The sequence below is a fragment of the Mobula birostris genome, chromosome 3 (genome assembly GCF_030028105.1).
Source record: "Mobula birostris isolate sMobBir1 chromosome 3, sMobBir1.hap1, whole genome shotgun sequence".
Classification (NCBI taxonomy): domain Eukaryota; kingdom Metazoa; phylum Chordata; class Chondrichthyes; order Myliobatiformes; family Myliobatidae; genus Mobula; species Mobula birostris.
The window spans coordinates 126122381-126194469 of NC_092372.1; the positions used below are offsets into that span (position 1 = coordinate 126122381).

At 43.9% G+C, this 72089-nt stretch overlaps 1 protein-coding gene across 3 annotated transcripts; it reads right to left on the bottom strand.

The window, feature by feature from the left end:
* Positions 1-38574: 38574 nt before the first annotated feature.
* On the bottom strand, positions 38575-55108 carry dclre1b (DNA cross-link repair 1B). 3 transcript variants are annotated; one of them, XM_072253341.1, is made up of 5 exons: positions 55053-55108; positions 52766-53001; positions 47016-47181; positions 42805-42984; positions 38575-39680 (listed from the first exon to the last, which is right to left on the bottom strand). In XM_072253341.1, exons 2-5 carry the CDS (start codon positions 52952-52954, stop codon positions 38986-38988), a joined length of 1230 nt encoding a protein of 409 aa, XP_072109442.1. In that variant the 5' UTR covers positions 52955-53001; positions 55053-55108; the 3' UTR covers positions 38575-38985. The 3 variants fall into 3 exon arrangements, with proteins under 3 accessions (XP_072109442.1, XP_072109439.1, XP_072109441.1); XM_072253338.1 differs by having other exon boundaries at positions 42805-42987; XM_072253340.1 differs by having other exon boundaries at positions 42805-42987; positions 55039-55103.
* Between the last annotated feature and the right edge of the window lie 16981 nt (positions 55109-72089).

Consider the following 72089-nt stretch of genomic DNA (forward strand, 5'->3'; position numbering starts at 1 on the left):
AGGCATTTTATGAACAGAGAAGCCTCCCACCCCCCCCCCAAACTATGAGAAATACTGGTTAAACAATCCTGTTGTCTGCAACCCGTGCTACTCCCCAAAGCCCTGCAAATTCTATCCAAAGTGGGAAAAGTAAAATGGAACCAGTGTAGAGATATGTAAATGAGTGCTTGTTAGTTGGAACAGACTTGGTGGGCCAAAAGTCCTTTTTCATGCTCTACGATTCTTCAACCACAACCTTTACCCAACTTCCATTGAAAGCCCTGATTGATTAATTCAGGTAGAGTGTTCAGATCATTAGCACTAAACAGAAGAAAAAAAAAATCCTCACACATCTCCTTGACTCTTTTCATTGAAGTTTAAATACTGTATGTACCCTGATCTTTGAATTTTCTTCTTACCCATTCTACACCATTCACAAACTGCATTAAAACTCCTCCTGAAGTTAACAAAGAATGCTGGAAGCACTCTGCAGGTCAGAGGAGTGAAGCAGAGCCAACATTTTGGGTCAAAGATCCTTCACTCAAACTGGGAAAGTGAGAAGACAGGCGTGAATTACGCTGCAGTAGGGAGTAGGGGGAAGCAGAGAAAAGAGGGATTGGCTGCAGACCAAAGCTGTCAAAGTAACAATTAATTGCGAACAAACTGGTACGAATTGACATGTTATGAATAAAAACAAACTAAATATAGAGGGAGAAAAAGTAAAGGGACCAATGGGGGAAAAGTCCAATCAGTTTAGCCAAATATAATTTGTCATTAACAAATCATGCTGATTCTCCATCAACAATTCTGTGAACATTCTAAGCTGCAGGAGGGTACTAATTGACAGGTTGGGGACTCAAAATAAGCAAAAGATTAATCAGAAGTACAAGTCCACGTGCTTGGGGAAGACGAACAGAGCAAGAAGATATGGAACAAATAAGTACTCTGTGAGATAGAATAACAGAGAGCATAAAGTGCATACTGTAACCAAGACAACAGGGCAAGATATCATAGCAGATACTCGCCTTTACTGTCTAAGGCTCAGAATACAAAAGTGGGGAGATCATACTAGAAATGTACAAAATATTAGTTATGGCACAGCGAGTGTACTGCAATTCTTTCTGATTACTATACTACAGGAAAAGTGTGACAGCACAATCAGCAATTTACAGAATAGTCTTTTTCATAAGGATAAAATACATTTGTTTTCTTTGGAACAGAAGAGTCCAAGGAGAGACATAACTGAGGTGTATATAATGTCACCGGTATTGACATCATTATACTGGATGCCCGTGTCCTTTGGGATCAATTTTAAAATTCTCATAATTGTTTGTAAGGCCCTGAATAATCTAGTTCCTCTGTATATTTTGGAGTGTCAATCCTTTTACATTGCATTGTAATCTTAGATCCACAAACTCTGGGGTTTGCTTGTGTCCCTAGAGCCCAGCATATAAGAACCGGTGACACAGCCTTTTGCTCTTAAGCACCAAACATTTGAAATATTCTACCAACTGAGATACTGCAGGCTGGTACTATGGAACATTTCAAGACTTTCTAAAAGCATAATTTTTTTTTAAATTTGGCCTACTTATAGCATTACTCAATACCTGTTGAAGTTGATTACATTTATATAATTTGGTATATTTTGATTACATTTTATTCTATACAACATTTGTCTTTACTTATGATTTCTAATTTTGTCTCATTTTTTATAACTGTATTGATTTTTCTTTACGATCTATGTAAAGCACTTTGAGCCTGCATCTTAATGTATTGAAGGTACTATGTAAAGAAAGTTATTATTATTAATTTGGACAACCTATGGGAGATGCAAGTCATTAAAAGTTCAGAGGAAAGTTAATTGACAGAACAATTAGATTGGCATTGATACAGAAAGAGTATTTGACTGGGGATGGTCTGGGACATAGCAGAAGAAGGATGCGTGATGACAGAAACTCTTATAACAGTCAAGAAGCACCCCAACAAACAGCTTCATGGTTATGGACCAAAAAATTGGAAGTGCAGATAACCTAAAATTTTCTTTACCATTGTAGACACAGTGGCTGAATGGACTCCTTCTGTGCTGTGAGCTTCTCTGAGTAGCCTCCAGAGTTTTCCTTCTGAACCTCTTATGTCTTAAACTGGATCTATGTTCTTCAATTTTATTCAACTCCTGCACACTACCTGGTCTATAGCTCTCACAGTTTTATATTCCTTAATGATGTCCACTTTTAGAAACACACACAAAATGCTAGAGGAACTCAGCAGGTCAGGCAGCGACTGTGGAGGGGAAAAAGCAGCTGACACTTCAGCCTGACATCGGTCATCAGGACAGGGAAGGAAGGGAGATGAAGCCAGCATAAGGAGGTGGGGGTGGGGGGTGGGAGAGGGAAGGCGTACAAGCTAGAAGGTGACAGGTAAGGTCAGGTGGGTGGAGTAATGGGGAGGAAATAAGAAGCTGGAGATGATTGGTGGAAAAGGTAAAGGGCTGAAGAAGGAGGAATCTGATACGCAAGGAGGGTGGATCATGGGAGAAAGGGAAGGAGGAGGGTCCCTAGGAGGAGGTAATAGGCAGGTGAGAATGATAAGAGGGGAGCCAGAGTGTCTTCTTTTAACTCCTCTATTCCAGGGAAAACAGACTAAGCTATTCCAATTTCTTCACATAATTAAAACACTCCATCCCCAGGGCAACATCCTGGGGAATCTCTTCTGCACCCTCTCCAGCACCATTGTATTCTTCCTGTAGTTTGGTGACCACAACTGCACAGAATAGTCCTGGTAAGATATGACCAAAGTTTTATAAAATTGGAACATAACCTCCCTGCTCTCATATTCAATATCACAAGTAATGAAGGCCAGCATCCCATCACCTTCATGGGTCATTGGACTTGTACATCAAGATCCTACATTCTGCAATGCTCCATTTCATGATGTATGACCTAGCCTTCCAAAATGTATCACTTCATACTTCCACACTGATCAGGGTTAACCTCCATCCGCCATTTCACAAACACATCAATATCACCTAACACCCCGCAACTACACCGTCAACAACTCTATCAATCTTAGTGTCATATGTGAACTGACTAATCATGCCTCAAAAACCCATAGCCAGGTTATTCATCTAACATTGATCATAGTAATGATCCTTGTAGAATACTAGTCATAAGAATCCAATCATACAAACAACCCACTGCAACACACAAAATGCTGGAGGAACTCAGTAAGTCAGGAAGGAAAGGGACTTCCGGTGAGGCACGAGGCAAGGTGGCAGCACAGCACTGAGTGCTGACATATAACCCTCCTTTTTCAAGTTCTTTGGGGCTCATAGATGGTCTTAATAGAAGGTTGAGTTGGAGAAATATCTAACTAAAGACATGGCTTCAAAAAAGATCCAAATTCAACCAGGAAACAAGATACCAGCAGACGACACCAAGTTAGCAATTCATCCAAGGAAATAGCTATGCTAGTTAAGCAAACAATGGCAACGGAGGTGGAATGAGAAAGTTACTAACTCCTGTCTTGTGGAGGTGTCTAAGATATGGAAGAAGTTAAATGACTTGCAAGACAGATCCAGGAGAAACAATGTGCGGCTGGTCAACTTACCAACAGGCGCTGAGGCGACAATCCAAGGGGTTACCTCCAGAAGATGCTGCCTAATTGGATTCCAGTGCTCAAGAATTCCCACAGCACTCCATTGAAGATCAATAGAGCACATAGGATCTTTTCCAACAACACCTCAAGACCGCGGACCATGATTTTTAAGCTTCTATGGTACACCGACCAGCAGGCTACCCTGGAGGCACCAGGAAAGCCAAACCTACTCTCCCTGATGGCACCCAGCTGCAGTTCTTCGCCGACTACAGCCCCGGCATGATGCAGGGACAGCAGGGATACGAGGAGATCCGCGCTAATCTTTGACAGAAGGGGATCGACTCATTCCTCATATACCCAGCGATCTTGAGAGTGAATATCAAGGGCACGAAGATGTTGTTTAACTCGGCAGAGGAAGCGAAAGAAGTTCTGAAATCATCGGTGCTGGGAGATATGGAAGAAGACCTTGGGCAAAGTCCACACACCCCTTGGGAGGAGATGGAATGGCATTAAGAGCTCGGACCAGCCTGTATGCGCAATCTAACAGGCAAGGGCAAGTTAACATCCTAGGCGTGAAGTTTTCTGGTTATTCTTTTATTGGTGATTATTATTAATGATCTAGATGATGGGATGGTAAATTGGATTAGTAAGTATGAAGATGATACTAAGATAGGTGGAGTTGTGGATAATGAAGTAGGTTTTCAAAGCTTGCAGAGAGATTTAGGCCAGTTAGAAGAGTGGGCAGAAAGATGGCAGATGGAGTTTACTGCTGATAAATGTGAGGTGCTACATTTTGGTAGGACTAATCAAGATAGGACATACTGTACATGGTAAATGGTAGGGCATTGAAGAATGCAGTAGAACAGAGGGATCTAGGAATAATGGTGCATAGTTCCCTGAAGGTGGAATCTCATGTGGATAGGGTGGTGAAGAAAGCTTTTGGTATGCTGGCCTTTATAAATCAAAGCATTGAGTATAGGAGTTGGGATGTAATGTTAAAACTGTACAAGGCATTGGTAAGGCCAAATTTGGAGTATTGTGTACAGTTCTGGTCACCAAATTATAGGAAAGATGTCAACAAAATTGAGAGAGTACGGAGAAGATTTACTGGAATGTTACCTGGGTTTCATCTCCTAAGTTACAGAGAAAGGTTGAACAAGTTGGGTCTTTATTCTTTGAAGCATAGAAGGTTGAGGGAGGACTTGATAGAGGTATTTAAAATTATGAGGGGGATAAATAGAGTTGGATAGGCCTTTTCCATTGAGAATGGGGGAGATTCAAACAAGAGGACATGAGTTGAGAGTTAAAGGGCACAAGTTTAGGGGTAACATGAGGGAGAACTTCTTTACTCAGAGAGTGGTAGCTGTGTGGAACGGGCTTCCAGCAGAAGTGGTTGAGGCAGGTTCGATGTTGTCATTTAAAGTTAAATTGGATAGCTATATGGACAGGAAAGGAATGGAGGGTTATGGGCTGAGTGCAGGTCGATGGGACTAGGTGAGAGTAAGAGTTCGGCACGGACTAGAAGGGCCAAGATAGCCTGTTTCTGTGCTGTAATTGTTATATGGTTATATGGAAAGTCATTCGTTGCACTTTTGTATTTAGTTAGTTAAGGGGCCAATTTGTTTCTGACTATTGCAGGTCAGAGTTTTAAGGTGATATTCAATATACCCAAATGTAATACTTCATCAAGAATGAAGCTGAAAAACAGCTGTTTGTTCTGACTAACTTTAGAATGTTATGTCTCCAGTAGACTTGTTTACACCCCTGGGCACCAGATAAGACGTCATTGGCGCCATCGCTAAGCAACAGTTGAAGCGACAGTTTCTTGCAAGATAGCTGTTGGGGTCTAGATTATGTGTTCTACTATATTTGAGACGGAAATGGTTTTAATTATATAGGGTTAACGGGTTTGTTGAGGTTTCTTTTTTCCTGTCTCTTTGATATGATTGTCTATAAGAACTGCTTTGCCTTTCTGATTTGTTGGTGCTAGAGGGGGGCGGTTAATGTCAGTGACCAGTGTCTTGACATTGCTAAGTGACACTCACAGATGTTACAAAGTAAAGGGTTGAATGTGAGGGGTGACGGGGGGTGGTGGGAAGGGGGTAACTCAGGGCTCCATCACCAACTTACAACAACGGATCCAGGGGAAGATGAGCAACACAGACAAATTAGAAAATCTTACTATTGTATCATTTAATGTTAGAGGATTAAACTCTCCCTACGAGCGTTCAAAGGTTTTAGATTCCTTACGCAGATAGAAAAGAGATATTGCGCTGTTACAGGAAACACATCTCAAACCTAATGACATTCCCAGGGTTCAAAACCGTTTTTATAAACCCATTATGGCATCAGCTGATGGTACTCGTACGAAAGGAGTTATGATAGTAATGAGACGTAATATTAATGTATCAATTGAAAGGACTGGCCCCGACAATAAAGGACGTCTAACTTTTTGCTGCACATCCATTCAGGGTAAAAAGGTTGCATTCATTAGCCTACATGCCCCAACTATATTCCAGGTTGAATTTTTTCCCTCAATTACCTCACAATTACTGAAGTTAAGTGACTACCAACTATATGTTGGTTTGGACATGAATGTTTTGGTAAACATTAACCTCAATAAATCTTACTCAACTATATCAAGCTCTCAAGAATCTGCTTCCAAAGCACTTAATTTGTTTCTAACGGACTTAAATTTAACTGATGTGTGGAGGGTGCATAACCCATCTGCTAAAGACTATACCTTCTTCTCCACAAGACATAAAACTTCCTCTTGGATAAAATACATTCTTATATCCTCCAGTCTGCTGCCTTTAATACACTCAATAGAATTTTGCCCAGACATCTATCTGATCACAACCCAGTCATATCTACTTTTAATTATGGCAAAATTAAAAATAAGGATACTAGGCGGAGGTTTAACTCCACCCTTCTAAAAACGATAAATTTCTGTCACAACTGAGAACAAAACTGACAGAATTTATAAATTTAAATAAAAATAGTGTCTCAGATGTGACAGTGATTTGGGCCTCCATCAAGGGTTTCTTACGAAATAACGCTCTATAGTTCAGTTCCTACCTACGTAAAAGCCGGCTTCAAAAGATTTCCACCCTAGAAGAAGAATGTAAGGTTTTGGAGAATGATCTCAAAAGGATATACACCATAAGAAAAGAAAACAAGCTCAAAACAAAACAAGCAGAATTAAATCAACACACATAAAAGTTGCTGGCGAACGCAGCAGGCCAGGCAGCATCTGTAGGAAGAGGTGCAGTCGACGTTTCAGGCCGAGACCCTTCGTCAGGACGAACTGAAGGAAGAGTGAGTAAGGGATTTGAAAGTTGGAGGGGGAGGGGGAGATCCAAAATGATAGGAGAAGACAGGAGGGGGAGGGATGGAGCCAAGAGCTGGACAGGTGATTGGCAAAAGGGGATACGAGAGGATCATGGGACAGGAGGTCCGGGAAGAAAGACAAGTGGGGGGAGGGGAACCCAGAGGATGGGCAAGAGGTATATTCAGAGGGACAGAGGGAGAAAAAGGTGAGAGAAAGAATGTGTGTATAAAAATAAGTAACAGATGGGGTACGAGGGGGAGGTGGGGCATTAGCGGAAGTTAGAGAAGTCGATGTTCATGCCATCAGGTTGGAGGCTACCCAGATGGAATATAAGGTGTTGTTCCTCCAACCTGAGTTATGCATTTTAATTCCACATCCCATTCCCATTCTGACATGTCTATCCACGGTTTCCTCTACTGTAAAGCTGAAGCCACACTCAGGTTGGAGGAACAACACCTTATATTCCGTCTGGGTAGCCTCCAACCTGATGGCATGAACATCGACTTCTCTAACTTACGCTAATGCCCCACCTCCCCCTTGTACCCCATCTGTTACTTATTTTTATGCACACATTCTTCCTCTCACTCTCCTTTTTCTCCCTCTGTCCCTCTGAATATACCCCTTGCCCATCCTCTGGGTCCCCCCCCCCCCACCTCCTTGTCTTTCTTCCCAGACCTCCTGTCCCATGATCCTCTCGTATCCCTTTTGCCAATCACCTGTCCAGCTCTTGGCTCTATCCCTCCCCCTCCCCCTCCCACTTTCAAATCTCTTACTAACTCTTCCTTCAGTTAGTCCTGACGAAGGGTCTCGGCCTGAAACGTCGACTGCACCTCTTCCTAGAGACGCTGCCTGGCCTGCTGCGTTCACCAGCGACTTTTATGTGTGTTGCTTGAATTTCCAGCATCTGCAGAATTCCTGTTGTTTGCGTTTTTAAAAGCAGAATTAAATGATTTATTAAGAAGAATATATGATCCATATAACCAAACGTAAGTATTACGCAGAGGGCAGCAGACCGAGCCATCTTTTAGCTCTAATGCTCAAACAACAGGAAACTAAAAGGTCTATACCAGCGATTAGATTAGATGTGCTAAACGTGGAGTAGTATCTTCAACAGAGGAAATAAACGAGACATTCAAGAATTACTTTAAAGAGCTGTATACAAGTGGTTCAGTTCCTTCTGAGAATGACTACACGGATTTTTTCAGTGGATTAGACCTCCCTATGTTGCCATTAGAGGACACCAAAACTCTAGACTCTCCTATTACACTGGATGAGCTAATCAAAGCAGTCAAAGCTACAAATAAGGGCCATACGCCAGGCATAGATGGCATTCCTGTGGAACTTTACCTAGCACTTTGGGATATTCTTGGACCAGTATAGTTAGAAACATTAAATTAAGTTTTTGGAAATGGCACTTTCCATAGAGATCTAAACACAGCCCTGATCACACTTATACCTAAGACCAGTAAGGACCCCTTGGAGTGTGCCAATTACCGTCCAATCTCCTTGATAAATGCCGACCTCAAGATATTTTCCAAAGTCTTAGCCAGTAGGCTTGAGATAGTAGTTGGGAAAATAATTAACTCAGAGCAAACAGGCTTTATCAGGGGGCATCTCGCATCTGATAATATTCGCCGGCTCTTACACGTACTGAGTGCAACACGTAAAATCCCGCCTGCCTGTGGCCTGCAATTTCTAGATGCTGAAAAAGCATTCGGTGGCCTTGAATGGCCATATCTTTGGAGAGTTCAAAAAGAATTTAAGTTCGGCGGTAAACTTATCAATATGATTCAAACACTGCATGCTAATCCTTCAGCCCGGATATGTGTGGGAGGAGGTTTCTCAGAGTTATTTGACATAGGGCGGGGCACACGACAAGGGGACCCTTTGTCTCCTTTAATTTTTACCGTATCTATTGAACCGCTTGCACATTTAATTAGAAACTCTCCTCAGATCTCCCCTATTACAATAGGTATAACATCACATTCAATATCACTTTACACAGACGACACGCTAGTTTATATGGCAAATGTTCAACAAACTCTCCCCTATGTTTTAAAAACACTGGAGCAATTTGGATTTCTTTCAGGATACAAAGTTAATTTGTTAAAACCAGCATTGATGCTGATTAATACGGATGAAAGTCAGGTGTCTCTCCTTCCCCAGATTAAAGTGACAAATGAAGTCCTCTACTTGGGTATTAAAGTTAATACTTCCCTATCATCTGTGGCTAAAACAAATTACTCTTTAATTCTGAAAAAATAGATATTAATAGATGGAGACACCTGCCAGCATCAGTCCCAGCCCATATATCGGTCATTAAAATGAACATCTTACCCCACATTAATTTTATCAGCTCAATGATCCCACTTGCACCTCCAGCAGGATATTGGCAAAAACTGGACTCCTTACTATGATGCTATGTTTGGAATGGTAAACGACCCAATATAAAATGGTCAGCTCTACAATTCAAAAAGTCGGATGGGGGATTGGCATGTCCAAATCTTAAATTGTATCACTGGACATTTGTATTAAAAGTTTCATCATGGAAAAATATAGAACAAGAGCTAATAGCACCAATAAGGTTGAAGAACTTTCTCCTTATAGGTACGTCTACCAAAAAATCTGATTTGTATTATGGTCCAATTTTAACCCATATGCTACAAGTGTTTAGAGCAGCAGAAAAATTCCTAAAATTTCAAAGCGTATGGTGCAAATCATCTCCATTATGGAACAATAATCGTTTTCTATCTGGGGGGAAACAATTCACTAACAGAACTTGGGAGGATAAAGGTATTACTACTCTTCAAAATATGAATGGGGCAAGTACTATCCTTAGCTTTCAAGAACTGATATCTCGATATAATATTGATAAACACTCTCTTTTCTTCTACTTTCGAGTAAGATCAGCTTGTAAAGACTACGGCATTCCCTGGGGATCAGATTTAAAGGACCATCCCATTTTAAGTTGGATACAGAGTGCTCCAGGACAGATAGTGTCATATATCTATGATAAATTAAACTCCCAGAATTATATGCCCACGTTTGGGAATGAAAGCTTGGGATAGGGACATATCTGAATTGGGACAAGACTTAGACTGGGATGCGATTTGGGATAATGCTGTCGGTGCTTCGAGAAACCCAAATCATCGGTATATACACTTGAAATTTTGTCATAGAGTTTTTTAACACCGAGAATTAGACATCAAATGGGACTGGTTCCTGACCCATATTGCTCATTTTGCCCCCACGGAACCATTAGCTCTTTTACGCATTTTGTATGGGAATGTCCAGGGGTTTTTGGTTTGTGGGGGAAGGTTATCAGTACTCTGACAGAACTAACGGGGGTACAGTTACCAATGGACCCCACTGTACATCTTCTAAATGATGACTCCCACCTTTCCCTTATGGAAGAAACATGCAAAGTCTGGCTGGCAGGCCTGACTGCAGCTAAGAAGATTGTAGTCCAACATTGGAAACCTCCCCATGATATTTCAAATACTCACTGGCTTCGGAGCTTTTTGGACATTTCTTACCTGGAACTTTCATCAGCAAGAGTAAATGATGCACGACCAAGCACAATCTTAATGTGGACAAATTTGATATTTAACTTAAAAGATCTTTTGTTAAAATAGGAATGCTTTGTGTATGCACTACTATTCAGTTGGTTGGTGGAGGGGAGAGGGATGGGGGGAGAGGGGGCTGGAGGGGGGATGGTGATGAGGGTTGGGGGGTGGCTGGGTTAAACAGTCAAAATGTAATTGGCAATTGGTTGTATTGAATGTAATTTGAATGTCACTTTTTTAAAAATATACAGTATTTCTGTTTTTGCATGTTTTTTTAAATCTATTCAATATATGTATACTGTAATTGTTTATTTGTACTTGTTTATTTATTTTTTATTTTATTTATTATTTTTTTCTTTTCTAGATTATGCATTGCATTTCACGTCGCAAACCAGTGATAATAAGCCTGATTCTGATTCTGATCCAAAGCAATGCACACGAAATGCTGGAGGAACTCAACAGGTCAGGTGGTATCTATGGAAATGAATAAACAGCCGACATTTCGGGCTGAGACCCTTCATCACGACAGACTTGTAATAGAAACATAGAAACATAGAAAATAGGTGCAGGAGTAGGCCATTCGGCCCTTCGAGCCTGCACCGCCATTTATTATGATCATGGCTGATCATCCAACTCAGAACCCCGCCCCAGCCTTCCCTCCATACCCCCTGACCCCCATAGCCACAAGGGCCATATCTAACTCCCTCTTAAATATAGCCAATGAACTGGCCTCAACTGTTTCCTGTGGCAGAGAATTCCACAGATTCACCACTCTCTGTGTGAAGAAGTTTTTCCTAATCTCGGTCCTAAAAGGCTTCCCCTCTATCCTCAAACTGTGGCCCCTCGTTCTGGACTTCCCCAACATCGGGAACAATCTTCCTGCATCTAGCCTGTCCAATCCCTTTAGGATCTTACGTTTCAATCAGATCCCCCCTCAATCTTCTAAATTCCAACGAGTACAAGCCCAGTTCATCCAGTCTTTCTTCATATGAAAGTCCTGCCATCCCAGGAATCAATCTGGTGAACCTTCTTTGTACTCCCTCTATGGCAAGGATGTCTTTCCTCAGATTAGGGGACCAAAACTGCACACAATACTCCAGGTGTGGTCTCACCAAGGCCTTGTACAACTGCAGTAGTACCTCCCTGCTCCTGTACTCGAATCCTCTCGCTATAAATGCCAGCATACCATTCGCCTTTTTCACCGCCTGCTGTACCTGCATGCCCACTTTCAGTGACTGGTGTATAATGACACCTAGGTCTCGTTGCACCTCCCCTTTTCCTAATCGGCCACCATTCAGATAATAACCTGTTTTCCTATTTTTGCCACCAAAGTGGATAACTTCACATTTATCCACATTAAATTGCATCTGCCATGAATTTGCCCACTCACCCAACCTATCCAAGTCACCCTGCATCCTCTTAGCATCCTCCTCACAGCTAACACTGCCACCCAGCTTCGTGTCATCCGCAAACTTGGAGATGCTGCATTTAATTCCCTCATCCAAGTCATTAATATATATTGTAAACAACTCGGGTCCCAGCACTGAGCCTTGCGGTACCCCACTAGTCACCGCCTGCCATTATGAAAAGGTCCCGTTTATTCCCACTCTTTGCTTCCTGTCTGCTAACCAATTCTCCACCCACACCAATACCTTACCCCCAATACCGTGTGCTTTAAGTTTGCACACTAATCTCCTGTGTGGGACATTGTCAAAAGCCTTTTGAAAATCCAAATATACCACATCCACTGGTTCTCCCCTATCCACTCTACTAGTTACATCCTCAAAAAATTCTATGAGATTCGTCAGACATGATTTTCCTTTCACAAATCCATGCTGACTTTGTCCGATCATTTCACCGCTTTCCAAATGTGCTGTTATCACATCCTTGATAACTGACTCCAGCAATTTCCCCACCACCGACGTTAGGCTAACCGGTCTATAATTCCCCGGTTTCTCTCTCCCTCCTTTTTTAAAAAGTGGAGTTACATTAGCCACCCTCCAATCCTCAGGAACTAGTCCAGAATCTAACGAGTTTTGAAAAATTATCACTAATGCATCCACTATTTCTTGGGCTACTTCCTTAAGCACTCTAGGATGCAGACCATCTGGCCCTGGGGATTTATCTGCCTTCAATCCCTTCAATTTACCTAACACCACTTCCCTACTAACATGTATTTCGCTCAGTTCCTCCATCTCACTGGACTCTCTGTCCCCTACTATTTCTGGAAGATTATTTATGTCCTCCTTAGTGAAGGCAGAACCAAAGTAATTATTCAATTGGTCTGCCATGTCCTTGCTCCCCATAATCAATTCACCTGTTTCTGTCTGCAGGGGACCTACATTTGTCTTTACCAGTCTTTTCCTTTTTACATATCTATAAAAGCTTCTACAGTCCGTTTTTATGTTCCCTGCCAGTTTTCTCTCATAATCTTTTTTCCCCTTCCTAATTAAGCCCTTTGTCCTCCTCTGCTGAACTCTGAATTTCTCCCAGTCCTCAGGTGAGCCACTTTCTCTGGCTAATTTGTATGCTTCTTCTTTGGAATTGATACTATCCCTAATTTCTCTTGTCAGCCGCGGGTGCACTACCTTCCTTGATTTATTCTTTTGCCAAACTGGGATGAACAATTGTTGTAGTTCATCCATGCAACCTTTAAATGCTTGCCATTGCATATCCACCGTCAATCCTTTAAGTGTCATTTGCCAGTCTATCTTAGCTAATTCACATCTCATACCTTCAAAGTTACCCCTCTTTAAGTTCAGAACCTTTGTTTCTGAATTAACTCTGTCACTCTCCATCTTAATGAAGAATTCCACCATATTATGGTCACTCTTACCCAAGGGGCCTCTCACGACAAGATTGCTAATTAACCCTTCCTCATTGCTCAAAACCCAGTCCAGAATAGCCTGCTCTCTAGTTGGTTCCTCGACATGTTGGTTCAAAAAACCATCCCGCATACATTCCAAGAAATCCTCTTCCTCAGCACCTTTACCAATTTGGTTCACCCAATCTACATGTAGATTGAAGTCACCCATTATAACTGCTGTTCCTTTATTGCACACATTTCTAATTTCCTGTTTAATACCATCTCCGACCTCACTACTACTGTTAGGTGGCCTGTACACAACTCCCACCAGCGTCTTCTGCCCCTTAGTGTTACGCAGCTCTACCCATATCGATTCCACATCTTCCCGGCTTATGTCCTTCCTTTCTATTGCGTTAATCTCTTCTTTAACCAGCAACGCCACCCCACCTCCCCTTCCTTCATGTCTATCCCTCCTGAATATTGAATATCCCTGAACGTTGAGCTCCCATCCCTGGTCACCCTGGAGCCATGTCTCTGTGATCCCAACTATATCATAATCATTAATAACAATCTGCACTTTCAATTCATCCACCTTATTATGAATGCTCCTTGCATTGACACACAAAGCCTTCAGGCGCTCTTTTACAACTCTCTTAGCCCTTATACAATTATGCTGAAAAGTGGCCCTTTTTAATGCTTGCCCTGGATTTGTCGGCCTGCCACTTTCACTTTTCTCCTTAGTACTTTTTACTTCTACCCTCACTTTACACCCCTCTGCCTCTCTGCACTGGTTCCCATCCCCCTGTTGTGAACTAACCTCCTCATGCCTAGCCTCTTTAATTTGATTCCCACCCCCCAACCATTCTAGTTTAAAGTCACCTCAGTAGCCCCCGCTAATCTCCCTGCCAGGATATTGGTCCCCCTAGGATTCAAGTGTAACCCGTCCTTTTTGTACAGGTCACGCCTGCGCCAAAAGAGGTCCCAATGATCCAAAAACTTGAATCCCTGCCCCCTGCTCCAATCCCTCAGCCACGCATTTATCCTCCACCTCATTGCATTCCTACTCTCACTGTCGCGTGGCACAGGCAGTAATCCCGAGATTACTACCTTTGCGGTCCTTTTTCTCAACTCCCTTCCTAGCTCCCTATATTCTCCTTTCAGGACCTCATCCCTTTTCCTACCTATGTCATTGGTACCTTTATGTACCACGACCTCTGGCTCCTCACCCTCCCACTTCAGGATATCTTGGACATGATCAGAAATATCCCGGACCCTGGCACCAGGGAGGCAAACTACCATCCGGGTCTCTGGACTGCGTCCACAGAATCGCCTATCTGACCCCCTTACTATCGAGTCCCCTGCCCTCCTCTTCCTTGCCCTACCCTTCTGAGCTACAGGGCCAGACTCTGTGCCGGAGGCACGGCCACTGTTGCTTCCCCCGGATAAGCTGTCCCCCCAACAGTACTCAAACAGGAGCCAAATATGCCAAAGCCAATTACCAAAACATATCTGAGGACCTCAGCACCCTCAACAGCCAGCTTACTGATGATGTCATTGTGAACTCTGATATTGACAGATTATAGACTGTTTGTTAACACAATACAGAAATATATGGATGCCAATATTCCTCACAAAATGAACTCTTCCAAACCAAGCTTACCATGGGTTAATGCTTCGCTTCAGAGGAGTATTAGGAAGAAACGTAAGCTGTATAATCGTGCCAGAAAGACAGGTGATTTTTCTACTTGGGATGAGTTTAAACTCCTTCGGAGAAAGGTTAACAGGCAGATGAGAAAACTTCACCGTGATTATGTGTATGATATTGGTACAAGTCTCCAGAGTGAAAATACCAAACTTTTCTGGAACTACGTGAAAGCTATACGTCAGGAAGTACTCGGTTTCTCCCTATTATCATCTATGGGAAGGATTGTTTCCAGTGCAAAGCAGAAAGTGGAAGTACTCAACCAACAGTTTTGCTCTGCTTTCACAAGAGAAAACATCTCATCAGTACCGGACTTAGGACATAGTAGTGTTCCAAATATGCGGAATATCAACATTACCACCGCAGGTGTTGAAAAATTATTGAAAAACCTCAGGCCCACAAAGCCACAGGACCTGATAATGCGCCAGCCCGTATTCTCAAAGAATGTGCTGCTAGTGCCACTCCAATACTCCAAAAAATCTATCAAAAGTCTTTGTCTACTGGAACCTTGCCTAAAGACTGGCTCAATGCCAATGGCATACCAATCTACAAGAAAGGGGACAGGTCTTCACCATCCTGTGTCACTTACTTGTATTGCAAGCAAGCAGCTGGAACATATTATTCACAGCAATATCATGGGTCATCTGGAGAGATTCTCACTCCTCTCCGACAGACAGCATGGATTTAGGAGTGGATGGTCTTGTGAAACACAGTTAGCCGGACTCGTTAATGATCTAGCCCGGATTCTGGATGCAAGGAGTCAAGTTGACCTTTGCATAATGGATTTTAGTAAAGCTTTTGATACTGTACCACATCAACGCCTGTTAGCTAAATTTGACCATCTTGGCATCTGAGGCTCTACCAAGGATTGGATCAAAAGCTTTTTAACTAAACCGCACCAGAAGGTATTAATCGACAGGCAATCCTCATCCAGCTGTCCAGTGTTTTCGGGAGAACCACAGGGCACTATCTTGGGCCCACTACTTTTTTTTAACCTATATAAATGACCTTCCAACCTGTGTTACATCTTACGTCAGACTGTTTGCAGATGACCTGATTCTGTACAGACCCATAAATTCCCCAAGTGACTGCAATACCCTTCAACAAGGCAGTAACTCGCTGTGCAAGTGGGAGTCCTCCTGGCAGATGAAATTTAACATCTCAAAGTGCTACATTTTGAGAATGACCCACAAGAAAATTTTTTTACCATCATCAGTACTTCATGAGAAATGTTGCACTCCAGGAGGTAAAGCATCACCCCTACTTGGGCATCGAACTGTCAGATAACCTTAGTTGGGCAAAACACATCAACCAAACCATTTCAAGTTCCAACAAAATCCTTGGCCTTCTACAGTGTAAATTCTGGAATTGCTCAAAAACCACAAAAGAAATTGCTTATAAAACTCTCACCCCTCCAAGACTTGAATACTGTAGTGCCATATGGGATCCCTACTAGACCATTCACATCAATAACATTGAGAAAGTTATTGGAAAACATTTTAACACTCTGTTTTCTAAGTGTTTATTTTAGTGTGCTTTTATTGAGCATCAAGTGTTCATTCAGGTTTTTACTATGCATTAAGTGTCTGAATGTAGGGATTACTACGGTATTTCAACTATGTGACCATTGAACGAAACCTGTGTACTTTTGACCTCTTGAGAAAGAAGAATTTCACCAAGTAGATTGATTTATCAGTTAGACTAAAACTTACAGCAGTATGCTAACCCAGAAGGGCTATAAAAATTGTTGTGTGAAACCGACAGGCGGACATTCAGTGGCAGACTTACAAAGGTTAACCCACTGACTGTCTCAGCTTTACTTTGCAAATTAAAGTTTAAACATTTCTTGAAGAATCTTCGGCGTCTCCCTTTGTCATTTGTAAAACCACGACGAAGTCCAGAAAAGAGCTGCCAGGTTTGTAACCAATGATTACAGAAAGACCAGTAGTGTTACAGATATGCTTCTCGACCTCAAATGGGATACCCTCCAAAGACGCCACACAATAGCCAGGCTGACTACAATTTACAAGGAAACTCTCTCATTAACTCCACACAACATTAGTCACCTTTTGTGCAACCAGAATAACAGAGCAGCAACCCGATAAAACCAATCCCTCAACTACAAGAACATTCAGACCAACAACGACTGCTACCGCTGCTCACTGTACCCTCGGACCATTCCAGTTTGGAACTCCCTGCCGCCACACATTATATCTGCCGCTGATAGTAAATTTTTCAAGTCGCTGCTCTTACACACCGCACTTTAGATTACAACTGCATGCATGTTTATAGCCCAGCGGCGGCGGTTGGTGCAGTATGGACAAGACAAGACTTGACCCTTCTTCTGAAGTTCCTCCAGCAACTTGTGTGTGTTGCTTTCTAAGTAACCTGCGACGGGAGAGAGACGATATGGAGCACTTAACCACGTTGAACTACCAGATGATCCATACTCACGCAGCTGAGGTGAGGTTAAAGTGTTCGCTGTTGTTGCTGATCTCAATCCCCACTATTATACTGGAATCAACCGATTTTACAATTTCGTCGATCGTAGCCGCCATTCTGTTAAAATTGCAAACAAAACAAATTACTTAACACACTCTTGCAAAGGTAACAAATACATTAGAGTCATAAGTAGCTAGCCACCGGGACACAAGCTGGGGTCTGATCAGCCCAGGCTGGGTCACCTGGAGGAGGTTGTATGATGTTGAAAGACCCGAAACACCTGACGATTCCAGGAACATCACTGAGGATGTGTCCAGAAGCATCAATAGATGTATGTACACAGCACTTTCAAACGCTTCAGCTCACCTTGACTGAATCCTCGTTTATTTTAACACCTACGGTACAACTCGACGCAGATTTATAGAGACGGTTTTATATTGACAATCAAAGAGAATGCGAAATGCTAATCTACTTGTGGTCTTTCTTTCATAAAGAGAGACAATACTGTATTTGCAGATTCCAGTTGTCGCCACTTATCAGGTTGCGAGTCTTCTGTTAGAATGAAAACATCTGCGCGTGTGCACAACCGGAGGGGCGAGAATGTCGGGGCTGCGCATGCGCCTGGTAACAGCTGCCGTGAGCCCTGTACAAGGCGGGGGCATGTCCCAGTGAAATACCTTAGTTAAGTATTATGTGGAGCTTTGTGGCAAATATGACTATATGATATACATGTACAGTATCTGAAATACATATTATAGAAATGTTTGTTTCAATAAAAAATAAATTACAAAAAAAAGGAATTACAAAGAAAGGCAGTGACAGAGTATAGGGCGGGACTGATACACAGTTAGGCAGGGAGATGGAAAATGAAAATCAGACATATTAGAACTGTGCATTTCTCGCTTTTGAAGCGTAATCGAAAATAGATCAAAGTTATACCTTCTGGAAAAAACATAGCTTTAGGACATCAACGTTTGCTTCGTCCTGACGAAGGGTCTCGGCCTGAAACGTCGACTGCACCTCTTCCTACAGATGCTGCTTGGCCTGCTGCGTTCACCAGCAACTTTGATGTGTGTTGATTGAATTTCCAGCATCTGCAGAATTCCTGTTGTTAACGTTTGCTTTGTTCAGTTTGCGGTACCCAAATTTACACCACGACCTGTGGTTCATATTGAGATGGGGGGGGGCGTGGTTATACTCTGGTTGAGGACATGTTCTTTGTTCAAACTTTAAAAAAAATTCTCTTTTGAGTGAGGCCCTCCGCTGGACGGGGCCGACCGTGGATTTTACCTGTCAGTTGTCTCTACGTGATATGCAAGCCAGGATAGTACGATATGGAGAGAAAGCTGTCGCCCATGTGGCAGGTTCCCCCTCAAGCAACTGATGAGCCCAAAGGAGCAGCAGAGACACTTTGGCACCAGTGGTGTCGCAGTAGTTGCCAGTCAGCGTTGAACTCAATATAGGACTACCTTAGGGGCTCCAGCTCCGGATTTTTTTCCTCTCAGGGGTCACTCCGGAGCCCTCCCCATGACTAAGCAGCAGAGGTTTGCGATCAGAGTTTTCCTTCTAGACGAGCTGCCAAGCACTGCTGACGAGCCCCATCTGCCCAAAGCAACTGGTTTTAGGACACCAGTAACCCACTTTTACCCCTTCTCCTGTCAGTAGAAATAGCTCTGCTGGACTAAGCCACACATGAAGGCCACCTGTTTATACCAATCCTACATTTAATCTCATTTATTGACAGGATTGTGTGAGGAATGTCAGGAAGAGGAGTCAGTAGAACATGTAGTTCTGAGTTGCAGGAAGTATGGGATACAGAGAGAGATGATGAGAATTAATCTAAGGGAATTGGGGGTGAAGGAATTCACATTAAAAGGGTTGCTGGGCATGGGTGAGAGAGCACAGGTCAGGGTATTTTTAGCTTTCTTAAGGGATACAGTACAGGGGTTTTCTTATAGGATATGATGGATAAGCAGGAATAGGGTACTAGGATGGCCAGAAATGGGAGGATAAATTGTAGGTTAGGATATATATATGTGTGTGTGTGTGTGAGAGAGAGAGAGATTGGGTGAGGAGATTTAGAATGCAAATCTATTGCAGACTCCGGAGCAGAAGGTGGCAGTAATGCACCATTAAGCTGGGTGCCAACTGCCATAATACAAGACGGAGAAGAATCTCATTTATTCTCTTCACCCTCTGCAGTTCGTACCACGTGTGTTGCTTTCATGAACTTTAGCACATAGAAAGGCTGTACAACTCTGTTCTGTTAACACACCTTTTTTTACCCTTGTTTTGCTGTAATTTTCACAGCAAAGCATACTTCCTGTATAACCTATCTCCTGTACCTAATACAATGGCCACTGAGTGTACGCTTGTGGTCTTCTGCTGCTGTAGCCCATCCACTTCAAGGTTCGATGTGTTGTGATCAGAGTTGCTCCTGCACACCACTGTTGTAACATGTGGTTATTTGAGTTACTGTCACCTTCCTGTCAGTTTGAACCAGTCTGACTATTCTTCTCGGACTTCTTTCACCTACAAGCTGTTTTCACTCACAGGATATTTTTTGTTTATCACACCATTCTCTGTAAACTCTAGCGATTGTTCTGCATGAAAATATACCACCCCCTCCAACACCAACAAATATTCCATGGTCAAAGTCACTAAGTTCACATTTCTTCTCCATTCTGATGTTTGGTCTGAACAACAACTGAACCTCTTGACCATGTCTGCATGCTCTTAAACATTGAATTCCTGCTACATGACAGGCTGGTTAGATATTTTCAAAAAAAAAAACGAGCAGGTGTATGGGTGTACCTAATAAAATGGCCACTGAATGTATATGTACTTTGATAATAGATTTACTTTGAACATTGGGATGCTTGAAGAGTGTCTGGATGAAGGCCACAGGAGGAATGTGCTGGAAGCTACAGATTAGATATGCACATCCTGTACATTTTCAGAAGAAAATGTCACTTCCTGTTGTAACTCTGGAAGAGTTATCTCAGATTATTGAACAGAATGGAACCAAGAAATCTTTATGGCAGTTCCCCTCATCAGAGCCTGCAGAACAACTTGATTAGCTCTCAGAGGAATTTACCGGTTCTCAAACTCCGCAAAACACTGAAGAACTATGATTGCAAAATACAGATGTGCCACAATCACCAGAAAAAAAAAGATCTGGTTTGAAATTTCACAGATGAAATTTGCTCTTACTGGAGCCTCCCCTTACTATGAAAGATTGTCAAGTGGTTTTCAGCATGGACTAGATGGGTCAAAGGGCCTGTTTCTGTGCTGTACTTCTGTTGTGGAAATACTAACTAAGGACACCAGAGCAACTTTGAGTTTCGTTTTAAGGAGTTTATTAACATGATATCATGGAGAGTCTGCAACAGTCTCCACCTCCGCCAGAGCTCTGACTTGACAGCAAGACAAACAACTGCATATAAATTTGTTTAGCATCCCACAGTCAGTACATGACCACTTGTTTAAAAGACATGTCAATTATCTCTCAGCACGAGTCTAACAGTCCTCTCTGTTCCTCATTATCAGGACTCATAATTTACCACCAGGGGCATCCTCCAATCTGGTCCCAGGGGCTTGATATCTTGTTTATTTGAATTCCTGGCACTGTACTTACCATCTAAAGTTATTCTCGACTTGTATCAGCAAGTGGCTCCAGAGTAGTCAAGTATCCCATCATGCACTAGTTTTAACCATTTCTACCACAACCTTTCTCTATCCCTTTGTGCTTCCTCAGAGTACTGCTTAAATAGGAGCATTCCCCGTGGTAAAGAAAAATAACATTGAATTGCAATCTCCTATCTTATCCAATTATCTTAGCATCTCTGTCCACATTTTAGATTTACAAAACAAAAACACTGCAGGATTCCTTCAACAACAAAGAAACAGTCCAACTCGAAGCATTTCAAATCATAGTCAGGGATTTCAATCAGGCTTATTTGAAGAAATCCCTGCCCAATTACCATCAGCCCAATAACCTGTAGCACCAGAGGTCCCAACACACTAGACCACTGTTATTCTAAGATATGTAATGTCTAGCATTCTGTGCCCAGACCGTATTTTGATAAATTGGATCACTTGACCGTCCTTCTTCTACCTGCATACAGGCAGAGGCTAAAGAGCAAAACTCCAGAGATTAGGACGACAAAGAAGTGTTCTCACGGGTCAGGGAGCGGCTGTGGGATTACTTGGAGTTAGTAACGTGACTGTGTAATGTTCAAGGATGAATGAATACACCACAGTTGTCACAGACTTTACAAAAACAGTCATAGACAAGAGTGACCCTCAAAATCATTCAGGGTGTTCCCCAATCAGAAGCCCTGGATGAATCATGAGATCTGCAATCTGCTAAGGTCTGGATCACAGGCATTCAAGTCTGGTGATCAAGAAAGTTTCAAGAGGTTCAGGTACAACCTCTGGAAAGCCATCTCATGGGTGAAGTGGCAATTCCAGACTGAACATGAATCAATGAAATATGCTTGACTGTTGTGTCAGGGCTTGAATACTAACACCTCATAAAGTTAAATCAAGTGACATAGGCCACAACAGAGCTTCAATTAGCTCAATGCCTTCTATGCTCACTTTGACCGTCAAAACATATAGGAACCATGACAAACTCCCACAGCTCCCGATAGCCCTGTGATTTCAGTCTCTGAGGCCAACATGAGAGCATCCTTCAGGAGGGTGAACCACAGAAAACTTTTGGCCCAGTGGAGTAGCTGGCTGAGTACTGAAAACCTTTGCTGATCATCTGGCTGGAGTGTTCACTGCGATCTTCAACCTCTCACTTCAGCACCTACCTGCTTCAAACTGTCTTCAGTTATACTGGTGCCCAAGAAGGATGTGGTACCCCCCCCCCCCCCCCCCCAATAAATAACATCCAGTAGCACTTACAACCACAGTGACAAAGTGCTTTGAGAGATTGGTGATGAAGGATACCAGCTCCTGCCTGAGAGGTGACTGGCACAACGAGTCCACAGCAGCTGCCGTTTCATTGACACTTCACTCAACCCTGGAACATCCGGGCAGAAGGAATGTTTGGATTATTGATGGCATGCCTATCAAATAAACTGCTATCTCCTGCATTATGTCAAGTTTCTTGAGTGTTGTTGTACCTCACTCATCCAGGGAAGTGAAGAGTATTCCATCATATCTCATAGAATCACTACAGGATACCAAGCCTCTCACTTGTTCTTGTAGTCATAGTACCAGGTCATAAGAATCCTACAGCACAGAAGCAGACTCTACATGCTCACCACGTCTGTCCCTACCATCAAACACCTATTTATAATCACCCCATTTTCCATCAGTTGGTCCAAAGTCAATGACAGCCATTCAAGTGCCTGGTGTAAACTTGACGAACAGTCTCCCTTCTTCCAACTAGACACATGATTGCACTGGGAACTCAACACTGCATTAAGAATTTCAGATAATCATCATTTCCAGTTTGTATCAGAACTGGTTAAGTGTGGGGCAGAAGGTAGCATCTATCATTAAGGACCTCTCATCAGCCAGGACATGCCCTCTTCTCATAGCTACCATCAGGGATGAGGTCCAGGAGCCAGAAGACACACGCTCAACATTTCAGGGACAACTTCTTCTCCTCTGCCATCAGATTTCTGAATGGACAATGAACCCATGAACGCTACCGGTAACAACAACCTGTAACGTTATCTTGAGGCTTTCATTCTCTTTGCAGAAGCTGCCTGTCCTGCCCAGTATTTCCAACATCTTCCAGTTTATCCACATTCACAATCACAATCAGGTTTAATATGACTGGTTTATGTCATGGAATGTGTTGTTGTGCAGCAGCAGTACAATGCAATGTTGTTGTTTTATTTCTTTTTTGCACCTTGTGGCACATCGGGTGGCATTTTTGCTGTTTCCGTAAGAGTTGACTGTTTTTTTAATGAGGCCAAGTTGCTAGGTCGACACTCAACCCAGCATGGAGGGAAAGTGTAATAGGAGCCGGCCAGATATGAACTTGGAACCATTCGCCTCAAAGTCCATTGCTGGTGCCACTACTCCACTGGTCATCTTAGTACATTGCAATATGTAATAATAAAAACTAGAAATTACAGTAAGTATATATAAAAATTAAATTAACTAAGTAGTGCAAAAAGAGAGAAAAATACTGAGTTAGGGTTCATTGTCCATCCAGAAAAGTTGAAGGTGGAGGGGAAGAAGCTGTTCCTGAAACATTGAGTGTGTGTCTTCTAGCTCCTGTACCTCCTCAATGGTAGCAATGAGAAGAGAGTATGTCCTGGGTGATGGGGGTCCTTAATGATGGAAGCCACGTTTTTGGGACATCCTCTTTTGATGTGACACATCCAGTTAGATTGCTGTCCATGGAACATCTGTAGAAATTTGTGAGTACCTTAGATGACATACCAATTCTCCTCAAACTCCTTACGAAATTTAGCTGCTGTCATGCTTTCTTTCATCAATGTGTTGAGTTCAAGACAGATCCTTAGAGATGTTGACACCAAGGAACTTGAAACTGCTCACTTTTTCCACTTCTGATCCCTCAATGAGGACTGGAGTGTGTTCCCTCAACTTCTCTTTTCTGAAGTCCACAATCAATTCCTTGGTCTTACCGACATTGAGTGCAAAGTTGTTGCCACAATAACTCTCAATCAGCTGATCTATCTCACTACTGTACACCTCCTCGTCATCATCTGAAACTTTCTAACAATAGTTATGTCTTCAGCAAATTTATAGATGGCATTTGAGCTGTGCCTACACTATCAACTATAATCTGCACCAAGGTATGTAACAAGATTCTTATCAATTAAAACAATTTTTACATTGAGCTAGAAGACATGGTATCAGAACCACTGACTAAATGTTTAGACTAAGATATATTTCAAAAATCATCTTAAAAGAGGAAATAGAGAAGGGATACAAAAATGGTCAGTGCGAGAGTTTAGTTGAAAATACTGACACCAATAGTGAAGTGCTTAAAATTGTGGATATATAAAATTCTGATTGGAGCAAAGATCTTGAAGGCATCTCATGCTGGAAGAGGTTGCGAAGATAAGAGAAAGTGAGATCTTCATGAGATTTGAAAAAAGTAAAACTGAGAATTTAAAAACTGAGGTATGATCAGATCTGAAGCCCGTATGTCTCAAAAAAGCATGAGCTGCAGGTGAGTTGGATTGGGTTATAGAATTGATATTTTTCTCAGAATTTAACTTTTGAATGCTTATTTGTATTTTTATGTACGAAATTGCTTGCATGCATGTGAGTTCAGTGAGTTTTTCAGTCGTTACAGTTGTCTCTATTTTTCTGGAAACTGGTTTCAGTGGCAGGTGTCACATTACTTGAAAATGGTTATTTGATTGCTTAACTGTTATCTGTTGGAATTTCAATGGAATAATCTGTTATCAGACCCACGCCACTTTTGGTTTTCTCTTTCCCCCAGTTTTCACCTTTCATTCCTGCTGTTCCCTTTTCTTGTCTCTTGATTTTCTTCCTGTCTCTCACCATTCTTCTTTACTGTTTAGCACTTAACAACACAATTGTAAGCAACACACATAAAAGATGCTGGTGATGTGTGTTGCTTGAAATTCCAGCATCTGCAGATTTCCTCGTGTTTGCATTCTACAACTGTAAGCAACAAGTTTTATGCCTCATTCTTAACTTCTGAAGAATCTTTGGATCACAAAGCATCAGGATTCAATAGAGTGACGGAAGAGGTTGGTGAGTCTTTTTTTCCACGAACATTGGATTGTATCCTAGCTTATGACAAACTTGAAGTTAAAGTCAGAAATGACATTTATCAATAATTTTTTTAAAAACTTACTGTGAATGGCCCTTCTACCATTTGGCCTTCAGTTTACAGTTATTTTTCTCGGCCATAATTCTTTGCATGATCAATATAACACCGTATAAATCCCAGTATAAACCTATATAACTCAACCACGCTTGTGATACTTGAAAAAAGAAGTCAGTTTTTGAAGAGGTGAGATGCAATTGCAACAGGCAAGTTACTCAAACTTACACTAACCAAAGATTCTTTCCCTTTAAAATTAACCAGTCCTGATATAGGAGAAATGCATTTGGAGTTTCAGAACTGCAAGAGAGTCGGTGACAAGCTCATGGCGAATGCAGGTTGTCCACCAACAGTCGACCTGCAAGCCCTGGAATAATACCAGCAAGTAACCTTATGAAAGATTTTGAGGATCAGCTGGGAGTGCAGGTGCACTAACATCAGTGTACTGGAGGGGGCTAAAATGAACAGCATCTCATCCATGAAAAAGCAACACCAACACCCATGGATGTATCATGTCATTCAGAAGCCTAACTCATGTCTCCCCAATCAGGTCCTTTACTCCCAGTTGAAAGAAGGTCACTAGGCCCCTACTGGGCAAAGGAAACTCTTCAAAGATAACATCAAAGTCAGTCTGAATACATTTAACATTATGTCTAAAAACTGGAAAGACTCAAAAGATATACCTGGAGGAAATCTGTTCAAGAGGGAGCTGCGCTACAAGAACAACTGGCAGCTGTGAAAGGAGAGACTGAACAACCAAAAGACCCAACCACTAACCACTTACTCATATCCACACTGCACCATAACATGTGGATCCCAGAAATGTTTCTATAGCTACTCAAGGACCCACCAATAGACAACCCCTGAGGAGAACATCACACTTAACTAGAGTGATCGCACTACAACTACATGGAGAACTTCCAACAGAGGTTACAGCAACCTTGAGCTTTTTGTTTTGGCAGGGGCTTTCCCTAAGGGCCAGACAGGTTGTGTATGGTGTATTGATAAATAAAGGCTGTGGTGTTTCCAGGGTCAAGAATTAACAAATGTCTAATACCAGATGACATGCACTGAAGGTGAGAGGGGGTAGAATGTGAGGGGTAAGTATTTTACTCAGAGATTGGTGGACGCCTGGAATGTGCTGCCTGGTATGTTAGGAGAAGCAAATCTATTAGAGGTTTTAAGAGACATTTAGATAGGCACACGAATAAGAGGAAGATGGTGGGATAAGGGAGTTGTGTAGGTAAGAGGGATTAGTTTTTGGGGGATTTCTGATTTACTTTTTAACTGGTTCCTTATGGGCTGAAGGGCCTTATTCTATGCTGTACTGTTCTATGTTGCATTATGTTTGCAAAAGACAGAAGTAATTTCTCTGGTGTGAATTTTCACACCGGGGGACCAATATCCTGGCGGGAAGGTTTGCTAAGGCTATTGGGGAGAGTTTAAACTAGGATTGCTGGGGGGTGGGAACCGAATTGAAGTGACGGAGGAAAGGGAGGTTGGCTCACAAATGGAGAAAGCTTGGAGACAGTGCGAAAGGGAGGATAGGCAGGTGATAGAGAAGGGACGCACTCGGACTGATGGTTTGAGATGTGTCTATTTTAGTGCAACGAGTATTATGAACAAAGTGGATGAGATAAGATTGTGGATCAGCACTTGGAGCTATGATGTCGTGGCCATTCCAGAGACTTGGATGACGCAGGGGCAGGAATGGCTACTTCAAGTGCCAGGCTTTAGATGTTTCAGAAAGGATAGGGAGGGAGGCAAAAGAGGTGGGGGCGTGGCACTGTTGATGAGAGATAGTGTCACGGCTGCAGAAAAGGAAGAAGTCATGGCAGGGTTGTCTACGGAGTCTCAGTGGGTGGAAGTTAGGAACAGGAAGGGGGTCAATCACTCTACTGGGCATTTTTTATAGACCACCCAATAGTAACAGAGACATTGAGGAGCAGATAGGGAAAGATATTCTGCAAAGGTGTAATAATAACAGGGCTGTTGTGGTGGGAGATTTTAATTTCCCAGATATTGATTGGCATCTCCCTAGAATGAGGGGTTTAGATGGGGTGGAGTTTGTTAGGTGTGTTCAGGAAGGTTTCTTGACACACTATGTTGATAAGCCTACAAGAGGAGAGGCTGTACTTGATCTGGTATTGGGAAATGGACCTGATCAGGTGTCAGGTCTCTCAGTGGGAGAGCATTTTGGAGATAGTGATCACAATTCTATCTCCTTTACCATAGCAATGGAGAGGGATAGGAAGAGACAAGTTAGGGAAATGTTTAATTGGAGTAAGGGGAAATATGAGGCTATCAGGCAGGAACTTGGAAGCATAAATTGGAAACAGATGTTCTCTGGGAAACGTATGGAAGAAATGTGGCAAATGTTCAGGGGATATTTGCATTCTGCATAGGTACGTTCCAATGGGATATGGAAAGGATGATAGGGTTCAGGAACTGTGGTGTACAAAGACTGTTGTAAATCTAGCAAGAAGAAAAGAAGAGCTTATGAAAGGTACAAAAAACGAGGTAATGATAGGAATCTAGAAGATTATAAGGCGAGCAGGAAGGATCTTAAGTATGAAATTAGGAGAGTCAGAAGGGGTCATGAGAAGTCCTTGGCGAACAGGATTAAGGAAACCCCAAGGCATTCCACAAGTATGTGAAGAGCAAGAGGATAAGATGTGAGAGAATAGGACCAATCAAGTGTGACAGTGGAAAAGTGTGCATGGAACCGGAGGAAATAGTGGAGGTACTTAATTCACTATGGAAAAGGATCTTGGCAATTGCAGGGATGACTTGCAGTGGACCGAAAAGCTTGAGCATGTAGAGATTAAGGAAGAGGATGTGCTGGAGGTTTTGGAAAGCATCAAGTTGGATAAGTCACCGGGACTGGACAGGATGTACCCCAGGCTACTGTGGGAAGCAAGGGAGGAGATTGCTGAGCCTCTGGCAATGATATTTGCATCATGAATGAGGATGGGAGAGGTTCTGGAGGATTGGAGGTTTGCAGATGTTGTTCCCTTATTCAAGAAAGGGAGCAGGGATAGCCCAGGAAATTATAGACCAGTGAGTCTTATTCAGTGGTTGGTAAGTTGATGGAGAAGATCCTCAGGGGCAGGATTTATGAACATTTGGAGAGGCATAATATGATTAGGAATAGTCAGCATGGCTTTGTCAAAGGCTGGTCGTGCCTTACGAATCTGATTGAATTTTTTGAGGATGTGACTAAACACATTGATGAGGGTAGAACAGTAGATGTAGTGTATATGGATTTTAGCAAGGCATTTGATAAGGTACTCCATGCCAGGCTCATTGAGAAAGTAAGGAAGCATGGAATCCAAGGAGACATTGCTTTGTGGATCCAGAACTGGCTTGCCCACAGAAGGCAAAGAGTGGTTGGAGACCGCCGGTGACCAGTGGTGTGCCTCAGGGATCTATACGGGGACCCCTACTCTTTGTGATTTTTATAAGTGACCTGGATTAGGAAGTGGAGGGATGGGTTAGTAAATTTGCTGATGACACAATGGTCAGGGGTGTTGTGGATAGTGTGGAGAGCTGTCAGAGGTTACAACGCGACATTGCTAAGATGCAAAACTGGGCTGAGAAGTGGCAGATGGAGTTCAACTCAGATAAGTATGGTTGAATTTGGTAGGTCAAATATGATGGCAGAATATAGCATTAGTAATAAGACTCTGTGGAGGATCAGAGGATCTTGGTATCTGAGTCCATAGGACACTCAAACCTGCTACGCAGGTTGACTCTGTGGTTAAGAAACCATACGGTGCATTGCCTTCATCAACTGTCCAATTGAGTTTAAGAGCCGAGAGGTACTGTTGCAGCTATATAGGACCCTGGTTAGACCCCCCCCCCCCCCCCTTGGAGTACTGTGCTCAGTTCTGGTCGCTTCACTACAGGAAGGACGTGGAAACCATAGAAAGGGTGCAGAGGAGATTTACAAGGATATTGCCTGGATTGGGGAGCATGCCTTATGAAAATAGATTGACTGAACTGAGCCTTTTCTCCTTGGAGTGACGGAGGATGAGATTTGACCTGACAGAGGTGTATAAGATAATGAGAGGCATTGATCTTGTGGATAGTCAGAGGCTTTTCCCCAGGGCTGAAATGGCTAGTGTGAGAGGGCACAGTTTTAAGGTGCTTGGAAGTAGGTACAGAGGAGATGTCAGGGGTAAGTTTTTTACGCAGAGAGTGGTGAGTGCGTGGAATGGGCTGCCGGTGGCAGTGGTGGAGGCGGAAATGATAGGGTCTTTTAAGAGTCTCCTGGATGGATGGCTACATGGAGCTTAGAAAAATAGAGGGCTATGGGTAAAGCTAGGTAGTTCTAAGACAGGGACATGTTCGACACAGCTTTGTGGGCCGAAGGGCCTGTATTGTGCTGTAGATTTTCTATGTTTCTATGTTTCATTCATTTTGGAGAGCTGTAGTCATCAGCAAAATGGGCTTCCAAGAAAAAAAGTATGTTGAGTTTACCCAGTGCATGGGCAGTGGAATATTCATTTGCAGACAGCAGTAATCCTGCATTCTTTTCATATCAATCCATTTGGTGCGATTTTGAGGATAGAGAAACTGCAGCAGATATGTAGATTCTGGAGATACGTGTTAGGCAATCTCATTCCGTCTGTGCTACTTGCAACCATTTAACTGACCATCTATATAATAAAACTAACTTGTGCACCAGATTTATTACCAAGTAAACCAAGTCAAGGGATGGAACAAAGTAATATAGAGGAAGGCAAAAAGACACTTAGAATCTCTATGTATAAAGGCAAAACTTGGTGTACTGTAGGCATAAATAGTCATAGATGATGACAGCACAGGCTCCAAGTGAAGAGAACTGTGCTCGACATGGACAGAGATGAATACTTAACATTCTTGGATACATGGTGTTTAGAAAAGATTGGGAAGGGGAATAAATTGCAAATTGGCAAGTAACACATCGACATTAGAATTTCAAAGAGGTAGCTCAATTGTGTAAATTGGTGTGGAGAGAAAAATATAACAAGGGGAGAAAGAGGGAGGGATGTGGGATCAAGCAAGAGGAAGAGGAGGGAGGGAGGGCAAGAGAGAGAAGGAGTGCATTGAGGGAAAAAGGGGGATTGAGCAAGAGGAGGAAAGGGAGGGAGCAGGAGAGAGGAGTAGAGGAGGAGAGGGGGAGGGAGTGGGAGAGAGGGGTAGGGAAGGGGAGAGGGAGAGAGGATAAGGTTGGGGAGAAGGAGGAAAGGGAGAGGAGAGGGGGTGTGGAGAGGAGATAGTGGACGAGAGGCAGAGAGAGTGGAAAAGGGAGACAGGAATAGGAACAGGGGAAGATGGAGAACTGGAGAGGAGAAAAAGGGAGGGGGAGAGGTGTAGAGAGGGTAGATGGAGACATGTAGGGGAGAGGGGGAAGGGAGAGGGGAGAGGAGGAGGGCAAGGGAGGGAGAGAGATAGGGAGAGGGGAAGAGGGAAAGGGAAGTGGATAGACAGAGGGGATTGAGAGTGGTGAAGAGAGAGGGGTTGAGGGTGAAGAGAGGCACAGAGGGAGTAGGGGAGAGGGTGGAGAAAAGGAGAGGGAAGGGGGATAGAGAAAGGAAGAGGGGGAGAGGAGGAGGGAGGCTGAAGGGGAGATAGACCAAATCTGAAAGGGTGTTTCACGTGGCTAAGCACAGATAGGAGTAGGGGATAAAGTAGAAGAGGCTACACCTGGTGATATACCAGACTGTGGTTGAAGCCGCTGGGAAGTGGGCGAGGATGTGATTCTTCCTGATTGAGATTGGGGATCAACTGTTCCTTCAGTCTCTTGGGGTTATTCTGCACTGAAATGAGCCTTCAGCATCCGTGTTCATCCTGACCAGCGGCACTTGTTCTGTCAGCTGTCTCTTGACTGTGAACTTCAGGAACGGGAAGTCAGAATGCACACCAATCCTCAGTAAGGGGCCAGCAGTGGAGAGATCGAAAAGCTTCAAACTCTGGGTGTCAGTATCTCAGAGCATCTATCCTGGGTCCAACAAATCTCACTCCTGTAGTTCTCTTTGTATCGTTGTAAGGGTTAATATGATATTGTGGCATGACAAGCAAGAGAGAAAAAACTGCTTCGGTCATGCGTTTTCAGCAGCCACTTTCCTAAAAGCGAAATGATTCTGCCAGCAGTAGTTAAGACAAAAGTAGATAAGGGAAGTTGTGCTTCCTTTTCCAGTTGGAAGCCTAGAGCCACAGCAGTGGCAATGTGACTGGGCAGCCTGTCTCAGCAATGACCAAAACTAGACTCCAATTGGTTATCAAGTGCCTGCTTCACCGGAAAGGGTCAGGTGTGGAATGAGGAAATGCCATGAGAAGGGGAGTAGTGAGTGCACAGCAAAAAAATAGACCAAGATTTGCAGGGGGTAGGTCATTTTGGAATGTATTTGGAAGGGAAGATGAAAGAAAGATCTATCTAGTGGTGAATTGTAATGATAAAAAGCAAGTACCAGCTTCAAAATGCTTCCATTAAATATTTACAATGCATTGCACGATCACACAAAGTTTTTTATTGATATTTAAAAGCAAACTTTGTGGGAAGCTAGTGCAGGGCCCTGGGAGAGGTATTTTAAATCTCTTTACCAAAGGTGAGGTGACGGGTGACTGTCAGATGTTTAACGTTGTTTAAGAAAGGTTGTAAATGTAAGCTGGGAAATTATAGGCAGTGAGGTTGGAGTCAGTTGTGGATAAATTATTGGAAGATATTCCATTTGAGGAGGTTACCTGGAAAGATGATGAAGGACATAGAGTACACATTTTGTCTACATGGCCTTTGACAAAGTCCCACATGGGATGCTGATCAAGAAGGCTCAATTTCTTGGCATGAAGAAGAATATTCAACTTTGGCTTTGTGGAAGAAACTAGGGTGCGGTAGTAGATGGTTACTTCTCTGAGTGGAGTGCCACAGGGACCGATGCTGGGTCCTTTGTTGTTTGTAACCTATATCAATGATTTGGATAATTGGTCAATTGGATCAGCAAATTTGCAGATGACATCGAGATATAGTGGACAGCAAGGAATGTTATCAAAGATTAGTCACAGTCATACTTTATTGATCCCAGGGGGAAATTGGTTTTCATTACAGTTGCACCATAGATAATAAATAGTCATAGAACCATAAATATTTAAATAGTAATATGTAAATTATGCCAGTAAATTATGAAATAAGTCCAGGACCAGCCTATAGGCACAGGGTGTCTGACCCTCCAAGGGAGGAGTTGTAAAGTTTGATGGCCACAGGCAGGAATGATATCCTATGACGCTCTGTGCTGCATCTCGGTGCAATGAGTCTCTGGCTGAATATACTCCTGTGCCCAGCCAGTACATTATATAGTGGATGGGAGACATTGACCAAGATGGCATGCAACTTAGACAGCATCCTCTTTTCAGATACCACTGTCAGAGAGTCCAGTTCCATCCCCACAACGTCACTGGCCTTACGAATAAGTTTGTCGATTCTGTTGGTGTCTGCTACCCTGCGGCAGGATCTGGACCAGCTAGAAAAATAGGCTGAAAAATGGTAAAAGGAAATTAATGCAGGCAAGTGTGAGGTGTTACACTTTGGAAAAACAAACCTGGGTAGGTCTTACACAGTGAGCCATAGGTCACTGATGTGAGCAGTAGAACAAAGGGGTATGGAAATACAGATCCATAATTCCTTGAAAGTGGCGTCACAGGTAAATAGGGTTGTATAGAGAGCTTTTGGCACATTAGCCTTCATAAATTAGAGTATTGAGTACAGGAGTTGAAATGTTATGTCAAAGTAGTATAGGATGTTGTTGAGGTCAGATTTGGAGTATTGTGTGTAGCTGTGGTCTCCTACCTACAGGAAAGATATCAATAACATTGAAAAAGTAGAGAGAAAGTTTGCAAGGATATTGCAGAGACTTGAGAATCAGAGTTATCGGGCAAGCTTGAATAGGTTGGTACTTTATCCTTTGTACAGGAAAATCAGGGGAGGTTTGATAGAGGTGTAGTCAATTCTGAGGGATATGGATAGGGTAAATACAAGCAGGCTTTTTCCACTGAGGCTGGGTGAGACTAGGACTAGAACTAGAGGTCATCAGTTAAGATGAAAGATGAAATATTTAAGGGGAACAATTTCTCTCAGAGAGTGGTGCAGGCTTTCAGTGGAAGTGGTGGATGTGACTTTGATTGGAACATGTAATAGACGTTTGGATAGGCACATCGATGGGAAGGCCATGGAGGGCTATAGTCTGCGTGCAGACTGATGGGAGTGGGCAGAATAACAACTTGATATGAACTAAATGGGCTGTAGTGCTCTATGAGTATAAATCTGCATTGAAGTCACGTGATGCAGCTATGTAAACAAGGACTACTCACTGTAAGAAGATGCATCCTTTCCTGGAAACTAATCACTGTATTTAGACTAATGTTGGTTCCTCAACATGTACTGTAAATATTATTGATATATTTCTTCATATGGGACTTGGCAAATGTGACATGACCATATGGGGTAGTTGGCCAAGTATATGGGAAGATAATTTTATACAGAGGACAGAGATTGATCTTGGAGTAGGTTAAAAGGTTAGCACAATATTCTGGGCTGAAGGGCCTGTACTGTACTGTTCAATGTTCTATAATAGAGCACACCAAGACTGGTGAGACAAAGTACACAAGAGAATAGGAGGAATAGTACACTAGGTCACTCAGACCTACCCCACCATTCTCTACGACCATGCCTGACCTTGGCTGGCCTCAACTCTTGTGCCAGTTCCCCATAATCCTCCACTGACAAACACTTGCTCAGTTTTACCATTGTATCTAAAAGATATCTCCCTGGAAATTTTATTATTCCACCTGATCTCCCTTGCACAAATACTTGGATTAGGATTGATTAAATTAAGATCTGTTACATTTGCAGTTCGTTTCCATATGGCTGTTCAACCACCCTTTCTCTCAACTATTTGTATATTAAAAGCAACTCACTTTTCTGGTTTTAATCAAGGGTGTTTGACCTAAAACAAATTATTTCTCGTTCCACAGATGCTGCCTAACCTGCTATTTCCAGTATTTTCTGGGGTTTTTTCCAGATATCCAGCATCTGCAGTATTTTTCTGGTTTTCAACATTTTTGGGTAATGATTTGAAAACTCAATTTGCTTAATAGTGGTAGCAAGAGTTAAGAAACCCAGTTTAAATTGTAAAATACTGGTTAAGATTCTACTTCATAAGAAGCCCTGCTGTTACAACTTAGGAATGTTGTGTCAGCCAACCAGTTTGGTGGGATCTGGAGGAAGTTCTGGAGAGAGCGGGGTGGAGAGAGATTTGTGACAGACAGTGGTCTGGTTTGGATCTTTTTGGCAGGAGTTGCAGAGTGCGATAGAAGGGAATGCTGTGGGAAGGAGAGACCCCGTTCCAAGAAGTGCTTTGTGTGGTTGAATGGCTCCAAGAGGATCAATACGAGTGACAGAGAGTGAGTGAGTGAGTGTGTGTGTGTGTGTGTGTGTGTGTGTGTGTGTGATAGATAGATAGATATAGAGATATTGATTGATTGTTCGCAACAGACTTCGGACTGTGGTAAGTGCCTTCACACAGTCCATGGGTTCGGCGCCATAATGGTTATACCCAGCTTTGGAAAAGATGAGCTCCAATGGTCATGTGCACATTTAGACTGGTTTAATTGTAATGGGCCCTTTTATTTTTTTCATTTTCTTTTAATGACTTCTATGAAGCTGAAATTTGGAAATATATTTTCTTTATAATTTTATGTGGTGTACAATCTGTCATTTCACCAATAATTGTGTATGGGCAGTATTCACACAGCATTTGCTCAAATCGAGGTTTCTTTAATGGGAACATTACGATGTTCCCGTTTGGTTGACTGAGGTCATGATGACCCTAGACGTTTATTGTTTATGAAAGGTGGCCTTCTCATCGCTGAGTCACATGGCTGTTAGCAGAGCCGGCTAACGAGCTGAGTTTGCATATCAGCCCAGTGAAGAGGTTACAGGAGCAAAAGCAACATTCAGCATTTTCTAAAAATGTTGATCACGAGAAATTCTGCAGACGCTGGAAATCCAAAGCAACACACACAAAATGATAGAGGAACTCAGCAGACAACAGGAATTCTGCAGATGCTGGAAATTCAAGCAACACACATCAAAGTTGCTGGTGAACGCAGCAGGCCAGGCAGCATCTCTAGGAAGAGGTACAGTCGACGTTTTGGGCTGAGACCCTTCTGCAGGACTGAAAAGGAAGGGGGAAGACATGAGAATAAAAAGGTGGGGAAGAGTAAGGAGAATAGCTGGAAGAGGATAGGTGAAGCCATGTGGAGGGAAAGGTCAAGGGTTGGGGAGGAATGAATCTGATAGGAGAGAAAAGTGGTCCATAGGGGAAAGGAGAGGAAGAGGGGTCCCCAGAGGGAAGTGATAAGCAGGTGAAAAAGAGGTAACAAGCCAGAGTGGGGAATGAAAGAGGAGGGGAAGATTTGCTGGAAGGAGAAATCAATATTCATGCCATCAGGTTTGAGGCTGCCCAGATGGAAGATGTTGCTTCTCCACCCTGAGGTACAAGGGGAGCCATGGACTGACATATCGGAATGGGAATGGGAATCAGAATTAAACTATTCGGCTATCGGGAAGTTCTGCTTTTGACAGATGGAGTGGAGGTGCTCGACAGTGGTGCCCCAATTTAGGATTCGTCTTATCATTGTAAAGGAGGCCACAACAGGAGCACTGAATGCAACAGACAACTTCAGGAGTTTCACAGGTGAAGTGTTGCCTCACCTGGAGGTACAGTTTAGGGCTCTGAATGGACGTGAGGGAGGAGGTGAACAGCCAGGTATAATTCTTGGGCTGCTTGCAGGGATAAGTGCCGGGATAGAGATTAGTGGGTGAGGGACAAGCAGACAAGGGACCGATCGCTACAGAAAGCAAGTGGGAGGGGGTTGGTAAAGATATCTTTGGTGGTTGGATCCCTTTGGAAATGTCTGAAGTTGTGAAGAATAATGTGTTGGATGCAGATGCTCATGGGGTGATAGGTAAGGAGAGTATTGAATTGGCTTTACTTCTAACATCCTTCACAGTCATGAGGAGTAAAAATCTTTATGTTCTGTCTCCATCTAAATCCGCAATGTGCAATCATAGTAATTTATAATAAATAGAACAGTCAGTGTAACATAGAATACACTCAAATCAGCGTGAGTTAATCAGTCTGATGGCCTGGTGGAAGAAGCTATCCTGGAGCCCGTTGATCCTGGCTTTTATGCTGTGGTACCACTTTCCAGATGGTAGCAGTTGGAATAGATTGTGGTTGGGGTGACTCGGGTCCCCAATGATCCCACAGGCCCTTTTTACACACCTGTCTTTGTAAATGTCCAAAATCATGGGAAGTTCACAACTACAGATACGTTGGGCTGTCTGCACCACTCTCTGCAGAGTCCTGTGATTAAGGGAGGTACAGTTTCCATACCAGGCCGTGATGCAGCCAGTCAGGATGCTCTCAATTGTGTCTCTGTAGAAAGTTCTTAGGATTTGGGGGCCCATACCAAACTTCCTCAACCGTCCAAGGTAAAAGAGACGCTGTTGTGCCTTTTTCACCACACAGCTGGTGTGTACAGACCACGCGATGTTCTCGGTGATGTGGATACCGAGGGAACCCCAGATCCAGTGATGTCAATAGGGGTTAGCCTAGCTCCTCCTGTAATCGAGCTCCTTTGTTTTTGTGACATTGAGGGAGAGGTTGTTTTCTTGACACCACTGTGTCAGAGAGATGACTTCTTCCCTGTAGGCCACCTCATTATTGTTTGAGAAAAGGCCAATCAGTGTAGTGTCGTGAGCAAATTTAATTAGCAGATTAGAGCTGTGGGTGGTGACACAGTCATGGGTATACAGGGAGTAAAGGAGGGGGCTTAGTACACAGCCCTGAGGGGCTCCTGTACTGAGAGTAAAGGAGATGCAGGTGACAGCAGGAATGAAAACTCCGTTCTTTGAAGAAGGGAAACTCTGAAGTCCTGGAGATGAATGCTGCATCTTGGAAGCAGATGAGCTGGTGATGAAGGATCTGAGAGAAGGGAATAACATTTTTTACAGGAGATAGGGTAGGAAGCAGCATAGTCAAGATAACTGTGGGAATTGTAGGTTTATAAAAGATATTGATTAACAGTTTGTCTCCAGAGATGGAGACACAGAGACTGACCAAGGGGAGAGAGTTGGCAGAGGACCAAGTGAATTTAAGAGCAGGTTGGAAGTTAGAGGCAAAATTGATCAAATTGACGAGCTCAGCATGGGTACATGAAGCAGCACCATTGAAGTAGTCAATGTAGCGGAAGAAGAATTGGGCAGTATTACCAGGGAAGGCTTGGAACATGGACTGTTCTGCACAGCCAACAAGAAGGCAAGCATAGTGGGGCCCATCAGATGTCCATAACTACCCTTTGAGTCCTCAGAACGTGGGAAAAGCCAAAGGAATAATTGTTGACGGTGAGGAGCAGTTATGCCTGGTGGAAGAGGGCAGTGTTGGTTCTTTTGTTAAGAAAGAAGCAGAAAGGTTTTTGGCCTTATTTATGGGGGAAAGAGGTATATAGGGACTGAATATCCATGGTGAAAATGAGGTGGCCAGACCACGGAATTGAAAGGTACTAAGGAGGTCAAGAGCATGTGAAATGTCATGTATGTAGGTGGGAAGGGGCTGAACCGAGGGGGGGGGGGCAGAATAGAATCGAGGTATAAGGACACAAGTTCAGTGCGGCAGGAGCAGGTAGGTACAGTGGGCCTACCTGGACAGTCAGGTTTGTGGATCATGGGTAGGGGGTAGAAGCGAGCAGTGCGGGGCAATGGAATTACAAGTTTGGTGGCAGTGGATGGGGGTTCTCCAGAGTTGGAGGTCAGAAGTGGTGTTGGAAACAGTTTTCTGATGGTTGAGGGTGGGGTCCTCTTCAAGGGATAGGTATGACAAGGTGTCTGACAGATGCCCCCTGGCCTCAGGAAGGTAAAGATCAGTGAACACACTACAACAGCACTCCCTTTGAATGTTGTTTAAAATCACCTGGCCAGACAATCGGTAATGAGAAACTCTATGCTGGTTCTCCAATGTACGTGGCACGTGTTGGTACTCTAAGGGAAACTAGAGGGGATAACCTCACTCTATCAGGGCTTCTTCATCGCATGTTCTCAATATTTATTGCTTATTTATTTATTAATATTACTTTCATTTTGTATTTAAACAGTTTGTGTCTTTTGCGAACTGGTTGAGAGCACAAGTTGGTGCGGTCCCTATTGATTTTGTTATGGTTACCATTCTATTATAGATTTATTGGGTATGCCTGCAAGAAAATGAATCTCAGAATTATATATTGTGACACATATGTACTTTGATAATAAATTTACTTTGAACTTTGAAATAATGACATAGACGTAACACAATAGGCTTCATTACGCGTACTTATACCTTTAAACACATCTCTACCTTGAGAAATTACACCCCCAGATAAAATGAAATTGGACAATAGAGGGCACATTTACCAGAGCACTGTTAAAACTGAGAATGAATTAAGTTCACCAAGAATACATAAAAAAAAAGTGGAAAGTTTCAAACTTTCTTGACACTTTGCCAGCTTTCAAAAACAGGACTGCTACTGCTGACACATTACTAAAACTTTAACCAGTTTTATTTAACAAGCCCTTGGAAGGTTCCCCAAAATTCATAGGGTATAGAGAATGAGAAATAATTGCACTTTCATAAAGTGATTGCTGGTAAAATAAACATTTCAAATCTGTTGTCTCTGCAATGCAGCTGTTCTCATCTAATCAAACATGTTTCTCACATTTCGCTTATTCCTCCTCTTAAAATATTGTTCAACAACAGCATCAAAAGATTTCAGACTAGCATAGCACCAACTCAGCTCCTCTGTACAGAGATCATCAGCTCCATCGCAGTCATGCAGTCCTTCCTCTGGTGACTCAAACACTACACCCCGAGGAACATCCAGAGGTCTTGATTTTAAAAACCGATGAGGCAGCGCCTCATTATGTTTCGAATTCTTTTTCATGCATCTTTCTACTGTTTCCGGAACTTGGATTGGCTTCAACTCATCACTTGTGCTAAGACACTGGGAGAAGTATACGTGGCATGCCGTTCCTTTCACTATAGGCATAATGGAACAGGGCTTCAGTCTGGCCACAAACTCCTGCAGCTCCTGAAAGGAGGAATGATCCGAATAGGGAATCACATGAATGTCTCTGTGTGCGAGTTTTATTCTGCGGCTTGTTGGGATAATGGCAATCGTAGGGCACGTCTGATTCCACCGAACCATACTAAATCGGTTAATTTCGTTCTGATCCACCACACGGATTCTTCCAGCCCCAATCTCTGAAGTGAACACATTGCTCAGTCTCAGCAGCTGAAACATCTGAAGTCTGCGGGGACTCACCACAATCCAGGTTTTGAATGCCAGAGCCAGCTCTATTAACAAGGATTCTTTGCCCAAGTTATATAGACCTGTAATTATAGGAAGAAACATTTCAGGCCGAATCTACTCAAACATTTTTTACACTTTCAGAAGATAAAAGCAATAAAAGGAAGAAAGACAATAAAACTTGAGTAAAATGAATTATGCTATAATATAGCATCACTGGTATTTTTCAGATGTCCTCGAGTGCCTTTCAATCAACACCATTTTTTAAGAGTAATGACTGTTGAAAGGAAGGGAGTGTAGTAGCTGCAAGCAGCAACGTGACAATTACCCGATCACCGTCTGTGGAGACTGCAACGTGACAATTACCCGATCGCTGACTGCGGCGACTGCAACCGGATGGTGACCCGATCGCCGCCTGCCGCGACCGCAACCGGACAGTGACCCGATCGCCATCTGCGGCAACCGCATTCTGACAATTACTCGATCATCAACTGCGGCGACTGCGACGTGACAATTACCCGATCGCCGTCTGTGGCGACCACAACGTGACAATTACCCAATCACCGTCTGCGGCGACCACATTCTGACGGTGGCCGTCAGCCGCAACCGCAACCGGACGGTGACCCAATCGCCGCATGCTGACAGTTACCCGATCACTGTCTGTAGCGACTGCATTGTGCGACTGCATTCTGACAATTACCAGATCACTGTCTGCAGCGACTGCATTGTGACAATTACCAGATCACCGTCTGTCGCGACTGCATTGTGACAATTACCAGATCACCGTCTGTAGCGGCTGCATTGTGACAATTACCAGATCACTGTCTGCAGCGACTGCATTGTGACAATTACCAGATCACTGTCTGGACTGACTGCGTTCTGACAATTACCAGATCACCGTCTGTAGCGGCTGCATTGTGACAATTACCAGATCACTGTCTGCAGCGACTGCATTGTGACAATTACCAGATCACTGTCTGGACTGACTGCGTTCTGACAATTACCAGATCACCGTCTGTAGCGGCTGCATTGTGACAATTACCAGATCACTGTCTGCAGCGACTGCATTGTGACAATTACCAGATCACCGTCTGTCGCGACTGCATTGTGACAATTACCAGATCACCGTCTGTAGCGGCTGCATTGTGACAATTACCAGATCACTGTCTGCAGCGACTGCATTGTGACAATTACCAGATCACTGTCTGGACTGACTGCGTTCTGACAATTACCAGATCACCGTCTGTAGCGGCTGCATTGTGACAATTACCAGATCACTGTCTGCAGCGACTGCATTGTGACAATTACCAGATCACCGTCTGTCGCGACTGCATTGTGACAATTACCAGATCACCGTCTGTAGCGGCTGCATTGTGACAATTACCAGATCACTGTCTGCAGCGACTGCATTGTGACAATTACCAGATCACCGTCTGTCGCGACTGCATTGTGACAATTACCAGATCACTGTCTGCAGCGACTGCATTGTGACAATTACCAGATCACTGTCTGCAGCGACTGCATTCTGACAATTACCAGATGTCTGTTGCGACTGCGTTCTGACAATTACCCGATCACGGTCTGTAGCGACTGCAACCCTTTCTAAAAGTAATTTCCCTTCAATAAAATGGCATTGATTTGAGAGCTGCTCGAGGACATCTGGAAAATACTAATGGTGCATCTTTAATGTGACAAGAACCAGATCATGCTTTTGGGAGTATTGGTTAAGCAGCATGGTAAATGAATGCCGTGTTCACTTGGCCTTTGTTTAACATCTAGAATCTATATTTATATATTGGCATGGGACTCGAAATGACTTCTGATCCATTAGCAGAAGTCCTGCCACCATGTGTAATCAAAAAATACTTCCACAAAGTCTTGATACAACTCATGACTTTTTCCAGATGTTCCCAAAGCACAGAACGATAAATTTATAATAAATTACTGTTAAATTATTGTCTGTTTTCTTCTATTGAGCAAATTAATTGTTGGGAGCAACAGTAGCCCAAATGCTGGAACTATGAAACCTTCACAGAGAGCCAATTACAACCTAACATAACCTGTTTTCCGTCAGTATGTGTCCATCTTCATAAGGCAATAACCTAAATGATTCTACACTCTATGGACTCTACAACTCAAATTATTGCCGATTTATTACTGATAGTTTTCTTTTTATTTTGTATTTGCAGTTTGTTGTCTTTCGCACATTGGTTGATTGTCTCTGTTGTGTGTGGTTTTTCATTCATTCTGTTGTGTTTCTTTGTATTTACTGTGAAGGCCCACAAAAAAATGAATCTCAGGGTTGTACATGGTGGCATATATGTGCTTCGATATTAAATTCACTTTGAACTTTGAACTGAAAGAAGACATGACAATGAAACGATGGCTTTCCATAGCTCACACCGATGGTCAATATTCATTGGCTATTCACTGCAGTAGCAAAGTAGTCAAGCTTTTTCATTTCTCACCCGGCAACCTACACAGGTAATTCCTTGTAACAGTTATTGAAAGTCGGAAGGAACCTTCCTTATTGCTTCATATTATATTGAAATATATTGGACAATTAGAGCGTAGCACTGATGAGAATTCCTTCATAAAGTTGTAATCTGTCATCTTTGTTCCTCATTTTCAGTCTGGGCACCCTTTCAAACAGGATAAGTTAACAAGCATTACATTTCTTTCTCAATACTAAACTAGAATGACTTCTTACTTGCAAATCCAAGTCCCACCAAATGCGGCCAAGCTTCAATTCTGAATTATATCCTCCATAATGACAGGGTAATACCAACAGAGAAACCAATGCTTTCATTCAGAAATCAATATCAAGCATCTAAGTGATTCCCTCCCACCCCCCCCCCAACCCCCATTCAAGTTCTCCCATTACCTCTCCTCTCAGCGAAGGGGATGATTCACATTTATACCTGGACTACAAGTAGTCACAGCCATCCAAGTTCTGGACTTTACTAGCAATTTTTTTTTTTTTTAAAAAAACAGGGCCCTTGACAGTGCCAAAATGCTCAGGATGAAGTTAAAATCAGATTAGGCTGGCCTGGCTGTGTAGCATCAATTATTTGGAAACACACACTCCACATGCCAAAATGCATGATAAAAATGAGGACCTTTGGTGAATAGGGATGGGACAGCGTGTATTTGCTTCATAAAAATGAAGGCAGGCATTAGGAAAACAAAGACTTTTTCATTTCTTACCAATTACAACGTCGTGTTCTGGGTGAGTGTTGATTATTTCTTTGATCTGTTCAGTAGCCTCTTCACGGGAAGGCACCACACACTCAGGATCACAGTTTGTATTGTCCAGGTATAGAATATCTATTCTCTTCTCTGTGCTCAATGGAGAATTGCAGAACATGGTGGGTGTGTAACGGAAATCTGCTAAAAGAAAATTCATCAAGATACTGTTACGTAAACCAATTATCACAGCCTCATTTTTAAAAAAAATTTTTACCCACACTTTGTTTTAAAGTTAATACAACTTAACAGATTTTTCTGTGGATAATTTTAAAAGTCCCATTAAATTTATAAATTATTCTGTATGTCATAGTCAGAAATGTGTGTCCTGGTTTGGACACTTTGTTTTAGGAAGCCTATCAGTGCATCATGGATGGTGACATCACGGTTAAAGCTCTCCCAATCATTGAGCACATCTACCGGAAATGCTGTTGCAGGAAAGCAGCATCCATCATCAGGGACCCCACCAACCAGGACAGGCTCCTTTCTCACTGCTGCCATCAGGAAAGCGATACAGGAGCCTCAGGACTCACACCACCAGGTTCAAAACCTGTTACTGCCCCTCAACCATCAGGTGCTTGAACCAAAGTAACATACACAAAATTCTAGAGGAACTCAGCAGGCCAGGCAGCATCTATGGAAACATGTACAGTCAACATTTTGGGCCAAACTCCTTCGGGAGGAGTTCTTGAACCAAAGGAGCTAACTTCACTCAAACTCACTTGCCACATCATTGAAATGTTCCCACTACCTACGGACTTATATTCAAGGACTCTTCATCTCATGTTCTCAATATTTATTGCTTATTTATGTATTATTATTTCTTTATGTATTTGCACAGTTTGTTGTCCTCCGCTGTCTGGTAGAACACCCTAGTTGGAGAGTCTTCCATTGATTCTATTATGGTTATTATTCTACATATTTAGAGTATGCCCACAAGATAATAGTGACATATATGTGGCAATAGTGACAAGAAAAAGATATTAGGTGAGAAATACTGCATGAATATGAATACACGTCTATCAACCTCAATAACAGGTCATATTCTGCATGGAGGTCGGTGACCAGTGGTGTGCCTCAGGGATCTGTTCTGGACCCTTACTCTGTGATTTTTATAAATGACCTGGATGAAGAAGTGGAGGGATGGGTTAGTGAATTTGCTGATGAGATCAAGGTTGGGGGTGTTGTGGATAGTGTGGAGGGCTGTCAGAGGTTGCAGCGGGACAACGATAGCATGCAAAACTGGGCTGAGAAGTGGCAGATGGAGTTCAACCCAGATAAGTGTGAGGTTGTTCATTTTCACAGAACCTTCTTCTATTTGATTAGAGTCTCCCGCATGCCTTCTGGCAAACTCTAGCCAAGATCTCACACCCGCTTTTTTCCCCCCCAACAGTGGCTTCTCTTTGCCACTCTCCCATAAAGCTGTGATTGGTGAAGCACCTGGGCAACAGCTGTTGTATGCACAGTCTCTCCCATGTCAGCCACTGAAGTTTATAACTCCTCCAGAGCTGTCATAGGTCTCTCCATGCCCTCCCTCACCAGTCCCCTTCTTGTATGGTCACTCAGTTTTTGAGGACCGCTTGCTCTAGGCAGATTTAGAGCTGTGCCATATTCTTTTGATTTCTTGATGATTGACTGAACTATACTCCAAGGGATATTCAGTGACGGGGAGATTTTCTTGTATCCATCTCCCGAATTTCAAACGCAAACACAAGGAAATCTGCAGATGCTGGGGTTTCAAGCAACACACATAAAAGTCGCTGGTGAACGCAGCAGGCCAGGGAGCATCTCTAGGAAGAGGTACAGTCGACGTTTCGGGCCAAGACCCTTCGTCAGGACTAACTGAAAGAAGAGCTAGTAAGATTTGAAAGAGGGAGGGGAAGGGGGAGATCCAAAATGATGGAAGACAGGAGGGGGAGGGATGGAGCCAAGAGCTGGCCAGTCGATTGGCAAAAGGGATAGGAGAGGATCATGGGACAGGAGGCCTAGGGAGAAAGACTACCACCACTCTGCTCCGCCTAGCAGACTTAGTCCTTACTCTTAATAATTTCTCCTATGGCCCCTCCCACTTCCTCCAAAATAAAGGTGTAGCCATGGGCACCCGTATGGGTCCCAGCTATGCCTGAGTTAGTCCTGACGAAGGGTCTCAGCCTGAAACGTCGACTGCACCTCTTCCTAGAGATGCTGCCTGGCCTGCTGCATTCACCAGCAACTTTTATGTGTGTTGCTTGAATTTCCAGCATCTGCAGAATTCCTGTTGTATGCCTGCCTTTTTGTTGGCTTTGTGGAACAATCTATGTTCCAAACCTATACTGGTATCTGTCCCCCACTTTTCCTTCGCTACATCGACGACTGCATTGGTGCTGCTTCCCGCATGCATGCTGAGCTCGTTGACTTCATTAACTTTGCATCCAATTTTCACCCTGCCATCAAGTTTACCTGGTCCATTTCTGTCACCTCCCTCCCCTTTCTAGATCTTTCTGTCTCTATCTCTGATGTCTACTATAAGCCTACTGACTCTCACAGCTATCTGAACTATTCCGCTTCTCACCCTGTCTCTTGCAAGATTGCCATCCCCTTCTCACAATTCCTCCATCTCCGCCGTATCTGCTCTCAGGATGAGGCTTTTCATTCCAGGACAAAGGAATGTCCTCCTTTTTTAAAGAAAGGGGCTTCCTTTCCTCCACTATCAACTCTGCTCTCAAACGCATCTCCCCCATTTCACGCACATCTGTTCTCACTCCATCCTCCCGCCACCCCACTAGGAATAGGGTTCCCCTTGCCCTCACCTACCACCCTACCAGCCTCTGGGTCCAACATATAATTCTCCATAACTTCCGCCACCTCCAACGGGATCCCACCACTAAGCACGTCTTTCCCTCGCCCCCCCCCCACTTTCCACAGGGATCGCTCCCTACGCGACTCCCTTGTCCATTCATCCCCCCCATCCCTCCCCACTGATCTCCCTCCTGGCACTTATCCTTGTAAGCAGAACAAGTGCTACACATGCCCTTACACTTCCTCCCTCACCACCATTCAGGGCCCCAGACAGTCCTTCCAGGTGAGGCCACACTTCACCTGTGAGTCAGCTGGGGTGATACACTGCGTCCGGTGCTCCCGACGCAGCCTTCTATATATTGGCAAGACCCAATGCAGACTGGGAGACCATTTCGCTGAACACCTACGCTCTGCCCGTCAGAGAAAGCAGGATCTCCCTGTGGCCACACATTTTAATTCCACATCCCATTCCCATTCTGATATGTCTATCCACGGCCTCCCCTACTGTCAAGATGAAGCCACACTCAGGTTGGAGGAACAACACCTTATATTCCGGCTGGGTAGCCTCCAACCTGACAGCATGAACATTGACTTCTCAAACTTCCACTAATGCCCCACCTCCCCCTCGTACCCCATCCGTTATTTATTTATATACACACTTTCTTTTTCTCTCTCTCCTTTTTCTCCCTTTGTCCCTCTCACTATACCCCTTGCCCATCCTCTGGGCTTCCCCCCTCCCCTTTTTCTTTCTCCCTAGGCCTCCTGTCCCATGATCCTCTCATATCCCTTTTGCCAATCAACTGTCCAGCTCTTGGCTCCATCCCTCCCCTACCTGTCTTCTCCTATCGTTTTTGATCTCCCCCTCCCACTTCCAAATCTCTTACTAGCTCTTCTTTCAGATAGTCCTGACGAAGGGTCTCAGCCCGAAATGTTGACTGTACCTCTTCCTAGAGATGCTGCCTGGCCTGCTGCGTTCACCAGCAACTTTTATGTATCTTGCCCGACTTTCAAAATAACTTTTTTGTAGAGTTGCCTGGTGTGTTCTTTTGTCCTCATGGTGTAGTTTTTGCCAGGATACTGACTCACCAGCAGTTCGACCTTCCAGATACAGGTGTATTTTTACTACAATCAATTGAAACACCTTGACTCTCCACTTGGAGATGTGGAGGTGATCCCCATTTAACTAATTCTGAGAGTTCTACAACCAATTGACTGTACCAGTGATGACTTGAGGTGTCATATTAAAGGGGGTGAGAATGCAGATACTGGGATCTGGAGCAAAAACTGCTGAAAAAGACCAGGTCAAGCAGCACCTGTGGAGGCAAAGGGATGGTTGACATTTTGGGTCAATATCCTGCAACAGGACTGGCAGGAAAGTAAGCCTATCTGCATACCTGTGTACAGAATGGTGCCAAAATAGCCATCAAACAGGAACATGACAGAGCCAGGACAGTGATTGCTGTCAATCAATGTCACAGTCATGGTCTCTTTTCCGACTTCATCAATGTATAAGAGGTGACTCTCTCCTATCTCAAGTGGGTGAATCAATCTTTCCTCCACCTATTGATAAAAAAATATGATCACTTATTGAAAATACATTAACAAATGTGACATTTTTGCCATATTAAAAAAATCATATGGCCAATAGGATCCCACCACTAAGCACATCTTTCCCTCCCCCCCCCCCCCCGCTTTCCACAGGGATCGCTTCCTACACGACTCCCTTGTCCATTCATCCCCCCCCATCCCTCCCCACTGATCTCCCTCCTGGCACTTATCCTTGTAAGCGGAACAAGTGCTACACATGCCCTTACACTTCCTCCCTCACTACCATTCAGGGCCCCAGACAGTCCTTCCCCCCGCCATCCGAAGGTAGAGCGATCCTATGAAATGGTTTATAAGCCAGAATGTCGTAAGGCGAAAAAGCAATTACCATTTATTTAGATGGGAAAAATTTGTGAACGTTCACAGACCCAGAAATAACCTACCAAGTCATGCCAAATAACACAAAACCTAAAATAACAGAAACATATAGTAAAAGCAGGAATGATATGATGAATACACAGCCATATAAAGTAGAAATACTTTTCCACAACCATTGCCGCACTGTTCTCCATAGCGAAAATCTCACGCAAGCGCTCTCGGCAGAAACACGGTGCAAGCGCTCTCCAGTAACCTTTAAGCTATGAAGCTGCCAAATAACACGCAAAAATACACAGCCAATATAAAGTAGAAATAATGTATGTACAGTGTAGTATCACTTACCGGAATTAGGAAGACAGCGCCGAGCACACTGATGGTGTGTTAGGCTGAGTCGTCAGAGGGTGGGGTGGTGCAGTGGCCCCCACCCTCCGGGCAGCGAATCGATACTGATCCGCGAAGTGTGCAGGGGTACAGCGGTAGCCGGAACGCACTCTGCACATCTTTAAGAAAAAAGCCGAAATAAACAAGCTAATTAATTAGGTGCCGCCCGGCACATAAATGTCGGCCCAGATCAGAAGCGACGCAATCGGCAATCGTCTCCGATCTGGGCCAACATTTACATGTCGGGCGGCACCTAATTAATTAGCTTGTTTATTTCGGTTTTTTTCTTAAACATATGTTGTGTGCGTCCCGGCTACCGCTGCATTCTCCGCGAATCGGTATCTGTCCGCAGCCCGGGCGTTGGGGTAGTGGGACACTGGGGTGTCATGATCAGCGCAGGCAGGTCATCTTCTCCTATGTCTGCCTGCCGCTATGTCAAAGGTTGAGGTTCGTCGTCTGCTGAAGGCTTGCTTGACTGCTAAGCCTCACGCATTTTTAGATCATACAGTTCTTTGTAAGCACTCAAACCATCCTGCAAATATGCCCTAAACCGACGTACCCTTTCAAAATTAAAGTCATTACTTTATCATTGCAGTGAAAATCTCACACAGTTGCTTCAGGTTCAGTTCCTGGACGACTTCACTTTTGGTCCATTTGCTACTGCATTCGGTTTTGATTATTATCCTTTCCTCTTCCACTGGCATCGGCTCTTCAACTATCAGTTCTTGGTTATGAGATGCCAAACCTCCAACATCATCTTCGTCAACTTCCACAAGCCAAACTCACTTTGTCCTTACTTCGTTCACCAGGATCGAAACGCTTAATTATGTCTAGTTTTATGCTAAGTGTAACACCCTTACGAGCTCTTTTAGGCTTTTCCGATACCTTAGAACTCATCTTGCTAACGGCTGCTCACAGGCTAGTGTTTAAGCAATGCTGGCAGGAATGCCGTTCCAAATCTGAGGGAGAGCGGCTGCTCAGGGTGCGTGGTTTTTTTCGTGCGCTGCTTTTTTTCATGCGCTGCTTTTTCATAACAGTGAAAACACCTTCTGTTAGCGAAAACAGGTAACTAATGTAAGTCTTTCATAACAGTGAGGTTTCGTAAAGCGAACATTCGAAAAGCAGGGGACACCTGCAGTACTAAATTAAGTTTAAAACATTGAATAATGACACAACATGCTGAACCAGGGGTTCCCAACCATTTTTATGCCAAGGACCCCAACCAAGGGGTCCACGGACCCTAGGTTGGGATCCCCTGTGCTAAATGTTTCTTTTGATATAATTTTCAGATTAAAGAATGATATTGATTGGCCAGGTAAGCTGAGCTCAATTAAAAACAAAATTTGTTAGTAGGTTTTTGCGGGGCAATAGTTACGATGGAGATAGTTCTGGAGGAAGCTCCAGGATTATAAAGATTTAAAATGCAACCATCACTGACCAAGCAGAGAAGATCACAGAGTATTAGAATTCAGGAAGATGTGAAGGAGAGGTAAGGAAGGAAGCTGCAATTTCTCCTCATCTCACTCCTAAACAGTCTACTCATTATTCTGAAACCACAGCTAGATGCGTCAACCTGACAAAACATCATCCCTGATCTAGCTTGCCAAACCCTCTCATATTTTTCTCAAAAAGACGTTCAATAAGATCTCTTCTCATTCTTCTTCGAGTCCCCTTGATACTCAACATTATCCAATCTCTCAGCACTTAACAATTGTTTTTGCTATGTGAACCAAAGTGGACAACCTCAGTTTCTCCCCCACATTATACTCCACCTGTGTTCTCACCCATTCACTCATCTTATCCATACTTGCAGCCTCGTTATATTCACAATCTCACCAGGCTTCGTAACGTAAGCAAATTGGAAACATGACATTTGTTTCCTTCTATTGCAGGAGACTGTGAAAAGCGGGGCCCAAGCATCAATCCCGAAATTCAGAGTCATGGAGTACAACATCACAGAAACAGGTCTTTCAGCCCATCTAATCTGTGCTGAACTATTATTTTCCCTTGGGCCCAATGGGTCCGTGCAGACCACAGCATCCTCCCATCTTGTCCCAATTGCTCAAGTTTAGCCCATAACCCTCCAACACCTTCACCCCAGGTACCTATCAAAATGCCATTTAAATGTTGCAGTGGGACTCACCCCAATCACTTCCTCCGGCAGCTCATTGTATGTAGTCACTCCTAAATACGTAAAGATGCTACCTATCAGACCACCTTTAAATCTCTCACCTCTTCCATCTAGTTTTGGACACGTGACCCCTGGGGAAAAGACTTGAATCACTGAGGATACTCCACAGCGGTGTCAGAGCTTGAACGCTATCATCTCCCACAAAGTGAAACCAAGCGATGTAGGTGACTAACAAGCTTTGCTCCCAGATGAGCTCAATGCCTTTTATGCTCAGGTTGACCATCAAAACACGAAGGCATCTTCACGAACTCCCACAGCCCTCAATTACCCTTTGGTTTTAGTCGCTGAGGCCAGCATGAAAGCATCCCTCAGAAAGGATCCAGTCTGGACAGGGTGCCTGACCAAGTACTGAAGACCTGTGATGATCAACTGGCTGGAGTGTTCACTGAGATCTTTAACCTCACACTGCAGCGGTCTGAGGATCTCACCTCTTCAAGCGGACTTCACATACCGGTGCCTAAGAAGAATGTGATAACCTGCCTCAAAGACTATCATCCAGTAGCACCTACATTCACTCTGATGAAGTGTTTTGAGAGGTTGGTGATGAAACAAACTCCTGCCCGAGGAGGAACTTGGATCTGCTCCAATTTGCCAGCCATTACAACAGGTCAACAGCAGATGCCATTTTGTTGTCTCTTCACTCAACCTGGAACAACTGGACAGCAACGATGCATCAAGCACATAGAAATGATCAGTAAAATACAGTCACAAAAAATAAATGTAGTCCAGGTCCCTGAATCCACAAACGTTACAGCAGTCTGCAGTCCAACACAATATGAATTGCTTTCTGCTGAGTGAACACTGGAGGGCAGCACTGCCTCCAGCATGGATGCCGCACCACACCGACTCCAACACCTCTTTCCTGGGCAGCTGTAAATAGGCAATACCTCGGCTTGAGGCCTAGTCTTCGCTCCAAGGCCGCAGAGCTCCCTCGCCGTCAGTGAATCAGTCTCACAGCATTCCACATTAACAATGTCGAAAAGGGCATTGCAATCACAAGGAAAGCAATGAAGATGAAACACTCGCTGTTAGACTGCATGCCGCCTTCGCGCACTAGCTCCGCCAACGCCTGTCTGCAGACGTTGTATAAATCCTATACAATGTACTCCTACGCAAGATCTTTCCAAACACTTTCCAAAAAAATCCTAATACATCACATTCACTGGCTCTCCCATTACTCTTCTACTAATCACATTGGGTCACCAACAGATTATGAAACAAGGTTTTCCCTTCCTAAATTGCACATGAGCTCTGCTCAATCTTATTGTTTTAGCAGGCACCAAGGCAAGTGCTGGGGCAAATGTAAATGGAACCCTAAGTGAGTCACAATAGAATTATGAGAAGAAGTTTTGTTGAAGGCTGCAGTGTGGCTGACAGAGTCAATACCCAGCACGCAAAGTGACGAAAGATTGTCAAAAAAAATTTAGCCTTTTCACAGGTTAGACCAGTGATGGTCAGGAAAGAATTAGATATTTAGAACTCCAAGCTAAAATGTGAAGAAAAGCAACACCACTTATCAGAATCCTGGAGATCACAGAATCACTTGAGACAGTGCAGTGGAAAAAGAAAATTCAGGCTGTTTCGAGGAAATGGCAAATATGTTCTATAAGGGGTTAATGACAGAAGATGAAAACAAAAGGATGATGATACTAAAGATCAAAGTATTGAGAAAGATCAGTGGAAAGGAATAAACAGTCAATGCTTCAGGCCAAGACCCTTCATTGAGACCTGATAAGGATCTCAGCCCAAAATCTCGACTGTTTATTCCTCTCCATCGATGTTGCCTGACCTACTGTGTTCCTCCAGCATTTTGTGTGTTGCTCTGGATTTCCAACATCTGCAGAATCTCTTGTGTTTGAGAAAGATGTGTTTAGGAGCAGAGAAGGTTGGGGATTAAGTGCTAAAATTCATGGTCAAACTTTGGTTAAGGGAACATTAGGAAAAGAAAACGTACAATAATGATGCACTAGAAAGGGGAAGGGAGTGGACCACAATGGAATGCTGAATTCTATGGTTAGATTTCAATGACCTCAGGGCAATTAAGGACGAACAAAAAAATAGGAAATAGCACAACCTGTTAACAGTTGTTTTGAAATATAGAACTGGGTTCTCTTAAATCTGGGTTTCAGCTATTTTGCACACACGAGCTGGACAGAGGATTCTTCTTTAAAGTATATTGAGAACAATAAAGGAATTGTCTGTTTCTGTCCGTAACTAACCCTGAACAATTTCTAAGGAGGTTGAGTAATTGAGAGCTCTGCCATGGACGGTCCCAGGCCCGGTGAGGAGGAGGGTTGGGCACTGGGTTAGCAACCCCATCCCGTAAAAACCCAGAGCTAAAGAAATGCCAACAGAAGCTCCAAAGACCTCATCCCCAGGAGAGGAAGGAGATGTTGGGCTACAGCTGGGATAACTTGAAAGACTGGCCCAGGACAGAGAACTTTAGTGAGTTGCAGTCAGCGGCCTAAGCCCCAGTAGGGATGATAGGCTTCAGTAAAAGTCATTTAGATTATGGCTTGGATGGGATTCTCCACAACTGAACAGCTAGTCAATTGTCCATAAATTTAGTATTCGAGTTTAAAGAGGAGAAAACTTGCAAATAAGACTAATTACATGATATATTGTAAAGTCCTCATCTCTTAGCCTCACCTGAAACTTCCATCGCAACAACTTGGCAGTAATAGGAGAGCAGTATATGGATCTGTTCCAGGTAGAAGAGAGACCCGACGTGTGATCACTATGCAAGTGGGAAAGGAAGAACAAACGGACGTGGCTGCACTTTCGAATCTGCCAGAAATCCACAGCAAAGGGAGTGTTTGGGATTAGTGTACCATTCATTTCACAATCTCCTAAACCACCAGCTCAGGAGTGTAACTCCTAATGTGCTGTAAAAACAAAGAGAATTAACAAATTACTCTTCGGACAGTTATCACATCTTGCAGAATTAAGACTATAGGATACAGGAGCAGAATTAGGCCACTTGGCCCATTGAGTCTACTCTGCCATTTCATCATGACTGATCCATTTCCCTCTCAGCCCCAATCTCCTGAATCTCCTGCCTTCTCCCTGTATCCCTTCATGCCCTGCCTAATCAACAACATATCAATCTCTGCCTTAAACATACCCAACGATGGCCTCCATAGCCACCTATGGCAATGAATTCCACAGATTCACCACTCTCTGGCTAAAGAAATTACTCATTTCAGTTCTAAAAGACCCCCCCCCCACTCTGAGGGTGTGTCCTCTGGTCTTAGACTTCCCCCCATCATAGGAAACATCCTCCACATCCTCACTATAGACACCTCAACGCAATCAAGACAAACAAGACATGAGCTTTAATGAAAGTTATTTTTCCATAAAACATTAACAGTTCACTCTTTCACACAATGCCCACCAGCTATCCAAGGAAATCACTCTTAAGCCAATGGACCTCAACCAAGAGACAACACCATCAGTGAGTGCCCAGCAGAGACATCCCACCAGGAGTTCACAATATCCATGAGTCACCTCAGCTGGAAGCATGCAATATCTGCAAGACGCACCCCAGTAGGTACATTGCTTGAAGGCATCTCAATTATGGGCACAAAAGCCCATGCTCCATGTTTAGGAACAGCTTCTTCCTCCTCTCTGCCATCAGATTTCTGAACTGTCCTCTCCATTCCTCTTTCTCACTATTTGTTTTTATTGCAACTTATGGTAATGTTGGCCAGCTGATGGCGTAGTGGCATCAGCACTGGACCCCGGAGCGAAAGGTCCCGAGTTCAAATCCAGCCGGTTCCCTTGCACGCTTTCCATCCGAGCTGGCAACTCAACCTCAAAAAAAAAATTGCTAGAGAAACATCAGCAACTGCTGATGGCCTTTGCTCACTTCTGAGTTGAAAGGCAGATTATTATTATTTATTATTATGGCAATGTGTTCTGCCTGGACAGTACTGCTGCTTCAAAACAGCACAGTTTACAACTAATGTCAGTGACAATAAATCTGATTCTGATCTATCACACAGTACCTACCACCTATGGGCCTGTATCCACCCGGCCCATGGTCTCCAACTACCCAACATGTAGTGTGCACAACCCAAGGTCCTCCAACAAGTGGACACTGCTCCTGTTCTCCATCCACTGGGCACACAGTACCCATACACCCCTCTCAGTGGCCTCACGAGCTCCAAACTTCCCACCTGTTACCATGGTTGAGCAGAAACACACATTGGCATCCAACCAATGTACGCAGTGCCCGTGAACCACCTGCCACTGGATATTATACATGAACAGCCTGCCAGTGAGTACACAGAAACCGTGAGCTCCCGTGTGAGGACAGAATGCACACGGGCTCTCTACCGTACAGCAGATAAGCCATTGGCACAATACTGATGAATCCAGGCAAAACATAGGGTTCCCATGAGCCTTCCCCCACTGGGTACAGTACCCCTGAACCCATCCCTCTTGAGCAAGAGTTCAAGAACACACCCTCCACACCCATTGTGCAGTGAACATATGAACTTCCCCAACAATGGGCACAGCAGGCTAGAAACCCTGACCATTAAGCACAGCACCCATGAGCCCTCTCTCCCCCCCCCCCACCACCCTTGCTGACATTACTTATGAAACCTGTGCGCATGGCACCCATGACCCTCCCCACTTTACTGGGAATAGCACCTACAGATCCCCCACCATGCACAACACAAATGCAACAGCCCACCTCAACTGGGCATGGCACCATGCAACCCCCACGCTGGGCACGCAGCACCTATGCGTGCGCGCACACACACACACAGCACCCAAACACACACGCATCTCCGACCACGCAAAGTGTGGAGCTGATTCTCGTGAACTTTCGCTTTAACACGATTTCGGGAGACGTGCTCTACGATTCACACCCAGCTATACTGACTTTGGTGAGAAACAACCTCCCGCACTCCCACCTCTTTTTAATTACCGCTTCATCCCAACACGGAACACTTCTATTCCGTGACATCAAGACGCACGTGTCGTCTTTGATTGACACCTAAATTAGCCATTAAATGCTGACGATGAAAATTCCGACCAATCGTAGGTCTGGGCGGTGGGACTATAGCCGTGACGTATCTCCTATTTGGAGGCAGGCTTTCTCCGCGGCGACCCCTCTCTTGGAGGATCAGTACTGCAAGAAGGCAACAGGGACCCTTTCGTGACTGCACGAAACGGAGGAAATAATGATCATCGTAAATAAAAATAAAATCAAAGTATAAATCTGAAAGAATAACAAATCATTACTGGAACTGCTCAGCAGGTCAGGACGGAGAAGTAATTATTACGTTTCAGGTCAATGATCTCCAATCAGTTGAATATATCCGACTCATCCGAATATTGACACTGAAGTTCTAGGAACAGGACTAGGTTTGTCAAGAAAGCAAGGGGAGAAACGTCGCTGCACATGGACTAGACAGGGACACAGGGCCTGGGCTAGGACTTGGACTAGGAACGTGGGACCTGGACGAGGAACTTGGAACTAGGAGCATGGACTAGGACTCCGAGCCAGAGACTGGATAGGGACCCGGAACATGGATCTTGACTCGGGCTCGGAACCCGGATCCAGGCGAAGACTCGGGAGTAGGAACAGACTAGACACCAAATAGTACTGGGAATACGAAGCCTGGACGGGGACTGGACGAGATTCCAGGACTAGGCTTGGACTAGACGAGGTACTTGGACGTTGAACTAGGAACAAGGAGCCTGGACTAGGAACTCGGAACTCTGGAACCAGAGTCCGGACAAGACCCGGAACCTGGATCTTGGTTGGGACTCGGAACCCTGTTCTAGGCTAGGACTCGGGACTAGGATCTTGGCAAGGACAGGACATGACTACAGGACAGGACGAGGAATCTCCAGCACCGTGCTGGGCGAGGCACATGGACTGGATGAGGACACGAAGCTCAGACTTGGATAGGGCTGGAACACGGCACCTGGACTTGGTCTTGGAACATAGGAACACAGAGCCTTGGACTTGAGCACAGGATCACAGAGCTGGGACCCCTCCTTGGGAACAGGACGTAGGGTCAGGACTCTACTTTGACACAGACACTAGACACGGGGACACAAAGAGACAGTTCCAAACTCAATGATATATAGTTCCTTATCTTGGCGTGGCAAAGCTCCGGTCTCACTCTGGCGGTTGAACTTGACGATACAGGCGAGGTTGCAGGTGAAGGTAATAGATGAAGGTTAGTGCCAAAGTAACTGTTGAGATAAACTGCTGAAGTATCTGCCAGGGATACAGAAGGGAGAAGAGAGGGGACAAGAAAGAAAACAGTCCAGCCAGGAATCCTTGGTTTGCGGAGGTATTTATGTGCCAGCACAAAATGAGAATCAGGTGCCTCAATTAAGGCACCCAATGGAACAAGGGAAAACAGGAAAACCTGGAATAAGGAATCAACAGACCGGACTGTGAACCGGAATGCGGACTTCATGGACTGGACCATGACACTGAAGGATGAGACTTTTCATCCCAGAACGAAGGCGGTGTCCTCATTTTTTAAAGAAAGGGGTTCCCTTCCTCCACCATCAACACTGCCCTCAACAACATCTCTTTCACATGTGCACATTTTTCATGCACGTTTGCTCTTTCCCCATCCTCCCGCCACCTTACCAGGGATAGGGTTCCTCTTGTCCTCACCTATCACCCCACCAGCCTCCGTGTCCACCACATAACTCCCTCTAACTGCCACCACCTCCAAAGGGATTCTACCACCAAGCACATCTTCGCCCCCACCCCACCCCACCCCACCCCGACTTTTTGCTTCCTCAGGGATCGCTCCCTATGCAACTCCCTTGTCCATTCACTCCTGGCACTTATCCTTGCAAGCGGAACAAGTGCTACACCTGCTCCTACACCTCCTCTCTCACCACCATTCAGGGCCCCAGTCCTTCCATGTGAGGTGACACTTCACCTGTGAGTCTGCTGATGTAATATACTTCTTCCAGTGCTCCCGGTGCGGCCTTCTATATATTGGTGAGACCCGACGCAGACTGGGAGACCATTTCGCTGAACACCTACCCTCTGTCCGCCAGAGAAAACAGGATCTCCCAGTGGCCACACATTTTAATTCCACGTCCCATTCCAATTCTGATATGTCAATCCATGGCCTCCTCTACTGTCAAGATGAAGCCACACTCAGATTGGAGGAGCAACACCTTATATTCCGTCTGGGTAACCTCCAACCTGCTGGCATGAACATTGACTTCTCCAATTTCCGTTACTGGCCTTCCTCCCCTTCTTACCCCATCCTTTCTTTCTTTCTTTCTTTCTTTTCCCTCTCTTTTTTCTCTCTCTGTCCCTCTCAAAATTACTCCTTGCCTTCTCTCCATCTTCCTCTGGTGCTCCCCTCCCCCTTTCTTTCTCCCTAGGCCTCCCATCCCATGATGCTGTCCTTTCTTCAGCCTTGTATCCCTTTTGCCAATCAACTTTCCAGCTCTCAGCTCCATCCCTCCCCCTCCTGTCTTCTCCTATCATTTCAGATCCCCCCTCCCCCTCCCACTTTCAAATCTCTTACTAGCTCTTCTTTCAGTTAGTCCTGATGAAGGGTCTCGGCCTGAAACGTCGACTGTATCTCTTCCTATAGATGCTGCCTGGCCTGCTGCATTCACCAGCATTTTTTGTCTATGTTACCTTATATTCCATTTGGGTAACCTCCAACCTGATGGCTTGAACATCAATTTCTGAACCTTCTGGTACTGCCCCCCCACCCTGCTCCTTCAGCATTTCCCATCCCCTTTTTTCTCTCCCACCTTATCTCCTTGCCCGCCTTTCACCTTTAGTGTCCCCCATCCCCCCCATTTCTTCTTTCCATGGCCTTCTGTCTCTCACCAATCAACTCCCCAGCTCTTTACTTCATCTGTCCCCCTTCAGATTTCACCAAACAACTTGTATTTCTCTTACCCCTCCCCCGACTTTTTAAATCTACTCAGTTTTTTTTCTCCAGTCCTGCCAAAGGCTCTCGGCCAGAAACCTCGCCTGTACTCTTTTCCATAGATGCTACCTGGAATGCTGAGTTCCTCCAGCCTTTTGTGTGTGTATACCCAGCGTTTCCTGCTTTGCTCTGAAAGTGATAGTATTTAATTATTCCATTCAAAAGGCAACGCCTTTTAGAACAGAATCTTCACTTTCTAACAAAAGAAAATTCTTTGCCTCCAAGGATGAAACAATGAAATCACAATGAACGTTAAGAACTCCCCATTCGGTCAGAATTCCAATGTGTAAGAAATATAGTCACATACTTATAACCACTTCTAACGTTTGTGGATGCAAAGTGCAGTACAACCCTGAATGACCACTGAACTAGAACATGGCAGTTTCCTTTTTGCTGACATAGTTAAAAGATACTGCTTTTAAATTTCTTTTTAAAAAACATGAAGCATTTTGGTCCTCAATTAAATTCATCACTGCTACCACTCGTGCACTTGTTTTGGAGTATTACAATAGAAAATGTTTACAGTACAGAAAGCCATTCAGTCCATTGGGACTATTCCAGCACCCAACAGAGCAAATGCCTCAGTAGAGCAATCGCAGTTGTATTTTCTTTCACATCTTCATCAACCTTGCCTTTGTTTTATTTTTGTTCACCTATCCACACGAATGGGCAACCTAAGGTTGTGAGTTAACATATCGACACTTATTGGCTGACACAGAGTTGTAAAGGAGGCTTGACCCAACAGCAGAGCAGCAGAAACGATTTTCACAGAAGGTAGTACCTTTAATAATAGAGCACAAAATAACAAGCCAGGAGGGGCCACAAAACAAGACAGAACAAGAACTAACCGCAACAGGCAACAAGGGAAACTTTAGGCAGGGAGGGTGAAAGCTAGGAGCAACTGGTTGAGACCAGGTGGTTCGATGAGTGAACAAGGCCTGTGGTTAAATGCACAGCAGGTGAAATCATATCAGCTGGGTGGAGGCTGGGAGATGTAGTGGGAGCAGGTCTGTCAGGACCCCACTTACAGCCTGCCCCCGATGGCCCAGGACAATTCAGGTGGGTCTGGTGGATCTTAGCAAAGTCATAGAGCATTGGAGAAGTACAGCACAGAAATAGACCCTTCAGCCCATCTAGTCCATGCAAAACCATTTAAACTGCCTACTCCCAACAACCTCCACTGGAACCATAGACCCTCCCATATCTCTACCATCCATGTACCTACTCAAACTTCCCTTAAACATAGAATCGAGCTTGCATGCACCACTTGCACTGGCAGCTTGTTCCACACTGTCACGACCCTCTGAGTGAAGAAGTTTCCCCTCATGTTCCCTTAAACTTCCCACCTTTCATCCTTAACCCATAAAATCTGCCCAACCTCAGTGGAAAAAGCTTGCTTGCATTTGTCCTATCTATACCCCTCATAATTTTGTATACTTCTATCAAATTTCCTCGCAATCTTCTACATTCTAAATATAGTCCTAACCTATTCAATCTTTCCTTATAACTTAGGTCGTTCAGATCCGGAAACACCCTTATAAATTTTCTCTGCGCTCTTTCAACCTTGTTTACATATTTCTGACAGGAAAGATGTGCATTGGATCCAAGATGTAACTAGGCAGCAGCCAAGACCTCTCCCTCGGGACATACCCTTCCTGGCTGATCAAATACCGCACACGCCGTCCATGATGATGTGAATCCAGCAACTAGTGAACTGTGTACACCGACCCACCTTCCACCGTCCTATGTTCTGGAGGTTCAGCTCAGCTGGGTTGAGAGGTCCATGGACAACAAGTTTGAGGCAGGCCACGTGGAAGGTAGGCGTGATCTTGAGGGGTGGTGGCAGCTGTAGACTGTAAGTGCCTGGGTAAAGATAGTTTAAGATGGTGCTGGTGAGACACAGTGACGCCTAACTGGCAGCAAACAAACCTACTACTTTATTAATCACACTTTATTTGTCAACGATCACTGTAATCAATGGCCTTTAACTTCCCTTTCAGAGTTGTGCTTTCGAAGTGCCTGTATGACCTGGCGTTTTTGCGATGCTCTGGGGATTCCGTGACCTGGCGACTCAAAGGTGCAGTACGGTTGTGGCTACACAGAGGGTACAGGTCAAATCAAGGCAGCAGAGCCCAGGTAAAGAGCTGGAATGAGCTGATATTTGGCTGATGTAAGCACCAGGCCTGATTTGAAAGGTCGGGGATGTCGGGGCCAGAGCTGAGGGTCAGGCTGATGCTCAGATCACTGCTCCGCAAGGTTTTCTCACCTTTGCACTGAAATGAGTCTGTAGACTGCAACTACTGCCCTCCTGGACCGGCTGCAGCGATGAACGGGATTCATGGCTGTGCACTCACTTTTGTGAACTTTAGTTCTGAATGTTATTTGTTTACTTTTTACTGTTTGTCTGATTTGTTCTTTTTCTCGCACATTGGGTGTTTGAGTCTTTTTTTTAATGAGTTCTCTTGCATTGCTTTGTTTTGTAACTGCCTGTAGAGAGACAAATTTCAAGGTTGTATATATTATACATACCTTGATAATAAACGTACTTTAAACTTTGGACTAATGAACCCTTCAAGGGGCCGATCTTGAGTGGCGAGACAGATGTAGTCCCCAGGCTGGAGTTGGTTGGCTGGATGCCACCAGCCATTGGCCTAGCAGCAGTAGGCACGGCTGGCAGCTAGGATGGCTCTCCATGCCCTCCTCCAAGCATCCTGGCATTAGTAAACCAGGGCCCTGGCAGACGGGACCTCCACCATTGACTCCTCTGTGGGGGTTGGTAGCCATGAAGCTCTTCAAAGGGTGAAGTACCTGTGGCAGAGGAGGTGTGTAGACTGTGGGACAGATCGACCCAGAGCAGATACCTCTTCCATGTGGAAGGGTTAGAGGTGGCAAAGCATCACAGAAACTACTCCACTTGCTGATGGGCTCTTCCTGAATGATCATCGATCTGTGGATGACAGCCAAAGGACAAAGTCACTGAAGGGTGGGGGAGGGCGCAGAAGGCTCACCAGAAGTGGGAGACAAATTGTGGGCTCCGGTCCTACATAATGTCTTGAGGGAAGCCGTGGAGGTGAACTACCTGTTGGAAAAACAGGTCCGCCATTTCAGCAGCTGATAGAACCTTGGGGAGGGAAAGTAATGTGTCACCATGGAGAATCTGTCCACCACTGTCATGATCACCGTGACTCCATCGGAAGGTGGCTAACTCATGATGAATTCCATGGGGCATCAGGGATATCGAGGGACCGGTCGGGGCCATAGGAGCCCACAGGCCCACTGGTTGGAGGAATTGGATCACATTCAAAAAAGCTTCACTAAACTGATTCTGGGATTGAAAGGCTTATCATATGAGAAGTGTTTGACAGCTCTTGGCCTGTACTCATTGGAATTCAGAAGAATGAAGGGGGAATCTCATTGAAACTTATTGAATGTTGAAAGGCATAAATAGTGTGGATGTGAAGAAGATGTTTCCTTTGGTGGAGGAAGATGTTTCCTATGGTGGAAGAGGATGTTTCCTATGCTGGAGGAGGCTAAGACCAGACACAGCCTCAGAATAGAGGGACAATAGTTTAGAACAGAGATGAGGAGGAAGTTATTTTGCCAGAGAGTGGTGAATCTGTGGAATTCATCAAAGTGTGTGGCTGTGGAACCCCAGTCATTGGGTATAGTTAAGGCAGAGGTTAATAGATTCTTGGTTAATCAGGCATGAAGGGATTAACGGAGAAAGCAGGAGATTGGGGCTGAGAGGGAATTGGATCAGCCATGATAAAATGGCACAGAAGACTCAATGGGCCAGATGGCCTAATTCTAATCCTATATCTTATGGTCGAAGTGCATTGAGGGCAGACAGCAACAAACTGATGTACCTCTGTGAGCCTGGAGGGCCACCGGAACGGACATCACAGAAAATCCAGACACTGTCATGCGCCTGGACGGCTGGAGAGAGGCGAGGGGTGTGCCTATTGGTGTGTGTCAGAGTGCACGGCCACTGGCACATACGTACGGTTGTTGGGTATGTCGGCTGGAGGAGATTCGTGCTGCAGGGACTGGCGGATCTGCTTCTCAAGGACCCAGACGATCAGACTGAGGATCTGAGATGATTGAATGATGGGCAGAGGGTTAATCTCTGTCTCAGCTGGGTTGATCTGTTATGAAATGGTGTCTGCCTTAGTGTTGTTGGAGCCCAGTTGGTGGGAGATGATGAAGTTGAATTGTTCAAAGAAGAGGCCTAGCAAGCCTGACATAGGTTAATTTGGCATGTCTATTGTATGGGTATGAGGTTCTGGTGGTTACTTCTCTCCTGTAGGTAGGTGACCAAAACAGCACACAATACTCCAAATTAGGCCTCACCAATGTCTTACATAACTTCAACATAACTTCCCAAATCCTTTACTCAATACGGAGTTAAGATAGCGTCAGTGGCTGCTGCTTGGAGTTCGTAGGCAAAAAGCAGCTTAATTCCTCTCTTTAATGTATACATTCTCTGATAATAAACGAAATCATTTGATCTATAAAGGCCAATGTGCCAAAAGCTTTCCTTGTAACCCTATCTACCTGTGATGTCACTTTCAATGAGGTATGAACCTATATCCCCAGATCCCTTTGTTCTACACTACTCCGCAGTACCCTTCCACTCACTGTGTAAGACTTGCTGTGGTCGGTCCGACTGAAGTGCAACATGTCACACCCATCTGTGCTAAATTCCATCTGTCATCTTCCAGCCAGTCCGGATCCCACTGTGAGCTTTGGTAGTCTTCCTTGCTGTCCACTACACCACCAATCTTGGTGCCATCCGCAGATTTGCTGATCCCGTTTACCACATTATCATCCAGATTGTTGATATACCTGACGAACAACAATGCACCCAACACCGATCCCTGCAACACTCCAACAATTGCAGGCCTCCAGTCAGAGAGGCAGCCATCTACTACCACTCCCTGGCTTCTCCAGCAAAGCCAATGTCTAATCCAATTTATTACCTCATCCTGAAGGCCAAGCAACTGAACCTTCTTGACCAAACTCCCATGCGGGACCTTGTTAAATGCCTTGCTGAAGTCCATGTATACAACATCCACTGCCTTGCCTTCATCCACTTTCCTGGTAACTTCCTCTAAAAACTCTATAAGATTGGTTAGACATGACGCACCATGTGCAAAACCATGCTGACTATCCCTATCAGTCCTTGTCTTTCTAAATACTCATCTATGTAGTTCCTTAGAATACCCTCCAATAACTTTCCCACTACTGATGTCAGGCTCACCAGCCTATAATTTCCTGGTTTACTCTTAGAGCCTCTCTGAAACAGTGTAAAAACATTAGCTATCTTCCAATCCTCTGTTACCTTACCTGTTGCTAAGGATGATTTAAATATCTCTGCCAGGGCCCCTACGATTTCTGCATGCCTCCCACAGGGTCCAAGGGAACACCTTATCAGGCCCTGAGGATTTGTCCAACTTAATTTACCTCAAGAGGGCGAACATCTCCTCCTCTGTAATCTATAGAGGGTCATGACCTCACTGCTGCATTGCCTCACATCTATAGACCTGTGTCTGTCTCCCGAGAAAATACAAATACAAAACAATCCATTTAAGGTCTCCCCCACCTCTTCTGGCTCCACACATAGATTACCATTCTGATTTTCCAGAGGACCAATTTGGTCCCTTGCAATCCTTTTGCTCTTAAAAGCCCTTAGGATTCTCCTTCACCTTGACTGCTAGAGCAACTTTGTGCTTTCTTTTAGCCCTCCTGATTTCTTCCTTAAGTGTTCTCTTGCATTTCTTATACTCCACAAGTATCTCATTCATTCCTGCCTGCCTATACTTACTATGCATTTCCTTTTTGTTTCTTAACCAGGGCCTCAATATCTCCCAAAAAGCAGGTTCCCTAAACCTGTTATCTTCGCCCTTTATTCTGACAGGCACATAAAAACTTTGTACTCTCAAAATTTCACTTTTGAAGGCCTCCCACTTACGAAGTACATGTTTGCCAGAAAGCAGCCTGTCCCAATTTGCCTGATCTGATACCATTAAAATTGACCTTTCTCCAATTTAGAATCTCATCCCAAGGACCAGACCTATCCTTTTCCATAATTACTTTGAAACTAATGGCATTATGATCACTAGATGCAAGGTGTTCCCCTACACAAACCTCTGTCACCTCCCCTGAGTTATTCCCTAATAGGAGATCAAGTATCACACACTCTCTCATTAGGAATTCTATGTCCTGATGAAAGAAACTTTCCTGAACATACTTGACAAACGTTATCCTATCTAGTCCTTTTACAGTATGGGAATCCCAGTCAATATATGAAAGTTGCAATCACCTGCTATTACAACCCTACATTCCCTGCAACTTTCTGTGATCTCTCTGCAATGTGTTCCTGTAAATCTCTCGTACTGTTGGGTGGTCTGTAATATAGCCCATTAATGTGGTCATACCTTTCTTATTCCTCAGTTCCACCCTTAAGGCCCCACTAGATGAGTTCTCCAGTCTGTCCTGACTGAGCACTGCTGTGACATAGAAACATAGAAACATAGAAAATAGATGCAGGAGTAGGCCATTCGGCCCTTCGAGCCTGCACCGCCATTTATTATGATCATGGCTGATCATCCAACTCAGAACACCGCCCCAGCCTTCCCTCCATACCCCCTGACCCCCGTAGCCACAAGGGCCATATCTAACTCCCTCTTAAATATAGCCAATGAACTGGCCTCAACTGTTTCCTGTGGCAGAGAATTCCACAGGTTCACCACTCTCTGTGTGAAGAAGTTTTTCCTAATCTCGGTCCTAAAAGGCTTCCCCTCTATCCTCAAGCTGTGACCCCTCATTCTGGACTTCCCCAACATCGGGAACAATCTTCCTGCATCTAGCCTGTCCAATCCCTTTAGGATCTTATACGTTTCAATCAGATCCCCCCTCAATCTTCTAAATTCCAACGAGTACAAGCCCAGTTCATCCATTCATTTTCCCTGACTAGTAATGCGACCACCCACCAACCCTTTAATCCCTCCTGCTCTATCATATCTAAAACAATGGAATCCTGGAACGTTCCGCTGCCAGTCCCAACCCTCCTGCACCAAGTCTCAATAATGGCTACAATATCAATACTTCATGGGTTGATCCATGCCCAGAGCTCATCTGCATTTCCTATAATACTTCTTCAGAATCAGAATCCTTTATTATCGCCAAGTATGTGGACACATACAGGGAATTTGATTGCAGTTTCCCCGAGCTCTCACTGTACAGGATCAAAAAGCAAACAAAACAATAGTTCAAATAATCGTGAACTATATACAATGAGGTATACCTGTGTATGTAGAGGTGGACTTGATTTATAATAAACAAAATTCAAGTGTTCATAAGACTGATGGCGTATGGAAAGAAACTGTTCTTGTACCTATTTGTCCTGGCATACAGTGATCTAAAGGGCCTACCAGAAGGAAGGAGTTGGAACAGGTGATGTCCAGGGTGTGATGGGTCTACAATGATGTTCCTTGCTCGCTTTCTGACTCTAGATGCATATAAGTCCTGGATCGAGCGCAGCTTCACACCAATAATCCTTTCCACAGCCTTCTTGCATTGAAATATATATGCAACACGGAACTAGTCTCACCATGCTCATCCTTTTGATTCCTAACTTTGTCTGAGGTCTTAACATCTGTCACCACAACCTCTCCACTCTCTGTTCTAGCACTCTAGTTCCCATCTCCCTGCAATGCTAGTTTAAACCCCACTGTGCAGCATTAACAAACCTTCCCAATGAGATATTAGTCCTCCTCCAGTTCAGGAGCAAACAATCTCTTCTGCACACCTCCCACCTTCCCCAGAAGAGAGCCCAATGTTCCAAAATTCTGAAGCCCTCCCTCCTACACCAACTCTTTGGCAATTTGTTAAACTGTATGACCTTTCTCTTTCTGGCCAAACTAGCACATGGTACAGGTAGCAATCCTGCTACCACAACCCTGGAGAACCTGTCCTTCAACTTAGCACCTAGTTCTCTGACTCACTTTGCAGAACCTAGTCTTCTTACCAATGCCACTGGAACCTATTTGGACACAACCTCTGGCTGCTCACCCTCCGGCTTAAAAAAATCCGAGATGTCCTGGACCCTCGCATCCTGGAGGCAACATACCATCCGGGAATCTCATTCACGCCCACAAAACCTTGTTTTCTTCCCCTAACACATGAATCCTCTATCACCACAGCTCGTTCCTTTTCCCTCCTTCTGGACCGAGCCACAGAACCAGACTCCCTGCCAGAGAGCTAACTACTGTTACTTTCATCTAGTAGGTTATTCCCTCCCTCTCTGCAACAGTATCCAAAATGGTATGCCACCATTGATGCTGCTCTCACTGGTATCTCCTCCATTTCCTGGACATCCTCGCTCACCCCATCTTCCCACCACCTTAACAGGGATAGAGTTCCTCTTGTCCTCGTCTACCAACCCATGAGCCTCCGCATGCAACACATAGTTCTCTACATGTTCTGTTATCTTTGGCAGGATCCTATCACCAAACACGTCTTTGCCTACCCCCCAATCTGAGTCTCCACAGTGATCGCTCCCTTTGTGATTCCCTTGTCCATTCATCCCTCCTCAGTAACCTCCTTCGTGGTACTTATTCCTGCAAGCAGCTAGAAATGCTACACCTGCCCATTCATCTCCTCCCTCACCTCCATATAGGAACCCAAACAGTCCTTCCAGGTGAGGCAACACTTTACCTTTGAATCTGTTGGAGTTGTCTACTGTATCCAGTGGTCCTAATGAGGCCTCCCTACCTTGGTGAGACCCCATGTAGATTGGGGCACTGCCACCTCACTGGGAATTATCCAGAAAAAAGAACAAGCAATGTGGATGTTTTGGAAAATGACATCTTGTGAAAGGGACAGACTGATAAATTACAAAAGCATCAAAAGAGACTCCAATAATTAAGGAACTGATGGTTGAGGTAATTTTAGAATGATGCCAGTAAGAACTCAAAGAGTTAAGGAACTGCGTACTTGTATGGATCAGGATGGAAGTCATACTGTATAATTAGTAATAAAGAACTAAACAATGTCTCCAAGGTGTGTGAGAGATGTATGAGAGAGTGCCTTGTGACATACCTGACTGTAGTGACTCTGGAGACGAACAACCAAAGAAGAAAACCCCAAGTCAGGGACTCAAAGAAGAATGTGTCAAGATCAAACTCTGGCCGAGTCCATCAAGAGTTGGTAATAGATGAACACACCCAGCGAGTTATGGGTTTGTAAAAGTAAATTAAAAAGCTACACATCTAAAAGAAGTGTGAATGTAAGGAGTTAATAAGTCTTGTTTGAAATTTTCAAGAACTCCTTATTTCATGATTTTGATATTTATTGTTTATTTATTATTATTGTTTCTTTCTTTTTGTGTAGGCATAGTCTGCGTCTTTTTCACAATGGTTGAATGCCCAATTTGATGCGGTCTTTCATTGATTCTATTAGGGTTATTATTCTATTATGGATTTATTGAATTTGCCCACAAGAAAATGAATCTCGGGTTTTATATGGTAATATATTTGTACTTTGATAATAAATTTACTTTTGAACTTTGAATCTTGAAGTTTGAACTAATCATTACTGATGAAAACTATATTTGTTTGTCAAATTAATTGGTGCGTTTTATCATGTGGTGCATTTAATCGGCAACAATTCTATGATCTAAAAATTCATTGTATCACATCATATGTAAGATTTTAGGCAATATCTCCTGCCTCACAGAAGCTCCACTGATATTTTGATCATATCTGTGCAAGATCTCTGATGCATGCATTCATCCTAAAATTACTATTCCCAGCTTAATGTTCTCCTCTACTTGCATAAATGGGTTTGTTGAGTCACTTATGGGAAAAGTGCCCAGAATTTTTTTTTTTGGAATGCAGACAGCAAAATCTGGCAGGTCAGGGCAGGTCAGATCCAACATCAATAGAGTTAAGAAAGACTGAATCGTTTATGACTGAAGAGTTGGAGCAAAAGGCAGGACTGTCAAGGTAACTGAACGAAAGACCCTGAAGAAGGGTCTTTGTCCAAAACAAACCTCAGCTGTTTATCCATTTCCATAGATGCTGCCTGACCTGCTGAGTTCAGCATTTCCTGTATTACTTGGAAAGAAAGATAGATTTATTTAACACATAGTCACAGGGCATATAAAATGAAAGGATCTTGAAGGAAAAAATTGTTGATGTGTTGCTCATGGGCTGTTGCTACACAATTAAACAACATTTCCAGGAATTCAAATAAAGTCTATTGTGACTTCACTATTCTCATAAAATTAAAAAAATCTTTTCTGTGGTACTGAATCAATGGGTTGCATGGAATGTCCAGAGAGAGCTAGCATCTCTGGTGAAGGGGCTTGTTGTGTCCAGTCTGGGGAATCTCACTCACCTTTCATCCCCACCGGACACTCAGCCCTCACCTGTGGCTCCAAGTAGCTGTTTGTATGCCACACCCTGGAACACCACTTCAACAGGTGGGCTAAACCAGATGAGGGTAGACTGTGGCCTCATACCCCAGTGAGATAGGTACGTTCCTGTCCGAGCAAGTGAGGTCAGCTATGGTGGACTGGGCAGATGAGTTCTACCATGAGAACCAGTGGCCAGGAAAACGGGTCTGCAACATTCAGTGGAAAGCGAGGGGCAAGATGAGGCACAGAAGACGTCATGGTCATCCAATGCAACCAAGGAAAATCCAAGTTTGTGATGCTTGTTTGTACCACTGGACCCGGTCTTCTGAGGTCAAGAGAGTGGAACTGCCCACGAGACAGCCAACCGTCCTACTAAATCAACAAATTGATTTGAATAATTTCTTAGGGTAGCATCATAATTTTGAATGAACTTTTAAGCAAGTCTTCCTGTTGCATTTTTTTGTCTTCATTAATGATGGTAAATAATTTATTTCTGCTTTCTGGTTCCTCTGAAGCTCCAAATATGTGATACCTCACCATCTCTTTCACTTGTTTATTGCGGTGAAATCAAGATTCATCCTGCCGTTTCTTACTGTGGCTCTTTCCCAGTAACCTCAGACTGTCAGATGTATGGCTCTCCTTAACCCACCTGCAGATTAGCATCTCTTTAAACACAAAAAAGTGAAACCTTGCAGATGCTGGAAATCTGAGAGTGAAACAGAACATGTTGAAAACACTCACTGGGTTAAGAAGCATTTGTGGAGAGAGAGGAAAGCACACATTGTTAGAATGTAAATGAAGCACAACAACAATCTTTTGGATTAGTTCTTTGACAAGTAAATCTGGTCATGGACAGAGTGAATCTTTTAAAGCAAGGTCTGTCTTCTGTGGGCACATACAGCCATCAGGGGTTATATTTGTTCTGGAATTATAGGTGCTTAGGTTCATACATTTTGATTTAATTTAATTCCATGAACAGCCATAACCTGAAACTACCCCATCCTGAACCCTGGTACACTGGTTGATCCTGGTCTGGAGGAAAGTCTGTCTCCTTTGCTGTCCGAATGCTTTTGCCACAGTTGATGATGCTAACATCTCCTCATTGCTGATTTGCCTAGATACCAGGACCAGAGTCAGATAATTATGCCACTCTGTATACCATCTTCAGAAATTGTAGATCCTTTCAAATAATTACTCACTTGTGCAGGACCCAGAATTCCATTGGGCTACTAATCCAGAACATCAGACCAAAAGTTCAGTGAGGTCATTGGTGACCAAGTGTTGTCTTCACATTGCAACCTTGTAGCCTTTCTTTATTATGAATCACAGGACAACTTCATGCTTGGTTTAAGGGGAAATTTCAATTGACATTACTAAATAATATGGTGGCTCAGTAGTGTAGTGGTTAGCACAATGCTTTACAGTACAGGCAACCCGGGTTCAATTCCTGCCACTGCCTGTATGGAGTCTGTACTTCCTCCCCGTGACCGCATGGGTTTCCTCCAGGTGCTCTGGTTTCCTTCCACAGTCCAAAGACGTACCGGTTGGTAGGTTAACTGGTCACTGTAAATAGTCCTCTGTTTAGGCGTGGATTAAATCACAGGATTGCTGGGTGGCAGGGCTCAAAGGGACGGTAGGGTCTGTTCCACACAGTATCTCAATAAACAAATAACCCAGTTGATGTTCCACGGCAGAAACACCAGCCAACGGCCAGGTCTCCATCTCCTGTGACGTCTGAACAACTGTAATGCCTCATCACAGGGGGCTTCAACTGCTCAGACCTCAGGGGAAGAGAATTGTTCATGAAACTCTAATTTTCAGTATGCAAATTTTAGTTCAACTTCACTTAATAATATCTCCTTTTGACAAATTATGGAGCAGTTTTTGTATCATACCCATTATGGACATGGCCAAGAATCTATTTATTGTCTATAATGTAAATAATAGAGACATGCACCTGTTACTTCACCAAATTTCTCACTGATTCATTGACTCAAGTACCCAACTGTTTGTTTTCCATTTTTAGCAACAATTGACAGAGAGACATTAACAATCATTTATTGGTACATGTAGTGATGTGGATTCCATTCAATAATAAATCACTTGAATTTATCGAACAGCTTACATGGAAGCAAGTAATCCCCAAATACGCATCTTTCCATCCTGAACTGATCAATTATTTTGATCAATGTGGGATAAAACTTCCATTAGGTTTTATTTAATCCGCTTGAAATTAATCAAACCAGCACAAAAGAGGGAGGAATATCTAACAAAGGTTGTATTTTAGGATAAATCAAGTTTCTGCAGTTTTTTTTTACCAGTTCAAATGATTTTAGAAGCCTCAACAGATACACATTGAATCCAAAGCATCAGAACACAAAATGATGCAGGAACTCAGCAAATCAAGAGATTCTGCAGATGCTGGAAATCTTCAGCAACACACATAATATGCTGGAGGAATTCAGCAAGTCAGGTAGCATTAATGGAGGGGAATATAGAGGGGAAAAAGCAGTCAGCACTTCGCACTGAGATCTTTCATCAGGCAGAGTTGCTCCAGCATTTTGTGTGTGTTGCTCAAGATCTCCAGCATCTACAGAATCACTTGTGTTTACATTTAATCCATTTTCAACCTCTCATTGCTATGTTTTGAAGTTCCCACGTGCTTCAAAAAATCAACAATTATACCAGGACCTAAGAAAAGTAGTGTGAGCTGCCTTAATGACTATTATCCAGTAGCATTTACATCTATGGTGATGGAATGCTTTGAGTGTACGGTCATAGCTGAAGTCAACTCCCACCTCAGCATGGAACTACACCCATTGTGATTTGTCCATTGCCACAATAGGTCCACGGTGGACACAATCTCAATGGCCTTAGATCACCTGGACAATACGAACACCTATGTCAGGATGCTATTCATTGACTATAGCTGAGCGTTTAACACCACCATTCTCACAGTCCTGATTGTTAAGCTACAGAACCTGAGCCTCTTGTATCTCCCTCTGCAACTAGATCCTCAACTTCCTAACTGGAAGACTACAATCTGTGAAGATTGGTGATAACAGTTCCTCCTCACTGACGAGCAGCAGCAGCACAGCTCAGGGGTGTGTGCTTAGCCCACTGCTCTACTCCCTCTATACCCATGGCTGTGTGGCTAAGTACAGCTCAAATGCATCCATAAGTTTGCTGATGATACAACCATTGTTGGTAGAATCTCAGATGGAGATGAGAGGGTGTACAGGAGAGAGATATACCAGCTGGTTGAGTGAATCTCAGATGGAGATGAGAGGGCGTACAGGAGTGAGATATACCAGCTGGTTCAGTGGTGTCACAGCAACAACCTTGCACTCAACATCAGTAAGACAAAAGAGCTGATTGTGGACTTCGGGAAGGTAGGACAAGGGAACACAAACCAATACTCATAGAAGGATCAGAAGTGGAAAGAGTAGCAATTTTAAGTTCTCTGAGGACCTAATCTTCTCACAATATATTGATGTGGTTATAAGGAACACAGGACAGTGGCTATATTTCATTTGGAGTTTGAAGAGATTTGGTTTGTCACCTAAAACACTCGAAAACTTCTATAGATGTACTGTGGAAAGCATTC

Coding starts and splice junctions, on each gene's coding strand:
- dclre1b (XM_072253338.1), bottom strand. CDS start 52,954: ATGAATGGTACACTAATCCCAAACACTCCCTTTGCTGTGGATTTCTGG. Junction 42,988..47,015: donor TGGCACCATTCTGTACACAG/GTATGCAGATAG, acceptor ATTTTCTTTTAG/CAGATTTCCGTTACACACCC. Junction 39,681..42,804: donor AGAACACGACGTTGTAATTG/GTAAGAAATGAA, acceptor CTATAATTACAG/GTCTATATAACTTGGGCAAA.